The following is a 72,089-nucleotide window of genomic DNA, read 5'->3' on the forward strand; positions in this document are numbered from 1 at the left end:
GTACAATTTTGTTACTTATCTTGTGTTTACAATGCGATTACTATTTATATCAAAACTATCAATATTCTTGTGAATATACATACATAATATTATCATAATAATAATAATAATGTATTCTTTATTGTACACCAGAGAATATAATATATATATATATATATATTTTACATTAAGGAAACAAAACAGGAAAAAACATTAAAAAATATGTGTAAAGGCCGTCTTATCATTAATAATGATCTCTTACAGATAAGCCCTATCAATAGAGAAAATATTTTTGTCTTTTTTTAACCGACATCAAAAAAAGGAGGAGCTTCTCAATTCGACTGTATTTTTTTATGTATGTTACATTAGAACTTTTTACAGATTATTTTTTTAATCGAAAGGTTGTCATGTGGTCCCATTTAAATATAATCGGGATTTAATTAGTACTTTTTGAGTTATATCTAATATTGCGTATTTACTTGACGGTATTTTCGTCACCCTACGTTATATTATACCATATAATTTTTTACTCAGTGCACCGATTTTGATAATTTTTCCATAAATCAAAAGCTAAAACTTATCATGTGGTTTCATTTAAATATGATCGAACTATTAACGAGACTGTCAAACAGTAAAACTACTTTGGTTCGGACTATCGATCTACTACAACGTAGTAACCAATAATATCCCCTAGAGGGCAGTAGCAGTTTATTCTTTATAAATAATTTTGATAGTTCTTGTTTTAATCTAAATCTGATGCTTGTCTTGTGCTCCCATTTAAATTTGATCGAGATCTGTTGACTACTTTTTGAGCAATTTTGATAACGTGGATTAACTTGTCTATTTTTCGTCTACTTACGTTGTATTACTCGTCGATGTAATAGAAGTCGGTTTTTTTTCGTTTGCAAGCAAATTTTATTTATTTAACATTAAAAAATGCAATAAAAAACAGAGATGGACGATTATTTATGAATATTATAAAGTATTATATACGTTTAATTCAGACTACAGTAACAAAAATGATGTGACTCGTAATTAGCAAAAAAAGCCTAAGAAAATTCTGAAGGTAGCAAGACCATTTAATGTATTTATATATTTTTAAATGACTTCCTTAATAATACCTTTATAATCATGAGTTTCATTGGTGTAATTATTTTAAAATTTTATTATTATTTAAATAAAAGAGGAAGATAAATGTAAATTACTTAATTAATGAAAAATCCTGTTTCTTTTCTTTAAGTACGAGTTGAACTCGCACTCAAAAGCTCCGTACAATATTTAAAACGAACAGATTAGAGATCCGCGTGTTCCAAAAGTCAACAAAGTCCCTCTACAGTGTAACAATTATAATTATATTGGTAAACTTTAATATAAGTACATATAATAACTGAATACTTGTTACTTTTATTTTAATTATATTTCTAAAAATTATAAATAATTCGCATAAAAATATATCTCAAATTCCATAATTATATAAGGAACTTTTATGCTATCACTCAGCATCTGACAAACTATAACTTGGGTATCTTTAAATCAAGAGTGAATAGGCATCTTCTAGGCAAGCTAGGCCTTACCACTTACTAGCCTTACTAGGCTACCACCTTAGGCTGCATCTTCACTTGCCTTCAGGTGAGATCGCAGTCAAGCGCTATATTAAAAAAAATCTTACTTTGAGTCAAAGAAAGTCCGTTTTCAAGAACCTTTGAATGTAGATTCAAAAATATACAATAATGTACTTTTAATATTGTCCTTTTCAATATTCTTGTTTTTTTTTTTTATATTTAATTGTTAAAATTCAGTAACATAATATACAATTCTGAAGCAGCTCGACTAGGGAAGTACCTCGACCTTACAGAACATCACGGCTAAAATTAAATAAGTTTTCAAACAGTTTAGTTAGTTAAAATTAAATCACAAATATTCATATGGATACCAAAATTGTCAATTGAATAAGTTTATTAGTCAATATAGAATTTGTGTATGAAGCAAACAAATGGGATCTTATAAGGTAATCGTTTGTCACTCAGTTGTATGGAACCCTAAAAAGGTTAAAAAAAATTATAAAATTATAGAAGTTAATTATAAGTATATTATTTATTCTTTATTGTATTACTTGATCATTGTCGTGAAAATCGTTTAACATACTCAAACGTGTGCACTCTGTTATCTCATATAAAAATTAAAATTATTTACGAAATAACTCGTATACACGTTTAATGCGTGTTACAGTGAAGTATTGGGCAACTTTTATTTAATTATAATGTGGACACGCTAGCAAATCTTTTGTCGATTTCTGAACAAAACTATAAATCAAGATTTGTGGACAACCAACCGCAAAACAGCCTTATTTAGGCCTTGCAATCACGTCCAGCAGAACACGGTAAAGATTTACTTAAGGAGTAGAAGCAATGTAAGGCGAGCGGTATAAAACCATTTTATTGGAGTGAAATCGTGTGAAACAACGCTGAGAGTAACGCTGACGATTTCCAGCGTTTTTAGCTGTTCATGAAACTCACAGGTATAATTTACTCTACCGATACAAATACCAAGGACCTTTTAAGGATTTTAGAGTGTTATTATGTTAATCCCTACTAATATAATAAATGTGAATGTAAGTTTGTTTGTTACACTTTCACGCGAAAACTACTTAGCCGATCATCATGAAACTTTGTACACGTATTCTTGGAGATATTAAAAGTAACATAGGATTTTTTTGTATGAAAAAAAAATTCAATGCGAGCGAAGCCGCAGGTAAAAGCTAGTTAGTTATAATTTTATTAGTTTTTAAATATCAAAGTAATCATTTTTAAGAAGTAAGCTCCGGGTGCCTATCGGAGTTGGTAGACAAACATTTTTATGTCACGAATCTAAATTTAAATATATTTTATTAGAAGTTTCAAGTATCAAAAAAATAATAATTGTCTTGTAAAGTATCAAAAAAATAATTCGTAAAAACAATTATTTCTATACTATTTTTTAAAATTTTATCACCGAGATGTCGCAGAAAGTTGTCAAAGACACTTGTATTGTCACTGACTGACTACTTCCCTTCCGAGTGGCCCAGTCAAAATTTAAGCTTACATTTAATCTAAGTGCTAGCTTTGTGTCTGCCTGTATGTGCCCTTTAATTTTTATTTATCTGTAATGTCTTATTTTTGGCCAGTTTATAAAGTAATTTACAGTAAAATCCTATTGATATATTGTTATTTGAATGCTTCATAAAATGTAATACACAATGTTCAAAACCAATATATATCTTCATAAAATAATTAATACTATTTGTCAAATTCTCACAGCATGATAGTAGGTTATTATGACACCGTTTCACAACATAACAAAAATATAATACCCTTATTACGAATTTTAAGAGTAATACTAACTGAAATACAAACAAGGGTTTCTGAGTTGTAGTGTGACTTTTAGTAATTATTACATAAATTAAAGTACCAGAAATAACTAAGGTAATTGAGTCACAGTAATCCTGACATTCGGTTGCGTAACAACTTTTACGCAAAAATACTATATACGAGGAGTACGCACACCTCTCTTAATACTAAAATTACAAATAAAATATAATATATTATATTATAAGAAGGAGACAGTAGGTAATAAAAAGTTTACTTAAATACTATATTCACATACTTGTCTCTCTTGCCAATTATATAGCCTATATGTTTAAATAACACTTTATACAGACGCTTCGTAAGTAGGTAAGCAACAACCATGTGAAACTTGAAAGACGGATCTTGGGTCGTTGTCGGGGCCAGCTTAATACATAATTTGCTTCAGTTCAAACATGATCGTTCTCAAAAATCTTAGGTAGATCACTTTCAGTGCGAATAGCATGGGCTCTTGAACCCTGTTCACGCCGCAAGTACACCCGTCCTCCTCGTGTCCATATGTAACGCCAATTTTCTTTGCTACCCATTTGCCGTGAGAGATAGAAAAGTTTTCGGTTTTCCCGTGATAAACGCTCATTAACATAAAAACGAGACGGCTTAGTGGTCACGCCATCCGTGTCCGCGCCACGGCGTACGCGCGCCGCGCGTATTAATTCGTCCCGAAGATGCCTGCGAGTCAACCGTACCACCAATGGACGTGGATGGGAGTAACTAGTCCCACCCTCACTTTCGCGACTACCAGGATGTTGTTGCTGTACTCCAGTTCGCTGTGCACTAACAATATCACGCTCCTCGATGGTAATACCTATTTTCTTTATTAGCGCCATAGCTGTATGAGTAGCATTCTCTCCCTGTTCTTCATAAACACAGGTGATTTCGACATCGTTCAGAAGATTTTCCTGCTTAGACTCATTTAAGCGTATTTAGAGTCGTTCTATAGTTTTATTAATATCAACGCTTTGTGTCGGGTTTTCCAGGGGGTGCTGGTTCTCCAACTTGGACAATCTCTCTTCTATGACTTCCAGCCTGTTCTGAAGTTCAGTATTCGTAGATGAAATTACGGACATTATGTCTTTGCGCAAAGAGTTAATCTCTGACCGAAGAAGCTTAATTTCTTCCGAAAGGGATGATGGTTCTGCCAGCCGAGGGACATCTCCAGACGTTTCGCCGTTATCAGCATAAGTAGGCTTGCGTTTACAAGTCTTACAATACCATTTCGGGCCGACCTTTGAATTCGCACTTACATTCACGCATTGTTTATGATGTACTGTATTGCATTTACTACACTTAACGCCATCTGACGATGCAACGAATTTACCGCAGCTAGAACACTTATCGGTCATGATTATGTTGTTGTCAGAATCTACTTCTAGATGGCGCTAAGGAATCAAATTAGAAAACAATATTTTGAAACTTAACAATGATGAATGCTATTATTATTCTTATTCAATTTCTAGAAATACTTTACCACCCCAGAGTTCTTAACGTTACTCCACCCTACGAGTCCTCAAAACGTGAACGACTTAAATCCTTTGTTCACTTTACACTTAATATTGAGGGTATATCAGCAAAACAGGTAATCGTCAGCTGTTTCCTTAATTGAGCAATATCACACTATTCACTGCACATATCACTCCAATAACATTTATGCATATAGTTTTAGTGTTATTTTTGAATCAAATACTATTTTAATGATTAAAGAATCGATATATAATTTTTACAAAGTTAATTAACATAAGTACGACTGTTAGCTGTCACTCCAAAACGGTGTGTCTGTTTGCGAGAAAACAATTATTATAATAATGGACGTGTGCTATTTTGTGTCCCTCTTATCAAATGTTGTTCAAGTGAAAGTAACTGAAGGTATCATAGAAGGTGTGGTTGTAAACAATGAATACGGCTGTCCATACTTCAGCTTTAAGGGCATTCCCTATGCTGAACCACCGGTTGGGGATCTAAGATTCAAGGTATATTTATAAACTATTTCATATCTTTAATTCTTTTAATGTACATATAGTTATTATTTTATATTTTTTTTTTCAATTGATTATAAATTGTATAATTAACTTAAAGTTTACTTTAAATTACCGAGTTTTTGTTCGTATAACAAAAACTAAGCTCTCAATTAGCAGATACATGAGTCGAATTGAATTCTATTGAAAATTTAACAACGCTATCCGGTTTGGAGTAGGATTGCGTGTATGTGCCTAAACGATGGCGGGCAGAGGTTCGATTTCCGCTTGTGCTGGATTGTATTTGTACGAATGTGTGCCTCTGGCCTGGATGTCTGTACTTAAAGGCCACCGATCGTTCCTCAGAGAGCATGTTAAACTGTCGGTTTCAATTTTTATTATAGACACCTTATAACGAATCGTAAACTCTTAGCAGGATAAATGTCCATCAACTCGCAATTGTGCAACGTGTTGGATAAGCTTCAGCCGTTGTCCTACATGTAGAAAGAGGCCTAGCAGTTGGATATTACAGGCAATCAATCAATCAGTATTAGAAAAAAAAAAGTGTTTAAGACTAAGAAACTATTAACACTTTCACTTATACGAGATATACCGCTACCCTGGTATGGTGTCTGTATCAACATAATATTCACATTATAATGAAACAACTTTTTCGGATTTTACCGCGGTTCATTAAGTTGTTGTTAAGTAATAAGCACTTAAGCTGTCCCAGTTGTTATCATGTACACCTGATAGCGATCGTTACCCATAGTAGGGAATATTTTCGCCAACCCGCATTGGAGCAGCGTGGTGGATTAAGCTCTGATTCTTCTCCTACATGGGGAAAGAGGCCTATGCCCATCATCATCTTCCTGCTCTTATCCCACTTATGTAGGGTCGGCACAACATGTTTTCCTCTTCCATTCCTCTCTATTATTCGTCACTTCAGTGCTTACTCCTTTCTTTCTCATATCCTCACTCACATAATCCATCCATCGCTTTTTCGGTCTGCCGATCGCTCTTCGTCCTTCGACATTCATCCCTAACATTCTTTTACCGACATAGCGGTCATCCCTCCTCATTACATGCCCATACCACGCTAACCTATTGCTCCTCATTTTCTCTGTCACGGGTGCTACTTTCAAACTTCCCCTTATATACTCATTTCTAATCCGATCTTTCCTCGTTACTCCACACATCCATCTTAGCATTCTCATCTCGGCTGCGTGCACTCTTCTTTCATCCGTCACTTTTGTTGCCCAACATTCCGATCCATACATTACGACAGGTCTTATGATCGTTTTATAGATTTTCCCCTTAAGTTTAAGGGGCATTCGTGGATCACAAGCTGTTCCAGAGACCTGTCGCCATTTCATCCATCCCGCATTTATTCTATTTTTCACGTCACGGTCTATGTTGCCGTCATTTTGTATTAATGACCCAAGGTAGCGGAAGTCGGAGCAGACTGGTAGGGATACACCATCCAAGGCAATATGGGAAAAACCGGAGGAACCGCTGAAATCGCAGAACAAGTGCTCGGTTTTAGACCTACTTATCCTCAATCCCGCGCCCTCCAGTCTTTCCTGCCATTTTCCCAGTCTGCTCTGTACCTCAAGGACATTATCTCCGACAAGAACAACGTCGTCAGCAAACAGTATACACCAGGGTGCTTCCTCCTGTATGTCTGATGTTAGAACATCCATTACCAGGAGGAATAGATACGGGCTTAAAGCCGACCCCTGGTGCAAACCTACAGCCACACTGAACTTGTCAGTTACCCCGGCTTCGGACCGGACGTGGGTGCTAGCTCTATCATACATCGCCTGAACAGTCGTACATACTTCTCTGGCACTCCTTTCCCTTTCATAGCCCACCACAGAACCTTACGGGGGACTCTATCGTATGCCTTTTCCAGATCTACGAACACCATATGTAGGTCTTTTTGTGCGAGTCTATATTTTTCGCAGAGTTGGCGGAGTGCAAATATGGCGTCCGTAGTTCCCCGGCCCGGCATAAATCCAAATTGGTTCTGTGTGACCTCACATTCTTCTCTCATTCGTCGCGCTATCACTTTCTCCCATATCTTCATACTATGTGACATGAGCTTTATTCCCCGATAGCTGCTGCAGTCCTGTATGTCACCTTTATTTTTAAAAATGGGCACCAGTGAACTGTAGCACCATTCCTCGGGTATGACCTCTTCTTGCAGCAACTTATTGAAAAATAAAGTCAGCCACTTCCATCCATCCGCCTTCAAAAACTTCCATACTTCCGCTGGTATACCATCTGGCCCAACTGCTTTTCCATTCTTCATACTCTGCACTGCCATCTTCACTTCCTCTATACTTACCTCTTTCACCATTCCTTCATTACTTCGTACATTCTCTAACACTCCGCTCCATTCATTTTCTTCATTCATCAAGTTATTAAAGTATCTCTTCCAGCGTTCTTTTATGTCCTCATCGTCCGTCAAAATCTTCCCCGCTTCGTCTTTTATACATTTCATATGGTTTACATCTCTTGCATTCATCTCTCTCTCTCTTGATATTCTAAAAAGATTTTTTGACCTTGTGGGTTCTCCAAAAAATGATACAATTTATCTTGAGCCTTGGCCCTTGCGATAGCGACTGCTTTCTTAGCCTTCTTTTTAATGTTTTGGTAATCTGATCTTTTTATTTTCTTTTCTCTGTCATTTCCATCTTCCACTCTTTTCCATTCTTTGAAAGCATTTTTCATTTCTTTCAAAATCGTCTGTACTTCCTCATTCCACCACCATGTATCCTTCTCTATCTTCCTTTTCCCTTTCGTTTCCCCTAAGACATCCCTTGCCACACTTCGCACCCACATTGCCATCTCACTCCAGCACTCGTTTACTCCCATCCCCACCATATCTCCCATCTCTATCATTTTACCAACCACTCTTTCCCGGAATTCTGCAGCCACCTCCCTATCATCCAATCTGTACCATTTCGTTCTAACTGGGGGCTTCGGGCTCTTATTTAAACTCTGAACTTTCAGAGTTAAGTCTAGGAGCAGTAGCCTATGCTGGGAGACGAGACTCTCACTCGGTATTACCTTGCAGTCCTTGGCCGATTTTAGCCTGTTTCTTCTTAAAAGAATGTAGTCAATTTGGGTAGAGTGTAGACCACTACGGTATGTGATAAGGTGTTGTTCCCGTTTTTGATAGAATGTGTTGGCTATTGCTAAGTCAAAGGCCAAGGCTGCTTCAAGTAGAGCTTCACCGTCTCGGTTCCTAACTCCGTAACCTCTGCCCCCATGCACCCTCTCATACCCGTCATTCATCCTTCCCACATGTCCATTAAAGTCCCCCCCAATGTATATTTCCTCACACTCTGGTACTTTCATTATTACCGCATCAAAATCCTCCCAAAATCTTTCCCTAGAAAGAGGCCTATGCCCAGTAGTGGGATATTACAGGCTGAAGCGTATTAAGTTGTCCTCCCGTGACTGCTGTAAATTATCCGAAACTTCGGGGATCTAAAAAACTTAATAAACCGCGATAAAATCCGAAAAAATTGCCTCATTATAATTAGTGAAATTCGCGTAAACATTAGAAAACAGTATAATATACTAAGTCCCGTATAACTAAAAGTGTCAATAGTAGTTTCGACGTTATTTCGTGATATATGATATACTTTTCCATAGGCACCTCAACCCAAACAACAATGGGAGGGAATTCGAAAAACCACAGAATATGGATCGCACTGTTGTAATTTTAAGCTGATCACGACGGAAGATCCCACACCTAGTGGGAGCGAAGATTGCTTATATCTTAATGTGTACAGTCCTAATATTAATCCGAAACAACCACTTCCCGTTATGGTATATATTCATGGAGGAGGCTTTTTCAGCGGTAGTGGTTCAGAGTATGAACCTAAATATTTGATCAGGAAAGACGTTATCCTTGTCACTTTCAATTATAGATTAGAAGTACTAGGTTTCATTTCTTTGGATACAGAAGATATTCCCGGTAACGCTGGTATGAAAGATCAGGTGGCAGCGTTGAAATGGATCAAGAAGAACATTAAAAGCTTCGGTGGTGACCCTGAAAATATCACTATTTTTGGTGATAGCGTTGGAGGTGTCAGCGTTTCATTTCATTTGGTCTCACCCATGAGCAAAGGTCTGTTTAAAAGAGCTATCACTCAAAGTGGAAGTATAACTTCAAAATGGGCAGAGACATTTGGAGCGCGTGAGAGAGCTTTAATACTAGCCAGAGAACTGGGTTGTAATTCGACAGGAGATGTAGAAATTTACGAATGCTTAAAAGCGCAACCCGTTGAAAACCTTGTTATGAAAAAGGTACCTGTGTCATTTGCGCAATTCACAAAAGATGCGCCTTTTATTTACTTTGGTATCGTACAAGAGAAATACTTTAGTAATAATGAAAGGTTCTTTTATGGACATCCATTTGACGTCCTCCGAAATGGTATTCACGAAGGAATTGAAGTCTTGAACGGTTATAATCAGGATGAAGGTATACTGTATTTCCTTATGGGTACTGATCCAGACAAAGTATTCTATCAGGCTAACCATTTTTTAGAATTCTTTGTCCCCGAACCATATGGTGTCTACACCCCATTGGCACAGCAAATGGGAATAGGTAGAAAGTTCAAGAAATTTTATATGAAAAATCAAATTGCTTCAAAAGGTACTTTAGATGATTTATTGAAATACCTCAATATGGAGTTATTTGTATATGGAACGATAAGTCAACAGAAGATCATTGCCAAAAAAAGGACAAATAAAATTTATTTATACAAATTTACGTGTAAATCTGATCTTAATTTATTGATACACCTTACAGGCTTAGAAGAACTTTTTAACTATAGACCCGTAATAGCTCACACTGATGAGCTTGGTTATATGTTTCCTTTAAAAGATGTTAACATGAATTCGACTGAATTTAAAATGATCGATCAAGTAACAACGCTATGGACAAACTTCGCGAAATGGGGGTAAACAATTTGGTATTAATTTGGAATCTCAATAATGTTTCCTTGCAAACGAAAAAAAACCGACTTCAAATACATCGACCAGTAATAAATAGTAGTAATACAACGTGGGTAGACGAAAAAATAATCAAGTAAGAACGCATTATTATTTATCAATAGTTGAAAAAATTTAAATGCGAACACTTGATATGCACTACTTTTCAACTGAAAAAAAAAATCATCGAAATCGGTCCTCCCAATAAAAAAATTTGTGAAAATTCTGAGTTTTTTTAACATACATAAAAATAAAAAAGATACAGTCATTAAGGACCCCTCCCTTTTTTAAGTCGGGTAAAATATCGAAATAAATAAAACTACATTCTTTACGCAATAATTCTTTTCGACAAATGTCATCCAATACGATTATTAGTAATATTATTCTTATCTGTTGTATTGTATAATAGTTGATATTAGATAACAACATGTGCAACGAGATAAACATTGAGACTAATATGGTATCAATATCAATTTCACAAAAGGTTCGTTAATGACTTTAAATTTTCAGAGACCCAACACCTGATGACAGTTTGGGTGTCAAGTGGCTTCCGTACACTATAGAAAATCAAGATTACTTGGATATTGGGGAGATTCTAGTGCCTGCCACATATCCAGAAAAAGAAGAGGTGGAATTTTGGGAGAGTAGCTTCAGAGAAGATTTACCAAAATATGCACCTTGATATGAAGAAGTAATTACAAATCTTGTTTCTGTGTCTGTGTGTGTGTGTGTGTGTGTGTGTATTACATTAAGACTTATTATTAGGAAATACTTTTTTTTATATTTTAAAATAAATCTATTAGTTATATTTTGTGTTGTTAATAGATAATATCTAAGAAGAAAACTTTATAATAAATAATAACCAAAAATGCTAATTTAAAATATTATGTACTAACCCGGACAAACTTCATTCTGTCAATAGTTAATATTAAAAATTAAACGCACGCAATTTTTGTTTTTAATTTTTCATTTATTTATTTATTTTAGTATTAAAGCCTTCCGTGGGCCTTAAGGACCATACAAAAAAATCATCACATCACTGCAGCCTTTCGCAGTCCACTACTGGACATAGGCCTCCACAAGTCCACGCCGAAAATGGCGTGAGCTCATGTATTTTGCTCATAGTCACACGGGCTGGCTTTGTCGCACCGAAGACGCTGCTGCCCGTCTTCGGCCTGTGTATTTCAAAGCCAGCAGTTGGATGGTTATCCGGCCATCGCTTTTTAAATTCCAAGGTAGTAGTGGAACTGTGTTATCCCTTAGTCGCCTCTTACGACACCCACGGGAAGAGAGGGGGGAGATTTTTACAAATAATTGTGTTTGCTTGCAAACGAAAAAAAAACCGACTTCAATTACATCGACAAGTAATACAACGTAGATCGACGAAAAAATAGTCAAGCGACTACGCGTTATCAAAGATTACTCAAAAAGTAGTTATCAGATCTCGATCAAATTTATATGTGACCATATGATAAACATCAGCTTTCGATTAAATTAAAAATTATCAAAATCGGTATACCCAGTAAAAAGTTATTACGGACTTTCGAGAGTTTCCCTCGATTTCTCTGGGATCCCATCATCAGATCCTGGTTTCCTTATCACGGTACCAAACAAGAGATATCCCCTTTCCAACAAAAAAAGAATTATCAAAATCGGTACATCCAGTAGAAAGTTATGCGGTATAATACAACGTAGGTCGACGAAAAAAGCGTCAAGTAAAAACGCATTATTAGATATAACTCGAAAACTAGTTGTTAGATCTCAAATAAATTTAAATGGGACCAATTGGCACACACCACCTTTCGATTAAAACAAAATTTGTCGAAATCGGTCTACCCGGTCAAAAGTTCTGATGTAACATACATTAAAAAAAAAATACAGTCGAATTGAGAACCTCCTCCTTTTTTGGCAGTCGGTTAAAAAATAAATAATCCGAATCGATCGAGTCATTCTCGAGTTATGCGCTTAGCAACACGCTTTTTATTGATATAGATTTAGTTATGGTATACCCATTTATGATATAAGATCACAAAAGACATGGAAATTTTCTAGAAATAAATTTAAAGTTTGTATTAAAAATTTGTATAATTATGTAAATTGTATTACACGGCGCACGATTACATAGATGATAAAGATAAGTGGACATAGTGACGCTGTATTTCATAGAATTATTAATTGTAAAATCGGGGCAAAAACAAATAAATGTAAAACTCGATAAGTAGTGGAAAATTAAATTATTTTTATTTACTTCAACTCTTCATTCATTTTGCTGTCTGCACTACTACAATAATAGTAGAGTGTAGAGTATATAATTTAGTTGTCATAAAACATTGTGAAAACTCTGCACTCTAGCCTGTACCATCCCCCTGTGAGCATAGGCTTTTTTCTCTACATAAATATTTTTTTCTTTACGTAAGTAATCCTAATGTATTGATCTCCTAGGCACTGTAGCAAAATCCACAAAGATAAGACAACTTGACCGGACAAAAATATTCACAGAAACAGGTACAAATATCAGTGGTAATCAAACACACATACACATATGAGTATATATCGCACCACTAGATGAAAACTCCAGGAACTCAAAAAACCTATTTTTTCAGAAATGACGAAAAACTGATTTCGGAATATTTACTTGAGATATCGAGAAAATAGTAATACATACACAATAGTCATATGCTCTAAAGTCTGTTTAATGACGTATTTTTAATGCTATACCCACAAAAATTTTAAAAAGACAATTTTTTTAGTTATTTGAGTTTTCTTTAGGTAATAAGAAACTTTCTTGTATCATATTTAGAATTACCTCTCTTTATCTGAAATAGAAATGCGTTACATTACTTTGCATCTTAAAAATATACGACCTACTGGTAGTGTTAAAACCTCACTAAGTTGAAAATTGGCTTTATAAAATAGGTAAAACATGATTAAGAATTGAAATAAAACTATTTTGTAATCAAATTAAAATGGTTGCATATTCTACTTAACAACAAGAAAAAAATAAAAATAAAAAATTACTATTTTAGTGACTTATATCCATTTAGATAGTACTTGCTAGATAAGTATTATATTATTTATTACTCTTATAATCACAGTTGCTATTAGAAGTTTTTTCTACGGAATAAGAATATAATCGAACGGCAAAAAATCTAGGTCTTCATTTTAGCCGCGACTTGTCTTGGTCCAAACATATCAGTGAAATCTCTAAAAAAGTACATTATTCATTTCACTCACTAAAAAATCTCCAATACTTTCTTCCTATTAAAACTAAAACTATTCTTGTTCAATCACTGTTACTTCCTCTCCTTGACTATGCTGATGCTTGTTATCTAGATGCTACTGAAGAACAACTCAATAAACTAGAGAGACTACAGAACTCATGCATTCGTTTTATTTTTGGACTTCGTAAGTTTGACCACGTCTCTAAGTTTCGAAGTGAGCTCAAATGGCTTCCCATTAGGCTTCGCAGGAATACTCATATTCTTTGTCTCCTTTATAACATTTTATTTAATCTCTTGTCACCTAATTACCTTCGCGAGCGTTTTGAATTTTTACATCCTCCTGGTTCCTCGTGCCGATCCAACGTACAACTACTGTTGCGTATTCCTTCACACTCTTCTGGTTTCTATACTAATTCCTATACCGTCCACGCAGCTAGGCTGTGGAATTCATTGCCGTCATCAATTCGCACTTGCACGTCTATATATACGTTTAAGAAAAAATTAAAAGAGCATTATCTTTCCTTATCATAATTTTAACTATGTGGGTATAATATATTTATATTTGAATATTATTATTTTGTGTGTCAGCTATATATATATTTTTTTTGTATGAGTATATATGTATATGGACTGTGTGAGTATATGTTTGCGCGTGTGCATGTCCATATGTGTCTGTATGTGTGTGTATGTGTGTATATATATGTATGTGTGTGTGTGCGCGCGTATATGTGTATATATAAATCAATTATTTAATATTTTCTTTTGTACATCTGTCTACCTACTTTAATTTCTGTCTGTAATCGTTCCTTTTTGGGTGTGCTGGAAGAAATCTCTCACAGGGATAAGCACACCCATTATACGTGAGTCTCCATGACAAAATATTGTGTATAATCTTGTACGTATAAAAAATTGTTAAATAAATAAATAGATAAATAAATAATTTTTGTTATTTAATGAACAACGATATACTCCTTAGTATTAATATAACTTAAATAATCATATTAAATTAGTATTCTGTACAATAGCTTTAAAACTCAACCTTTATCTTTAATTTATATAATTCAGTCTTTGTCTTTTACTCTATATAATTCTAAGCCAGTCTCTTTTTTTAAGCTATCACTTAAATAATTAACAATAATACCCATAGTTTCAAATCACAGTTCAAATCATTTGTCAATAATAAGTACTTTCTTACTACTAATAGAAATACGTTTGTTAATGGCACTTACAATTAGTTTTGAAACTAGACAATCATTTAAAAATACCAGTTCAGTTAAGTACAAAATATAAAAAAATATTTTACATAACATTTTTGTAAAAAATATCGAATCTTATAAGGATAGTGCGATTAAATATGAAGAATCATCATTACAGCCTATACAGTCCACTGCGGGACATAGGCTTTCACAAGTTAACGCCAAAAATAACGTGAACTCATGTGCTTTGCCCATAGTCACCACGCTGGGCAGGCGGGTTGGTGACCGCAGGGCTGGCTTTGTCGCACCGAAGACGCTGCTGCCCGTCTTCGGCCTGTGTATTTCAAAGCCAGCAGTTGGATGGTTATCCCGCCACCGGTCGGCTTTTTAAGTTCCAAGGTGGTAGCTGTGGCACTGTGTTATCCCTTAGTCGCCTCTTACGACACCCACGGGAAGAGAGGGGGTGGCTATATTCTTGAGTACCGTAGCCACACAGTACGAATAGAATTGATATGAAGAATAGAATTGATGAATTGAACAACACTCTCTTTAACTGCAGGGCTAACGTAGGGTGGTTTTTATGATTCCCTCTTTTTTCTCCCTGTATGAAACCAGTTTCCGTCTTATTAACTATGCTGTTTTAATTGCTTGATATCCCAAGTCAAGAGTTACCTTAAAGAAGTTCTTAACGTAACGTGCGAACGCGCGAGTTATTTTCTTCAAAACAGTAGGCCGTATTTAGAGCCTGGTAGTTATTTGTGCTTGTGTATCGATATTTGGGCTTTTATGAGAATTTCACACAGTGTACTCTCCTGTGTCTAGGTACTTTCAACGTCAAAACGTTTAAGGTCACTAAATCCCTAGAATGTATCAATAAGCTTTTGACGAATAGTTGTGTTGAGTTTTGTACTGCATTTAAAACTGCATTTTTCTCCGCAAGGTGCTCGCATTTTGCGAGCCTGTCTGTGTCTGTGTGATGTCTTTATTTAGTTTACCAGAATTTAGCTTACCAAAATTCTTACTAGAATTTTTAAGAGCTTTGGCTACGTTAGCTTTCCATGTTTCTGGTTTCCGCAGTTTTATCTTACCCTTCACTATTTCTCGTGCGAAATGTTTTTCAGAATTATTATTAACAGTATTATTATTGCTGCTTGAGCTGATGATTGAACTGCTGCTGGAGCTGCTGTTTGAGCTGCTTGATGACCACGAACTGGTAGACGACGATGACAGAGAGTGAGGTCGAGGTAATGGGAAAGTAGTAGTAGACTTACGCAAAGGGGAGAAATTTATTTTTCGTTTCGGTAAAAATGATTTTTGTAGTTTGGGTCTGCGTCCGAGTCGTCAAAATCGCTTCCTTCGCCGCTGTGGACGGGTGATACTGTAGTATATTTTCGTTTAGAAACTCGTCGTCGTTCATCACTATTAGTTGACTGCTCATCGAGAAACTGCGGCGATGAAAATGACTTTAACTCTTCAGCAGGTATTTCAGGCTACCCTACACTTTCAAACATCTCCAACCAAAGGATTGAGTTGCTGGCTGATCAGGAAACTGTTTTTCTGCATTGACGAGATCCAACATAACTTGCTTTTCCCGGCTTTTCATTTTCCTATACTAAATAATGACCTTATCATTTAAAAAATCAAGTAAACTCAAGCAAGTCAAAAATCCTAATTATCAATCCTTAATGAGTTACGAAAATTAAAAGCGAATAAAAAATCTACTTTAAATTTGAGATTATAAAATACTATTTCATGAACAAGTTATTATTTTATTAAGCGGGCGGAAAAAACAAATTTAAAGATTCATTCAAGTAAACTATTGTAAGTCGGAATTCATATTTTCTGTCACGTAAACTAGATTAACTCGAAATATATTTAAACAAAACGTGACACAATATTAACAAAATCCCCGCAAATCAAAATATACAGTTTTTTTTATCAATCAAATTTCAGCAAAACTCAATCAACTCGAAATATAATATGAAACTTACCTTATTAACTTCACATAAACTCCAGCAACTCAAAATATGCCACTATACAAATGTTTTTCTCTCAAGATAGAGAGGAGACAACTAAAAATGGCGGAGTATGATTCGCGCCATCCAGGGTAAGGTCATTCAGCTAAAGTAATGTTTCGCGCCATATTTCGACAACGGTCGAAGCTATCGTTACGGGAGTTTTAAGTCCGCGTAGGTATTCATGCCGGAATTTCGAAAACGCCACTAACTCAATATTAGTATTTTTTGAGTTAGTGACGTTTTCATCTAGGGGTGCGATATATATATATATATATATATATATATATATATATATATATATATATATATATATATAATGTTTTATTTTATAATTATTCTTGTATATTTTGAACAGTAAAACAATAATTGTGTTGCTCTGAAAAGAGGAGTTTTTTATTTTAACATATAAACTAATTTTACAAAATATTATTTACTATTAAATTATTTACAAACTAACCTGAAAAGAGAAACAACATTTAAAGCTATTGCTTCACCAGTTCTTAATAATAACTATTATTTAAATATTTACAATTACAATATAATTCTTACAATCGTTTAGTATGAAAAAAACAGCTCCATAGCAACCAATTCGCAGATCAAATGTCCATCAAAGAACAATTACAAATTATATTAATAACTACTTAAATGAAGTGTCACGCACTTTGTTTACATCTCCCCCCCCCCCTTTTTTTTTCTAAATTACAAAGTTTTAGTGTCATACTTTACTACTGGAATTAGTTTTGTAATATGGAAGAGGTTTGATTCTGCCTTTTTGTGACCCGTGTCTACTTTATAAATTGAATTGGATATTTTGTCTACAATTTCATAAGGTCCTATTCTCAATTCATCAAGTTTTTTCCGGTTTAATTGGTTTCCGTTTTCAACGTATACATAATCTCCTACTTTTAGTTCGTGATGTTTTCTGTTTTTATCAAATCTTTTTTTATTATAATTGTGTGATTTTATACTATTTTCTAAGGCAATTTTTCGGTCTTGCAAAAGACAATTATGTGTTGTATTTTTATTCAGTTCATCTGGTAGAACGTCAAATTTTTTTCCCTCCAATAAATATTTTGGAGAGAACCTTGTTACACCATGTTCAGTTTCGTTATATTTTTCTGTGCATTCGTGAGCAATAGTTGTCCAAGCAATTTTGCCCTTCTTTTCATTAATCTTGCAACGAATTTTATTAACCAACGTTTGGTTTAACCTTTCATTTAATCCGTTTGAAAATGGTGCATTTACTGCAGTGAAAACTATAGGTATATTTTCTTTTTCTAAAAATCCGATAAAATCATGTCAATTTTATAATCTTTTGTTACTTTTTGGACCAGTTTTATAAAATCATTCGCACTTTGAGTTTTGGATGTCAAAATATAGGCGTAACGAGTGAAGTGATCTACTAGAAGATGTAAATATTTTTTGGTTGAACGAGTACCACCAAATCCCCCTATAGTATCTATAGACACTATTTCAAACGGATAAGTAGCGGGACCTAAGTGAGACATTAATCCAAACTTGTATTTTCCTCTAGATTTATTTTTTATACAGACATCACAATTTTCGCAAACTTTTTTTTATATTGTCCAATAAATTTTTGGCGTGATAAAATGGTTTAATCTTGTTTTCCATTTGTTGTCTGCCTATGTGACAGTAGTAGTGATGTACATGTTTTATAATATTTTTACTAAATTCCTCAGTTAATACAATCTTTTCATTTTTTCCTATCTTTTTATAATATATATTATTTTTTAAAATAAGTTTATTTATATTTTGTTTTATTTTATCATTTTTATCTTGATCATTTCGTATGTCTTCTAATTTTACAAAATTTACTATTTTTAAACTACTATCTTTATTTTCATACGATTCTAACACTGGGTTTCTGCTTAGAGTATCTGCCTCTATATTATATTTGCCTGGAGAATATATTATTTTAAAATCGAACTGCGACAAATAATATGTTAAATCTCCTAGTTCTTCGTCCGTTCTGGCTTTAATATTCATTTTTTCTAAAGGTTTGTGATCTGAATAAACCGTGAATGTTTTTCCCATAAGCCAGTGCTGCCAGTATTTTACTGCCTCTTTTATTGCCAAGCACTCAAGATATATTGCTTTTTTCTTTTTTTGGGAGTCATTTAATTTCTTTGAAAAGAATGCACAAGGTTTTTCATCACCGTTGGGTTGAATTTGTTTTAAAATCGCACCTACACCTTGTATGCTAGCATCTGTATATATATGTATTGGCAAATCTGGATCAAAGATGGCTAGAATAGGTTTTGAGCAAAGTAATCTTTTTATAGTATCAAAAGATTCTTGGCATTTATCTGACCAAACAAATTTTTCTCCTTTTCTTAATAAATTATGTAAAGGGTCCAGTATAATTGAAACATTTGGCACATATTTTCCATAGAAATTAATCTTTCCTAAAAATTGTCGTACGTTTTTTTGTGTTTTTGGAGTTGGAAATTCTTTTATGGCAATCAAATTATCTTTTAATGGAGTGACAGTATTGTTTTTTATTATGTGTCCTAGATATTTTACAGAGTCCTGTGCAAAATTACATTTCGTGAATTTTAATTTAAAACCTTCTTTTAAAATTGCTTCCAATAACAAAGATATGTGCTCAATGTGTTTTTCGAACGTTTCAGAAAATACTAAAATATCATCAATGTAATTAACAGTAAAATTTGACAGATTATATTTTCTTATAATGCTACTTAATATTCTTTGAAAAATAGCGGGAGCAGTTTTTAAACCAAAAGGTAAGCAAGTCCATTGGAAGTGTGCCTCTTGAGTAACAAATGCAGTTTTATGTCTATCTTCAATTTTAAGAGGTATTGACCAGAACGCTGAGTTTATATCGAATGTTGAAAAAAATTTACATTTCCTTGTTTTAACCATTAGATCCTCGATTAGCGGAAATGGTTGCGATTGGGGAACTATAATTTTATTTAATTCGCGAAAATCTATACAAAGCCTCGATCTCCTTCCTTCTTCTTTTTTAAATGCTAGTGTTACCGGAGCGGCAAAAGGGCTATATGACTCCTCAATTAAATTATGTTTTAGCAGTTTTGATATTTGATGTTCAATTTCTTTCATATCCTCAACAGAACATCTATACGGTCTTTTACTACAGTATTTATCTATTAACAAATCAATATGGGCTTCATAGCCTTTTACAGTACCTATATCATATTTGTCTTTAGCAAATACTGAATTATATTTGTGTATCAATTTATCAATTTCATATTTTTTTTTATTGTCTAAATTATTTAATGAAATATCAAAATTATCGACTATTATATTTTCATTAAAGTTTATTTTATACTCATTATTTATAGTTTCTTTTTCATATTTTTTTGTAATATTTACACCTTTTTTTCATAAGATTTACCTTCTTTATTCTCTATAGCACTACCTGAACTGCCAGGAATTTCTTTAGTGCTATTTGTTTGCTTTTCTTTATCTTTTATGTAGTCTTTATTATTATTGCTGATAGCATTTTGAGTTATACATAAATTCTCATTTTGAGTTAAATGATATTGTTGTATACAGTCTAACCCAACAAGAAAATCATAGTCGAAGTTGTTTTCATCTATAACAAAAACATTAACATGTTTTTCAATTTCAAAAATTTTAATTTTTAGATTTACCATTCCTATTGATTTTTTTACGCCATTAATAGTTTTTAAACCTGCATTTTTATCGTAAGTATTTATTTTTTTCAAAGATAATAATCTTGAATTAATTAAAGACACATTAGATCCTGAATCATATATTCCTAATGTTTCTACAGTGTCATTAATTAGTAATTTAATTTTTATTAATGGCGGCACTATTAGTTTTTTTGATCGATTTCATTTAATTCTACCTCTAATTCAGAATTGTTAACACTCCTTATTTGAGCTTGTTTTGGATTATCGTTATTTTTATTTTTGAACCAACATAGGGATTCAGGATGGTAACGTATACCTTTATTCTCTTTTTCACAAATTTTACATGGGCTAACCAAGGGCTTCACATTTTTCTCTATAGTTTTATTTTTCGAAGTTTCTATTTTTTTATGAAATACTTTTTTTTGTACCATATGCTCTAAACTTCTTAAGTTATTAAATAAGTCTTCAGTTTCCTTTAAACTATTCCTATCAATCATATCTGCAATAAAGTTCGGTAATCCGGTGGCAATCAGATCAATTATAGTGAGTTTATTTATGGACTTATTTATTTCTAATAGTAGTCTCTCTTTCTTTAATGCATACTCCAGTAATGAGCCTTCTCTGTATTTAAATACCATTGCATACCTGATCGGCGACCAACCTTTATCCGCATATGTTTCACAAAATTTCTTTTTCCACATTGCCCATTCTGAATTTATTGTATGCTTTATAAGCATGGAACTATACCAGTCTAAACAAGAATCTTCTAAAAATAACCTAATAATTTCAATTTTTTTGATATCTTCTTCTATTCCTATACGGGTACATTCCGATTCAAAGGTAGTCACCCACTGCGACACATTGGTAATCTTGCTACTAAATTTTTCTATTACAAATTTTTCTACCACTTTCCCCATATTAAAGGGTTTTACTGAATCTTTCTTCATTTCAGCGAAGTTTTCTATGATTTTTGCTAGAGATTCTTCTGAAAACCCTGTTGTAGTTTGTGGTATTGTTTGTTCCTCCAGTATGTATCCCATAAATTGTTTATTTCCATCTTCATCACAATAAGCCGCTTTCATCTCCGGATTCATGGATATCCATACCTGTCGTTTCTCATGCCGTTTTTGTAATGTGGACTTTACTTTCTGAAATATTTGGGTATGTACTATTCCATCATGTAATTTTACAGGTTGTAACTTATCTGGGATCGCAAAAGTCCGGCCATCTAAATCCGTGATTCTAGTTACACAAATAATATTTGTTTTCGTATCTTCACTGGCTTTGACTATGAATTCGAATTTTAATTTTTCCATCTTTTCTGGTAACAAGCTGTAGAAATGTTGTTTTATAATGTTTTATTTTATAATTATTCTTGTATATTTTGAACAGTAAAACAATAATTGTGTTGCTCTGAAAAGAGGAGTTTTTTATTTTAACATATAAACTAATTTTACAAAATATTATTTACTATTAAATTATTTACAAACTAACCTGAAAAGAGAAACAACATTTAAAGCTATTGCTTCACCAGTTCTTAATAATAACTATTATTTAAATATTTACAATTACAATATAATTCTTACAATCGTTTAGTATGAAAAAAACAGCTCCATAGCAACCAATTCGCAGATCAAATGTCCATCAAAGAACAATTACAAATTATATTAATAACTACTTAAATGAAGTGTCACGCACTTTGTTTACATATATATATATATATATATATATATATTTATATTTATTATCTGTACTTATTCCAGAAATTTTATTTATACAAAATATTATACATATTTACAATTCACAACTTAAGAACTAAATATTTACAGATAGTTTTGGTAAAAATCATGTCCGTGTGGAATTGTGCCATGAATGTTTAATCGCTATGCCGATTCTCTGGGCAAAAAATGCACCAGCCCTCTTGTCACCAGTGGAGGCAATAAGGCGAGGTGTTATTTCATTTAAAAATTTTTTAGCACTGCTACTCCAAGGTCCAAGTGTTTCGACTGCAAACGGCACAAAGATGTAATTTGGAATTAGTGACGAATATTTGTGCCGTTTAGTAGTTTCAGCTTTTTCCGCTGCGGCTCCCGCTTTTAAGGCTGTTTCCCTGACATGAGACGGAGCAAGTGTGTGTGACGCAGGCTGCGTCCCACAAAAGCGCCCGTCCCCTTTCCCAGGGAACCAACGTCAATCCATCAGGTCTCTTGCCATCATTGCGACTATATATATCTATATATTTATATATATATATATACACACACACATATTACATTTATCCTATACTTTTTTCAATATTTTGAATTTTTGCACTACTCAAGATAGAAGTTTATTGTTTGAACGTTAAAATATGTTTCTCCTTACTTTTTTATTACATTTTTCTTTTATTCAATAGTAAGTCAAGTATATTGTTATCTAAACTAATATTTATTTATTTATTTATTCAAGGCTCATCAACGCAAGGTACACAGCAAACTATCTAGCGTAAGTACATTTTGTTAAAATGTTCGTGTACCCGCAATTACAGATGGGCAAGGCATTTACAATACTGACGCTCGGCTAATTAATCAAATAGTAATACATATTTTTACAATTAGTTACATTTTAATATATTTGTACAGTAATATTAGCAAATTTTTCAAAACGTCGCGTTTGTTAATTTATATTAATAAAATAAAATTATTCTAGATTAAAAATAATTTACAGTTTGGCTAACTTAATAATTTAACAGGACGCAATAATATCTCGCAGATTCCATCAATTAATGTCTGATTAATACTGTAATCAACATTGATAAAAGTAATTATATCAAAAATACATCGGATATATATACTTCGAGTATGGAATAGTTTTGGGTAATTTGATTTTGTTGACTTATTATGTCAACACTACATAATTATTAGGAATAATTTACTAAGGTGAGATTTGCATTTTTTACCTATTTTTGGAGTTTACTCCTTAATAATCGAATTAAATATCGCGTAAAGTCTAAAGCCGTAACGGTGTTTTCTAATAACGCCATCGAATCAAATAGATGACGTTATTTGATTTTCAACCAACTCTTACAGAAAATGGACGTTTGTTATTACTTGACTCTTCTACTGTCAAGACTTGTTCAAGTAGAAGTCAGTGAAGGTATAATAGAAGGGCAAGTTGTAGACAATGAATATGGATGTCCCTACTACAGCTTTAAAGGCATCCCTTACGCAGAGCCACCGGTCGGCGATTTGAGATTCAAGGTATTTTTTTTTTTGTATCTTTGCTTTAAAATAATTAATTATAATAAAATTATAAAAATAATTTATAAATTAACAATTCAAAAATGGTTATAAAACTTCATTTCAATTTATATTTGTTAAAACTTGGTTATTCTAAAATAAGAATGAATCACCGAAATGTACGAGTATGTACGCGCACAACATACGAACGTTTCGTCAAATAGTAAAAAAAAACATAGCTGTACAAAGTTCGCCGGGTTAGGTACTTTATAATAATAATGTTTAAGCTTTAACAAAATGGCGCCATAACTTTTGTAAATATGATTCACGATTCAGCCTGTAACATCCCACTGCTGGACATAGGACTTTTTCTACGTGTAGGAGATAGATTTGAGCTTCCACCACGCTGCTCTACTGCGGGTGGGCAGATATATTTTCTAGTATGAATAACGATCGCTATCAGGTATTTATATGATGACAAATGGGACTACACCCGAGCGGTTGCGGTTGTGAATGATTGATTTAACTTTATTTTAAGTGGCTATAAAATTATATATTAACGCTATATTTCTCGAACGGTTTCACACGCATGTTATTGTCATTTTTCAATACAATTTTTAAATTATTCTATAAACATAATTTGAAGATTTCATACTTCTATAACGTCTATATACTAATATACGTCCGCGCAGTTGCCGTAAAAAGGGGTACAAAGTTTTTGCTTCACATATTAATAGATACATATAGATTATTACCATCGTCATTTTTTCTATGGGGTTTTAGATTTTTAGTTACGTAATATTTTCATAACTAAAAAATACTACTCTCGAGCAGTGTTGTGTTCCTACACCCACCCTCCTGTACCCACGCTACAGATACTGAGGATATTGGATAGTAGGGTCCTCAATTCACTTGCCATACTTCTGGTAATGCAGGCTTCATAGACTAAAGTATTCGCTTATCATCAGATGGACTGTACGCTTCTTTACCACCTTTGTAGAATATAATAATAATAATAATAATATTTATTGAAAATTTTAGGCCCCTCAACCCAAACAACCATGGGAAGGTGTACGCAGTGCTATTGAACATGGACCACAATGCTTTAGCGCTCAAGCCCCCCCATCTGCAAGGAGTGAAGATTGTTTATACCTAAATGTTTACAGTCCCAATATTGCACCACCGGAACCATTACCAGTAATGGTTTATGTGCACGGAGGCGGTTTCGTGAGTGGAAGTGGTAATGAAGGAAGATCTGGACCCAAATTTCTGGTCAGAAAAAACGTTATCCTCGTTACCTTGAATTACAGATTGGATGCACTAGGTTTTCTTTCCCTGGATACGGAAGATATCCCCGGTAACGCTGGAGTCAAAGACCAGGTCGCTGCGATGAGATGGGTAAAGAAGAACATAGCTAAGTTTGGTGGTGACCCCGATAACATAACCTTGTTTGGTGAGAGTGCTGCAGGTGCAATGGTTTCCTTCCACTTAGTGTCACCCATGACCAAAGGTTTATTCAACAGAGCCATAACCCAAAGTGGCACTATGACATCGTGGTTTCCGAAAACGTTTTTAGCGAAGGACAGAGCTTTATTACTTGCCAAAGAATTGGGATGTACTTCAGAAGACGAACAAGAAATTGCTAAATGCCTCAGAGAGCAGCCGGCTGAAAACCTTGTTAAAAGACAAATACCTATATCATATTGGCAGTCTGCAAAGGAAGCGCAAAATGTATTCTACGGTATCGTTTCAGAAACACAGTTTGCAGATAATGAAAGATTTTTTTACGGAGATCCGTTTGAGGTCCTCCGAGAGGGCATCCATGAAGGACTTACCGTAATAAGCGGTTACACACCCGATGATGGAATACTATGGCTTGCAGGAGATGTTAAATACGAAAAAGTATTTGAGCAAGCTAATCATTTCTTAGAATTTTTCGTACCTGAACCGTACACTGTCAATCTTCCATTGGTAACCCAAATGGATATAGGGGAAAAATTTAGAAATTTTTATTTGCAGAACAGACTAGCTTCAAGGGAGACTATGAATGACTTTATAAAGTTCCTTGGCATGGAGTTATTTATATATGGATCGATTAGTCAACAAAGAATCATTGCTAAGACAAGCAATAATACAGTTTACCAATATAAATTCACGTGTGAATCTGAATTAAATATGTTTGCCATAGCTATAGGGATAAGACATCTCTTTGATAGACCTGTAGTAGGTCACAGTGATGAGCTTAGTTACATTTTTTCGAACTTTAGGGTCAATATGAACTCTACTACGTTTAAAATGATTGACCAAATTACAACGTTGTGGACCAATTTCGCGAAATACGGGTAAATTATTTCATTTACTTATATTACACAAGTATACAAATACTTTACACAAAACGCGACCTTAAATAAATACAACCAATTGACCTTTAGATGTATAAGAAACAATGCTGATAAAACATTTAATAATAAAATAAATAAAACATGTGTAAAGATTAAAAAAGACAATAATAATAATAAATATTGAATAAAGTGAATAACGATAAATTTATAAAAATACCAACAAAATATGGCAATAAAAGCTTACGTTTACATAGGTAAATGCAAATGAGTTTTTAATTGGTTCTGTATTTACCACTGCCTTAAATGAAGTAAAATTATAATTAGGCATTTACTTTTTAATTGTTATTGCAAAAACAAAATTATATTATACCAATATGATTGCGACATCTAAATAACTGTTCTTTTAAGAAGAACATCCTCTAGAATCAAAATAGAAATATAGTTTCCAAAACCATGTCTTAACATTGCTATGGGACTTAGTTTTTTACTTTAATTTTCAGGGATCCGACACCCGATGACAGTTTGGGTGTTAAATGGCTTCCGTACACTTTGGAAAATGAAGATTATTTGAATATCGGTGAGAATTTAGTTTCTGAGAAACAGCCGGAGAAAGAAGAAATAGAATTTTGGGAAAGCAACTTCAGAGAATATTTACCACACTATGCACCATAGAATAAAAAGTTTTCAACAGGCAGGACAACAGTTTAAGATTGTAATAAATTGATTTGTTTTGAAATAAATTATTTATAATATACATTATTATAATATGTTTTAGCGTCGTCGGTTTTTGATGAAACCTTGAAAAATGAGTGAGTTCATATATATTTTGATTACTTTTCGGTTTAGTTTTAATTTTATATTTTTTTTAGTAGTCGTTTCAAAAATGTTATTGTAACTTATTTTCCCAGTATATATATATCCCAGTATTTTTTTTACTATCGCTTAATATAAAAGATATACCTAACGGTATTTTAAGAAACGTCTTTTCTTTTAAGTGTAGTCCAAAGTTTGAACTGATAGTTCTATAAGAGCCAATCCTATTCCTTCTCTGTTTGGCAGATACCCAGTTCCTTTATGACCTTGTACTCCACTCCACTACAAATTTACATTGTCCTTAGATATTTCAAAATAAATTTTAAACGAAAAGAACTAATCTTTTAATTTACGTTAGTTGTGGAAAAAAAATTGACGTTTATAAATAAAATGTAAATAAAATGTAAATCGTGGTTTTCGGAAATCATATTTAGATACGAATTACATATTGATAAAATATGAATAATATTTTCCGATTTTATTGACATAATAATATATATGAACTGGTTATTTAAAAAAAAATTATGAGTGCAATTAGAAAAAAAAGGAAAAAATAATCGATCTGGAGACATGTCGATCCCGACCGGCCCATTTCCTATCTGAGCTATTACAACTTCATTGACAATTGCGAAATTTACCTTCGTATTCTAACGTATTGTTGTCATTTTTTCATTGCCTAAAAACAGGGATAAAACGACATTTTCTAAAAATTAATCCTAGCTATATCGATTTATCGCCGTTTCCGAAATTCAGATTATATAGGATGATTATGTTGATTAATATTAATTAAATTCAATAACACAATCGTACTTAAATTTGTCGTGATGATTGTTGAACATATTAATATTACGCGCCGAATAATGAACCAAGGGATAAAAATTCGAATGTTGTACGATTGTTTTATATAAAATTTTAAGTCAACCTATTTATTTATTTATATGATCACTAACATACTTTACACTGTTGCTACATAAAATATAATAATCAACAGTAATATAGTTATATTATTATTTATACTAAGTGCCAGCACAATTACAGGTGACGACAACTTCATTAAGATTAAGTATATGTAGGAAGTAGGTCACACTGGTTTATTATTTATTTAGGATCACCAGAAATCGTTAACACTAATTACACAATAAAGTAAACTTAATCTTAATAAATGTTACTTTATAATAAACTTTCTATGCAAGAGACGTCGATGTTTTGTTACATTAAGTAGTTTGGACAACCTCTGTACCGATGAGTTGGCACCCAGAGTTGTTTTGCGAAAGGGCAGAAACAGCGGAGTAATAGGAGTTCGAGGATAAGTTCTCGGCATACAGAATTGAACCTCTCAAGCAATTGTGGACAATTTATGGTATTTTGTACAATTTCGAAAAGAAAAGAACAATCAAGCAAAATTCTGCGGTTTTCCAATGAGATCATTTAAAAAAAATGTATTTTATAGGACAGCGTTAATCACAATGTAAGGTGACACAAAATAGTTATTAGTTAACAACTATTGATCGTAATATAATATTAACAATTAATTCGTTTGCACAAATTAACTACCCAAAGCGTCAAAGTTAGGCCACTAGCATAATACAACAAGTGCACCGTGCCAAGCAAGAGCCTAGACCAGCCTGGCGCAAAATCGAGGTAAATAAATGATTCTATGAAGCGGAAGCGACTTTTTAACCCGTCTAAGTTTGAAAAAACATCGACATCTGCAAAGCAGTATATAATTGACGGCATTCGAATTTAGGCGGATCGTACTTCGCCCCCACCTTTGGCCACCATGCCGTGTCATGTTGACCAAAGTGGATATAGCCACTACGTTATGTTGACGTTAACTTGATGTTTCTCTTTTGCAATGTGTGTAGCTGAGAAGTCGGATCTGTGCTCTGTTCATAAAACAATCTAATTATTTGCTATATTTTTGGGTGTAGTGATCGTCTAGAAAGTACTCAAGACAATCACAAAGGTAAAAAGAAGTGAATTCAAAAAGAAAAAGTGCGAAATATGTGGAGTAAAAACTTGTCGATGGACGGCTAAAAAAAGATATTCATGGCAAAATTTCCTCTAGACGAATATCGGTAAGCACACAATATAATTTATTACCGCGTAAAATAACTGTGTAAATCATAACTTTATTTACTTAACTTATTGATATGTAAAGAATAGTGTTGTGTAAGTTTTATCGATAATTTTCATTTGAAGTGAAAGTTGATACCAAAATACCGTTTTTAACTTTATCAAAACAAAAGCCTGTTAGGTACCTGTGTGTGTGCACTTGAAGAATAAATGCTTTTAAATAAATTATTTATGAAGGGGTCTCATCTGATTAGAATACAGAAAGCTAGTTTTGAACTTTTTGTACCACACAAATAAAAAAAAAACGGTTTTCAACCCTGATTTTAGTAATGAATTATATACAGGTTTTCAACCCTGATTTTAGTAATGAATTATATACACCTTCATGCATTATTTGTGTTGCAGTACTTCTAACCTGGAGTATGGAGTGAAACCAGCCAGGATATGAACTACCGACGTGACTACCACGAACCAGTAGGAGTAAAGGAACTGACATTTTACAACATGTTAAAGTTTGAACGAAATAAAACTCTATGAATATAGTTACTTTGTTTTTTTTCCATTATTAACCTACTTAAACTATTAACAAAAATTGTTCAGTGCCGACATATACTTTATTTAAAATAACAAATTGCTAATGAAAATATCGAATGATAACGGATCCAAACTGGATCCTTGTTTAGTTCCTTTGTATTCACATACTACATATTATATTTGACTCAAACCCCTCCAAGCAACACTCCTGTCTCAAAATATAAGTAATTAGCCGACCCGTACTCACTTCGTTGGGCGTTAATTATTTTTGTGATGCAAATAAATAGTGAAGTTTTCTTCTCGCTCGTATTTCTCTGACTTGATTTACATATACCATTATTTTTCAATGGAGTTTTTGTCTAATAACAATAACATAATTATAGCCTTTATCACTCCTGAATAGTGTAGCTCTTTGTTAATGAAAGAATTTTCATGATCGGATCTGGATTTGCGAAAATTACCCCCTACAAACAAACAAAGTTAGACACTTTCCCTCTTTATAATATTAGTATAGATAAAATAAAATAAAAATACTGATAGTATTTACTAACCCGGCGTAATTGACGCTGGGTCATATTGACCCGAGACAATTTTAAACTGATATTTTATTTTCATTTCGGTCGAATGGGTCGAAAATTTGAGTAGCTGGAGATATGATCGCCTTCTAACTGTTCCATTGATATGCTTAGTGCGACGCCACGTGCACTGGGAGAAACAAGTGTGTTAAGTGAAAACGGATAATTATGACCTCACGTCACGTTTATTTACTTATTTAGTATTTTTCTCATGTTAAATATAAACATGATATGTATTCAAGATCGATTATATATATGTTATTGTAAAAGTTAATAACAGTTTAATTTCTAGAACTTATTGTTATTATTTTTATTCTACTACCTAAGCAAAACCTTTTTTTACTAAACAATCATTAAAATTAAGGTGACTTGCTATTTTTTTTTAAAACGTTTCAGCCTGTAATATCCCACTGCTGAGCATAGGCCTCTTTGTGGGAGAAGGATCGTGATAACGTGCTCTGCAAGGCACGTAGGGGAGACCCACAAGGACTGTACAAACACCATGACAAACATCTATATGGCCAATACAAATGTTTGTCATGTGCGGAGATCGAGCCCGCAACCGCCAACGCAACATCCACAAACCAGTGCTGTGACCATTGCGCCAACGCGTTAATTATTTGTTTTTTTTTTTATAATTATCGATAATTGGAATTCACTTCCGCTTTCAATAAGACGTGCTTCTACTCCAGCCTGTTTTAAGCAACGTCTAAAGAAGTACTATATGTCCCTTAACATATAATAATATTCAGATTTTAACATGCATATTTTATATTATCAATATATATTTTACATTTATACACGTATATTAATACTATTTTGATTATTTATGTATGGATATTTGTACTTATATGTGTATTTGTATGAATTAATGAATCTATCATACACTTTTTTATTCATCCTTAAGAATATTGTACACTTCCTATCCGTCACTACTATATCATGTCCTGTGCCCAAAGGTTATCTGGAAGAAATCGCTCTTCAGCGATAAGATCGCCTTTGTACATCTTTTATTTTGTAATTACTACTGTTTGTTTATATTTTGTTGTACAATAAAGAATATATTATTATTATTATTATTGTTTTTAATAATTATCGATAAAATTCGGGTCAATATGACCCGGCATCGTCGTTCTAGTAATTATTTTCACGTCATTGGCGCCGGGTTAAACATTGTGTTTAATAAATACTAGTGCTTTATCAGCATAAGCTTCTTCGTTGTTTGATTTTTTTTTTTTTGTTGTGACAATATCTTATATTCTAATCTCTAAAAATAAAAATAACGTCACTAATATATAAATCAATTTAGGTAACTAATTATTGATACGTGCTTAATCACAAACATTGTTTATTCTTAAAAAGATATTTATCACTATTAAAGTAGTCACTAATACTGGATGATAATTATTTATCTTTGTACAAAGTACATTATAATGAGCTAATAGCGTTATTCTAACCTCAAAACTTTAACCATGGATATCTCCATAACCATGGCGTTAGTGGGGGTAGTAGGTGGGAGTGGTACCGGGGGTAACCCCCCCCCCCCCTCTCTCTTGCCCCTCCTCCCCTCAAAATCACATAAATCGATGGTCCATCATCTCGATTTTAACCAATTCAACTGTATTTTTATTAGAGATGCCACGAATATTCGGCAATTATTCGGTATTCGGCTATTCGGCCTCTTTTTTTCGCTATTCGGTATTCGGCCGAATATGGTTAACCATTTGGCCGAATACCGAATAGCAATTTTTTATTACTTACTAACTGTTTTTCCGCGACTTCGCGTAAATTGTAGCCCATGTCCTTTCTAAGGCTCTAGGCTATCTGTGTACCAAATTTCATTTAAATCGGTTCAGCAGTTTGGGCGTGAAATCATGATAAACAGATTTACTTCCTTATTTATGATAAAATACAGTAAGGATTACCAAATAAATTATGAAAAAAACTCATAATATTACTCACAAAGATATTTATTAAACCAAAAAAGAACTAACAAATTAATATTTAAAATCTACCAGTAGTAAGAAACAAACACAACAAACAAACTGCCGGTTTATTGTCTTCACTATAAATTTTATAATAGTTCAAAATAGGCGATTTCTTATTAAATTGATTCATTTTGCTTTTTTCGAACAAACGATGATATTTCTTATGGTAATCAATCACGTTAAATGTTATATACTTATATTTTAGTATACAGTACGTACGATGCACTAACGATCAACAAATAAAACAGGTTGTGACACGACCGTGACCTAATCACAATCACAAATGAAAATATGAAACAAAACCACCCGCGCCTACCAAACGTATTAGGTACTTCAGCGATGCAAGTTTTCGCTCGCGAAAAGTACTAAGTGTGGCCGAATATTCGGCTGCCGAATGTTCGGCGCTTCGGCCAAGAGCCTCGCCGAACATTCGGTATTCGGTATTCGGCAAAATTACTATTCGTGGCATCTCTAATTTTTATGTTTTAGCTCAAAGGTTTTTACTGGGTGTACCGATTTTGCCATCATCATCATCATCACTTTAGCCTATCGCAGTCCACTGTTGGACATAGGCCTCCACAAGTTCGTGCCAAAAATGGCGTGAACTAGTGTGTTTTGCCCATAGTCACCACGCTGGGCAGGCGGGTCCGTGATCGCAGAGCTGACTTTGTCGCACCGAAGACGCTTCTGCCCGTCTTCGGCCAGTGTATTTCAAAGCCAGCAGTTAGATGGTTATTTCGCCATCGGTCGGCTTTTTAAGTTACAAGGTGTTAGTGGAACGGTGTTATCCCTTAGTCGCCTCTTACGACACCCACGGAAAGAGAGGGGGTGGCTATATTCTTTACTGCCGTAACCCCACAGCTTACTGCCGTAACCACATAGCGATTTTGAAGATATTTTTGTTAATCCAAAACTGATCGTGATATTATATATATATATATACATATATATATATATATATATATGTGTGTGTATATATATACATATATATTAAGTTATCTTTAATAATGCGTAATTAGTTGACTATTTTTTTTACTACCTACATTATACTACTTGTCGATGTGAATGTTATATGAATAAAAATACCTCATATTTGATTTTTTTTGCATCAAGCGTACGGTCTCACTTGGCGGTAAGATTACACTAGCTTATAGATATCTGCAACACCGAAAACATCGCAAGCGTCTTGCGTTGGCTAATCTCTGAAACAGCTAGACAGATTTTGACGGGACACTGGACACATTCACTGGCAGATAGCTGATGTAATAAGGAGTAATTAAGGCTACTTTTATTGTAGAAATTTATTTATTTTATAACTCTTCAAATTGAACAATAACTTTTTTATTAAAATCCACGGGGACGAAGCCGCGGTCAAAGCTAGTTTTTTTTATAATAGATATCATTTTATCAAACACCTATTTGATATATTATCCATCTTGATCTTGTAACAATTCGGTATAAAAAAGATAAATAAAAAAAAATAAAATAAAAATAACTTGTCACTTTACCATGTTGACTTACAGTGTCAACTCCTCTAACATAATTTTATAGGGAAATAATATTTTATAAACGTAAGTTATTATTATACATTTAAAATTTTTGACTTTATACTAACTATATCTTTGTTATTATGTTGGAGACAACATATATGCTATTTCTGAAATATTAAAAGCCATAAAAACGGAATATTTCATTTAAAAAGTACTTTCTTCTATTTACCAATTTTTTAAATTTATTGTAAAACTGTATAGTGTTATTTATTTTGGCAAGAAAAAAAAGTAAACATTGGAATTAATACACAGTTTTTAATTACCTTTTTTACAGTAAAATGGATATTTGCTACTACCTTACTCTCCTTCTATCAACACCTATTCAAGTGGAAGTCAGTGAAGGTATAGTAGAAGGAAAAGTTGTAGACAATGAATATGGCTGTCCATACTTCAGTTTCAAGGGCATCCCTTACGCTGAGCCACCAGTCGGTGACCTAAGGTTTAAGGTATAATTAGTTTTTAGTCTCTTAACAGCCTGTACATAATTGTAATTGTACTTCAGCACGAGAATGACATTAATTTTTAAGAGCTAACTTGAATATACATATTTCTTAATTTTTAAGGCTCCCCAACCAAAGAAACCATGGGAAGGTGTGTATGATGCAACGAGTCACGGAAAAAAGTGCTTTAGCTATCAAACGCCCAATGTAAGTGAAGATTGCTTGTATCTCAATATTTACAGTCCAAATATAGCTCCGATAGATCCATATCCTGTAATGGTTTGGATACATGGAGGTGGTTTTGTTGGCGGCAGTGGAAATGAAGAATCAGCCGGACCCGAATATTTATTAAAAAAAGACGTTATTTTGGTTACATTAAACTACAGACTCGATGCCTTAGGTTTTCTCTCTCTGGACACAGAAGATATACCTGGTAATGCTGGAATGAAAGACCAAGTGGCAGCGTTAAGATGGGTCAAAAAAAATATAAAAAATTTTGGTGGTGATCCTGATAACATAACTTTATTCGGTGGGAGCGCTGGAGCTGCATGCGTCTCTTATCACTTAGTATCTCCTATGAGCAAAGGTTTATTCAATAGGGCGATTACGCAAAGTGGCACTATGACATCGTGGTTTCCGAAAACGTTTAGAGCTAAGGACAGAGCTTTATTACTTGCCAAAGAATTGGGATGTACTTCAGAAGACGAACAAGAAATTGCTAAATGCCTCAGAGAGCAGCCGGCTGAAAACCTTCTTAAAAGACAAATACCTATATCATATTGGCAGGCTTCAAAGGAAGCGCAAAATGTATTCTACGGTATCGTTTCAGAAACACAGTTTGGAGATAATGAAAGATTTTTCTACGGAGATCCGTTTGAAGTCCTCCGGAACGGAATTCATGAGGGACTTTCGGTTATAAGCGGTTACGTACCCGATGACGGAATACTATGGCTTGCAGCAGATGTTGAATATGAAAAAGTATTTGAGCAAGCTAATCATTTCTTAGAATTTTTCGTGCCTGAACCGTACACTGTCAATCTTCCATTGGTAACCCAAATGGATATAGGGGAAAAGTTTAGAAATTTTTATTTACATAACAAAACAGCTTCAAAGGAGACTTTAGATGATCTGGTTAAGTTCTTTGGTATGGAATTATTTATATATGGAGCAATAAGTCAACAGAAAATCATTGCTAAGGGAAATGAAAATAAGGCGTATTTATATAAATTTACTTGTAAATCAGAATTAAATTTAGTTGTACACTTTTATGGATTAGGACATCTTTTCGAGCACAGAACAGTAGTAGGTCATGGTGACGATGGAGCTTATATTTTTTCAAACTTTAAAGTGGATAATATGCAGCCAAGTACAATTAAAATGATTGACCAAGTAACAACACTGTGGACAAACTTTGCCAAATACGGGTAAAGATTTTTGTGATTATTACTAAGTATCAATTTATTTCCTAAACTGTAATAACAAACAAATTGTTTGTTTTGTTCTCAACTATAAATTCTAATATATAAAAATTTACAAGTTTGCTTTTAAATTACATAAGTACTGTTTATTGATTCCTACTTAAGAAAAGTTAATAGTACTAATTCTAGTTGAAATAAATTATTTTACGTCATATTGTCAGAGTTCGTTTTCAGAACTATAATTTTCGTATATTTTGAAGGTATATAGTAATATAAACAATTTAAGGTTAAGTTTAAAAAGCAGTAAAAGCATGTTTATCTTTCAGTGATCCAACACCTGATGATAGTTTAGGTGTAAAATGGCTTCCGTACACGATAGAAAATGAAGACTATTTAGATATTGGCGAGGATCTAGTTCCTGCGACACACCCAGAAAAAGAAGAGCTGGAATTTTGGGAGAGTAACTTTAAGGAATTTTTACCAGAATTTGTTCCATAAGAAAAGATTATAATTTTAGTAAAAATGTAAGCAAATACATACATAATATTGTTTTTTTTTTTAAGATTTAATTATTGTATAAATTTTAATATTATATATTAGCATATTTAGTGAATAAATGATTAAATAAAGAGATACAAATTCATTACATTTAATTGTGTTCCTCGAAGTAAGCTTTACGAATCGTTTGTATTTTAATTTCATTTACTGACATAAGTAAATAATTTATTTCATTGGGGTTAGGCAAAGCAGGACATATTTTGCTCAAAACCTGGAGTCGCCCGACTTTACGGAAACCTAAATAATACTTCTTTCATGTAGTATTGTGTTCCTGTTGTGAATAAGGTATCCAGAGCTCCTGGGGAGAGTTAGGGGGTAGGGTTGGCAACATGCTTGCGATGCTTCTGATGTTGCAGGAATTCGTAAGCTATAGTAACTGCTACCACCAGGTGGGCTTTACGTTTGTTTGCCTTACCTTATAAAAACACTAAATAAAAATAACCCACGGTATGCATTTTTTGAAATTTTCTAGTACGCGGAGATTTTTGGGAATCAAGACGATATTTCAATGCAATGGCTATTGAAATAATCACTTCATGATATTTAAATACAGTGCATTTAATAAAACTTACAAAATAATTGTAATAACAAAAATTTATTTGAAGTATAACATCTACCGAACACATGGTTGAGTACGCAACTCACGAACATTTGCTGTTTATTTTGTTATAATGTGTCTACCTGGCCAGTATTCTGTGTTAATTGAAAAAAAAAACGGTGAGTGGTGTTTTTGATATCGTCAACTAAGGTTAAATATTCAAAAATTCTGAATTTAAGGATTGTAAAAGAAACTCAAAAAAATTACACATTAATAATATACTTGTTATCATTTTATCCATTATTTCAGCATTTTTCAAAATACCTTCGTTAAAGGACCAAAATGGGAAAGGAAAATACTATACTATAAATACTTTGATTTTTACAAGTGATTAAAAATGCATAAATCAAACAATCTAAAAAGAAAAATCCATTTGGACTATCAATTTCTTGGAAAGAAAAAAGGTGAGATTAGATTAAGATATCAACATCGATAAACGCGACGTTATGAAACATTAAAAAAATATCTCGTGGCTTAATCTTTCGTGAATCACCTTTACAAATAATATTTCACCAATGTCACCACAATCCAAATATTATAATATTTATTGCTGTTTCAATATTCGTCCCGTTTATTGTACTTTATTAAATTTCATCTAAAATAATTTATATTCAATTTGTAACACAATAAACTAATGTGACAGAAAAAAGGATTGATTAAATAACACATAAATTATTTTTAGACATTTCTGAGTAATGCAATGGATACCTGCTACTTGATATCTCTTTTGCTATCAAGACTAATTCAAGTTCAAGTTAATGAAGGTATCATACAAGGACAAGTTGTGAGTAATCCGTATGGATGTCCCTTCTTCAGCTTTAAAGGTATCCCTTACGCTGAGCCACCGGTTGGAAATCTGAGATTTCAGGTAATACATATAAATAAGTAATTATAACTAAATATCATTTACTCCATTTAACGATTTAATAGATAATAATAATTTTTTGGGAGTTACTGAATGACAATATTAAGCTTTAAAATGATCCATATATTTATATTTTTTTATATTCATTTTTAATTTTTAGGCCCCCCAACCTAAGACACCATGGGAAGGAATTCACAATGCGACAGAACATGGATCACATTGCTACAAATACGAAATGTTCACAAATGAAACTAACCTGCCCACCGGAAGTGAAGACTGTTTGTACCTCAATGTGTATAGTCCAAACATTGTGCCGTCAACACCCTACCCTGTTATGGTATTTAATTATGGTGGTGGCTTCGTGAGCGGCAGTGGCGATGATCATGCATACGGACCACAATTTTTGGTAAGAAAAAATGTAGTCGTTGTTACCCTTAACTACAGACTTGAAATCTTGGGTTTTCTCTCTCTGGAAACAGATGCTATCCCAGGTAATGCTGGAATGAAAGATCAAGTGGCAGCATTAAGATGGATAAAAGAAAACATTAGAAAGTTTGGTGGTGATCCTGATAATATTACGATATTTGGGGAGAGTGCTGGTGGAGTAAGTGTCTCATTCCACTTAGTATCACCCATGAGCAAAGGTCTCTTCAAACGAGCTATCACACAAAGTGGTACGCTAACCTCGTGGTGGCCAAACACGTTTGGAGCACGAGACCGAGCTTTGCTACTCGCTAAACAACTCAGATGTAACTCAACAGACGACAAGGAACTTTATGAGTTCTTTAAAGCGCAACCGAAGGAAAATCTTGTTAATAAAAGAATATCGGTTTCATATCAGCAATCCACAAAAGACACTCTGGATGTTTCCTTTGGTATTGTTTCAGAAAAAGAATTTGGCAATAAAGAAAGATTCTTTTATGGACATCCATTCGATGTACTTAGACAAGGTATACACGAAGGACTGGAAGTAATGAATGGTTACACAGAGGACGAAGGAATACTGTATTTTGCGACGGGTGTTGACGCAGACAGAGTATTTGAACAGGCTAATCACTTCTTAGAATTCTTCGTTCCCGATACATACACCTTAAATATTCCTCTAAATACACAAATGGAAATAGGTAGAAGATTCAAAGATTTTTATATGAAGGACAAGACTGCGTCCAAGGAAACTTTGGATGATTTATTAAAATATTTTAACATGGAACTGTTTGTATATGGAACAATTAGTCAAAGCAAAATAATTGCAAATAATAAGAATAAAAATTATTTGTACAAATTCACTTGTAAATCTGAGATCAATTTGTTTACGTTCTTCACAGGATTAGATCAACTTTTTAATTATAGATCCGTTGTGGCTCATAGTGATGATCTCGGTTACATATTCCCAATAGCAAATGTTGATATGAATTCAACTATATTTAAAATGATTAAACAGGTAGCAACCCTATGGACGAACTTTGCGAAATACGGGTAAATATATATATATTCATTTAAATTCTTTTGTCATATTAAACATGTAATTATAATGATGTATTTATATTTAATACTTCTTTCATACTCATTTTCCAAAGAGTAACTCCAGACCACCACTCCTAATATAAGATTCCGTGACTACGTGCTTTACGTAATCTCTCTATCTACTTTTCAAGGCCATTCGTTCTTAATTGTATAGGTGTATAATACACACCGTATTTAAAATTAATTGAGATCTAATAAGTACTTTTTGAGTTAAATCTTATAACGCGTACTTACTTGACTGTTTTTTCGTCGACCTACATTGTCTTCACCACATAATTTTTCACTTGCTAAGCTGATTTTGATGATTTTTATTTTAATCGAAAACTGATGCTTGTCTTGTAGCCCCATTAAAATTTGATTGAGATCTGATGACTACTTTTTGAGTAAGCAATTGTGACAATTTATTAAACCACTACCGCTTTGGATTATAACATATCTAATATATAAAATTCTCGTGTCGCGGTGTTTGTAGTTAAACTCCTCCGAAACGGCTTGACCGATTCTCATGAAATTTTAGGTGCATATCGGGTAGGTCTGAGAATCGAACAACATCTATTTTTCATACCCCTATGTTCTAGGGGGGGGGGGGGTTAAGAGCGTTAATAAAATATTACGAAATTTTGTGTGCATATCGGGTGGGTCTGAGTATCGGCCAACGTCTATTTTTCATTCTCCTAAGTTATAAGGGGAGGATTGAGAAGGTTAATAAAATATATGGCAAAACAACGTTTGCGGGGTCAGCTAGTATATATATATATATATCTATAATCTATAATCTATAATATATATAAAAGCGAAAGGTCACTCACTCATCACGAAATCTCCGAAACTATAACACGTACAAACTTGGAATTTGGCAAGTAGGCTCCTTATAAGACTTAGGCATCCGCTAAGAACGGATTTTACAAAACTCGACCCCTAAGGGGGTAAAACGGGGGTTGGAAGTTTGTATGAAAGTCCTATGTTTTTGAAGTAAGAGACTTGAAATTTAAAATGTAAGCTTTATAGATGGTGAAAAGGTGTCCAAATAATGTATCTTTAGAAATCAACTCCTTTTTGGGGTTAAAACGGGGGTTGATAGGTTGACTCACTGATCACGAAATCTCCGAAACTATAACACTTACAAACTTGAAATTTAGCAAGTAGGCTCCTTATAGGGCGTAAACTACAGCTAAGAATGAATTTTACGAAACTCGACCCTTAAGGGGGTAAAACGGGGGTTGAAAGTTTGTATGAAAGTCCTATGTTTTTGAAGAACGAGACTTGAAATTTAAAATGTAAGCTCTACAGATGGTAGAAAGGTGATCAAATAAAGTATCTTTATAAATCAACTCTCTTTTGGTGTTAAAAGGGGGGATGGTAGGTTGACTCCCTCATCACAAAATCTCCGAAACTATAACAGCTATAAACTTGAAATTTGGTAGGTAGATTTCTTATAGGGCGTAAACATCCGCTAAGAGCTGATTTTACGAAACTCGACCCTTAAGGGGATAAAACGGGGGTTGGAAGTTTGTATGAAAGTCCTATGTTTTTGAAGAACGAGACTTGAAATTTAAAATGTATGCTTTATAGATGGTAGAAAGGTGACCAAATAATGTATCTTTAGAAATCAACTCTCTTTTGGAGTTAAAACGGGGGCTGGTAGGTAGACTCACTCATCACGAAACCTCCGAAACTATAACACCTACAAACTTGAAACTTGGCAGATAGGCTCCTTATAGGACGTAAACATCCGCTAAGAACGGATTTTACGAAACGCGACCCCTAAGGGGTAAAACGGGGGTTGCAAGTTTGTATGAAAGTCCTATGTTTTTGAAGTAAGAAACTTGAAATTTAAAACGTATGCTCTATAGATGGTGAGGAGTTGTCTAAATTTATTTTATATAAATACATAGCAATGTATATATATAAAAAAATAGGTAAAAAAACTTTTTAAGTTAAACGGTTTTATGTTAAACATACATTGCAAAATTTTAATCAACGATTGTAGACAATTGACGTGCCCCACGGTTTTATTTTAGTCTAGTCTATGCATATGTTTATAATTCCCACGACTGTATCTATTTTATTATTTTTTGGTTTTTAGTACATTTATCTTAAACATTGCAATGTATGTTTAACATAAAACCGTTTAACTTAAAAAGTTTTTTTACCCATTTTTATTTTCTAGTTTTTAGTTTTTATTTCGCATTCTGTTTAATTCATTTAGTGCTTCATTATTGCAAGGCCCATCTTAAATATTGAGGTTGTATAGTGCACTGTATTCTTCTTGTCAAGCCCTTTTATTTGATACCCATATTGGTGGGATTGATAAAAAATTGTAATCAGACATTTGGTAGCGGCGGCCAGCTTAGATTTCAATTTTGCATAGTAAATTGTATTCTACTTGTTGAAACCTTTCATTTGATACCCATGTTGATGGGATTGATAAAACCTAAGTTATCCGCCATTTTGTAGAGGCCGCCATCTTGGATTTTAATTTTATATAGTACATTGATTATACTGGTTGAGCACTTTCATTTGATACCCATATTGATGGGATCGATAAAACCTACGTTATCCACCATTTTGTAGCGGCCGCCATCTTGTATTTCAATGTTTTATAGTATATTGTATTCTGCTTGTTGAGCCCTTTCATTTGATACCTACCCATATTGATGGAATTGATAAAACCTACGTTATCCGCCATTTTGTAGCGGCCGCCATCTTGGATTTCAATTTTTTATAGTAAATTGTATTCTGCTTGTTGAGCCCTTTCATTTGATACCCATATTGATGGGATTAATAAAACATAAATTATCCGCCATTTTGTAGCGGCGGCCATCTTGAATTTATAATGATAATGAATAAACATAATTGTATTGTCACCAAAATCCAAAGTGTATACAAAATTTCAGATTAATCGGTTGACAGGAAGAGGGTGAAATTTGAATTACTAAATTTGACCCAAGAATAATAAAAAATAAAACAAACGGGGTGAGCTAAATAAAACCGTTTAAAAAAAAGAAAGGTCACTGACTCACTCATCGCGAGAACTCAAAAATCGTTGGATGGTCCCATCCGTCCAGGATGGACAAAGATTAAATTTGGCAGGGAGGTAGATTATAGTTAATAGACGTCCGCTAAGAACGGATTTTGCGATATTCCACCGCTAAGGGGGTTTAATAGGGGTTGATAGTTTGTATGAAACATTTACAACAGCTATAAGTTCGCCTGATAGGTTTTTTATACTGCAGCCTGAAAATAAAACTAAAAATGTTGTGTCTAGAGAGGTTTTATAAATATAACTATTAAATTTTACTAAATTGTGGCTTTTAAAAAGTCACCCAGTGTGATAAGCATCTCAAGTGACTGAAATAAAAAAATAATTGCGTTAAGCATCTTAATAGTAATGCATATCTTCATAACCACGCAGACGTAGTCGCGGGCAACAGTTAGTGTATTATAAAACAAAGTCCCCAAAAGTGTATGTGATCGATTCCCTGGAAATCTATTGAACGGATTTTCATGCAGTTTCACCAATGGAGAGAGGGCTTCAAGAGGAAGGTTTACGGAACGGCTAAGCCTATTTTGATAATAGTTCCACTGGAAGTTTGCTGTGTTGTTGGAAAACTTTGTGACACACTGATATCAACGCGGGCGAAGCCGCGGGCACAGCTAGTATATATATATATATATATATATATATATATATATATATATATATATATATATATATATATATATATATTCTGAGTTGGTACGACCAAAAAAAAAGCGTAGCAACGTGCGCAGAGTACAGCTAGTGTTTAATAATTACGTTAGTACTGGACGTTAGTCTCTTTATGATTACCATCATCTTTTTAGTGACAGTAAATTAAAATTATTATTTCTTTAAAAATGCTTTTAATAAAAATTTCTCGAGCAAGAACGATTCGTACGAACGAGATATATTATCGTACGTACGTAATATATAAATACTTCTATTTATAAAGTAAATGAAAAGCGTGCAAATTGAAAAAATTTAATATCAAATCAATCGTAATCTCTAAAATTTTTGATGATTTTTTTTTTTGAAATTTAAGGAGTATTTTAATGACCATATTTTACTTTCAGTGATCCGACGCCTGATGACAGCTTGGACGTCAAGTGGATGCCGTTTACAGTTGAAAATCAAGACTACTTGGATATTGGCGAGAATTTAGTTCCTGGGACACATCCGGAGAAAGAAGAGGTGGAATTTTGGGAGAGAAATTTCAGGGAATTTTTGCCGGAATATGCTCCATAAATAATAATTTTTGTTGCTTTATGGTTTGACAAATTGTAAAAATACGCTTATTTCAAGACTTTTCTTGATCTAAATTAAATACCAAATAATATAAAATGTATGTCATACTGTTTGTAAATACACAAATAGATTAGCCTAACATATTTATATGGTTGTTATGAAACGCTCTACGCCAGGTTTTGCTGACCGGAGTTTGCTTCGAAACATTCCCACGTCTCGAATCAGTAGCCGGAGCTTGTTATGAAACTTTCCCACCTGGGCATCGCACCTGAGCATCGCACCTGGGCACCGTGTGAAAACGACCCAACACGAAGAACCCAAAACAACCCGATGCTCCGACTGAGCGATCTTTAAATTTTAAGTCACTCTTGTTTCTCACATCGAACAATTGTCACGTGTAATTAATTATAATTTAATAATAATAAATTTAATTTTAAATTAAACTTTGCTTTTTTTGCAACCTTCGGCTGTCGCTTTTATAATTTGGTCTTCTTATGCTAACATAAGCTTTTAACTAACCTACTGAGGAAAAAAAATCTAAATTTTCGTCCTTTTTCGTCTTTAGTATAAATAACATAGATGTGCGAGGCAATAATTTAAATATTTGTACGTACAAAACTAAGCCACTATATGAATAGAGCGTTTGTTACATTGTTAATAGGCTTTCTTCCACTTCTGGTTATCCCCTTTTTTCTTAGTTGTAAACTTACAATGAATCAAAAGTGGCCCATGTTATAGCATGTGAAACGAGTAAAAAAAGTTCATACTGTATTCCTTGAAAAAGTAAAGTGCATTATTCTCATCACCTAGGATATTAAGACTTTGTACGATTTTTTTCTGGAAATGAAATTAAACTATAATCAACACACGACAAACATGGGCAGACATCAAACCTATCCAACCCATCAGCTAGTTGCCGTGACTATCGAGACAACTTATCATCAAGATGCTCTATTATTTTTAAAAAGTAAACAATATATTACAGGAAAATAACTTGAAATTATGTTAAATTATCTAATGATCAATTAAAAAATAAACATTTATACTTACAACAAAAAACAATTGATAACGCATTATATTATATTGATAAATATACAAATATAATGTGTACAGTATGATGTACTGTTATGTAGTTACTTCTACAAATATTTTAATATTTAACATTATATTTAGCCTATAGTCTTTCTTCAAATGCTTTTCACTTTACAAAAGTAAATTTTAAAAACTAACCAATAAATTACAAACAATTGACATTTGACACTTTAAGGCAAACAAATTCTTATACTTCATTTATAACATTCACCAACCCGCATGCCCAGCCCATGATAATGATGATGATGATGATGATGATAATGATGATGATGATGATGATGATGATGATGATGATGATGATGATGATGATGATTTATAACATTACATAAAGATTTTGTATATCTTTTGATATCACTATCGTGGCAAACAAGCTTACAGTTCATCTTATGAACGCTTGTAACAGCACAAGCATTAAAAGCTCGTGCCACTGTTACTACCCAGCACAGAACATACTCAGGAGCTCTGGCAACCTTAACCACAGGTACATAACACTACATCTGAACAGTACTATTTGGCTATGACCGTAAAGCATCTGAAAGGTTTTCTTTTACCCAGTCAGTCTTTGAGCTGATGTCGAACAATCGTTACTTTGTAAGTATTTTCAACGTACCTAAGTAGTTATCTGACTATACTTATTCAATAGTTATAGACCGTCTCTTGATCAATATAATCCAAGAATTTATTCAGGGATGCTAATTATTATCGTAATCTACTAGTATGTTTAGGTGCCATGGTTTAGAGGACTAGGACTTAGCGACAACATAGGACCACGAATGAGTTCATCATCATCATCATTTCAGCCTATAGCAGTTCACTGCTGGACATAGGCCTCCACAAGTTCGCGCCAAAAATGGCGTGAACTCATCTGTGTTGCCCATAAGCACCACGCTGGGCAGGCGGGTTGGTGACCGCAGGGCTGGGTTTGTCGCACCGAAGACGCTGCTGCCCGTCTTTGGCCAGTTGTTTCAACAGTTGAATGGTTATCCCGCCATCGGTCAGCTTTATAATTTCCAAGGTGGTATGGGAACTGTGTAATCCCTTAGTCGCCTCTTACGACACACAGTAATGAGTTACAGTTGAGTTACAGTCAGTTTTGCATTATTATTAATTATGAAGCTAGAAGCAATACACTAGTGTTACGAAGATTTTGAGTTTAAACATTTTCTTGCATATTCTTGCACAAAATATTATTATCTATTAACGATCACAGCGTATATGGCACGCCTATGTACCCCTATTTATTTGACTATATTAGTAACTAGCCGAGCCTTGCCCACTTCATTGATCGTTAATTATTTTTGTGATACAAATATCTTGTAAAGTTTTCATCTCGCTCGTATTTCTCCGACTTGATTTACACATACTATTATTTTTCAATGATTTTTTTTGTTCAATAACAATAAAATATAGCCTATATAGTAATATATAAAATTAAATTTTAATTAATAACTTAATGTATACTGTATAATTGCTCTCAGACCTCATGATATCGAATACTATAATTTATTCATATTTATAATTTACAGGATTATAAGTCAAGCACGATAACCACCATCAACCACCATCAGCCCACAACCTGTAGTTTATAATATCCAAACAAAATTGAGATGTTCACTACTGACAAATAAAATGAGTACTTGAGACAGCCCTAACAATGCTATTACTACGTAATTGAGTAATGTGATAACGTAGGGTCACGGGTCAGTTATTAATTCGTAAATAACTACAGTTGTTAGAGTTCTCACTGCGTTGAATCGATCACCTATTTGGACTATCTGTGATGTTGAGGTTAATTTATTTTGCTAATTAGATATTTTTAACCAGTGCAATGGAATTGTGTTTGACACTATCTCTTTTGGTATCAAGATTAATTCAAGTACAAGTAAACGAAGGTATCTTACAAGGACAAGTTGTTAGTAATCCATATGGATGTCCCTTCTACAGCTTTAAAGGTATCCCTTATGCTGAACCACCAATCGGAGATCTAAGATTTAAGGTAATATTAAATTTATTAATCTAAAAATGTTATTATTATATTTATTTATTTTATTATTACTTTAATACAGTTAATGAATAGAGGTAAATTGTTATCAAGTACCACATATTTCTAGGCCCCTCAACCGAAGACACCATGGGAGGGAGTACGCAATGCCACGGAGCATTCATCGCACTGCTTTTATTACGAATCCTTTACTGATGTACCCGGCCCACCAACTGGAAGTGAAGATTGCTTGTATCTCAACGTGTATAGCCCAAACATTACCCCGTCGCAACCATTCCCGGTCATGATTTTCATTCATGGAGGTGGATTCGCCAATGGCAATGGTGATGAAGATGAATACGGACCCCAATTTTTGGTCAGAAAAGATGTAATCCTCGTGACTATAAACTACAGATTAGAAGTCTTGGGTTATCTCTCTTTAGACACAGAAGATATACCAGGCAATGCTGGAATGAAAGATCAAGTGGCAGCATTGAGATGGGTAAAAGAAAACATTAGAAAATTTGGTGGTGATCCTGATAATATTACGATATTTGGTGAGAGCGCTGGTGGAGCAAGTGTATCATTCCACTTAGTATCACCCATGAGCAAAGGTCTCTTCAAACGAGCTATCACACAAAGTGGTACGCTAACCTCGTGGTGGCCAAACACGTTTGGAGCACGAGACCGAGCTTTGCTACTCGCTAAACAACTCGGATGTAACTCAACAGACGACAAGGAAATTTATGAGTTCTTTAAAGCGCAACCCAAGGAAAATCTTGTTAATATAAAAATAGCATTATCTTATTGGCAGTATGGTAAAGAGGCACCATACGTTTACTTTGGCGTTGTTCCAGAAAAACAGTTTGGTAATAACGAAAGGTTCTTCTATGGACATCCATACGAGGTACTCAAGAAAGGCATACACGAGGGAGTTGAGGTCATGAATGGTTATACAGAGGATGAAGCAATACTATATTTCTCGATGGGTATTAATGCTACTAGAGTTTTTGATCAGGCCAATCACTTCTTACAATTTTTTGTTCCTGAACCATACATAACCGACGTTCCGCTGAAAACACAAATGGAGATAGGTAGAAAATTTAAAAAATTTTATTTGAAGAACAAAATTGCTTCCAAGAAGACTTTGGATGATTTACTAAAGTATTTAAATATGGAAACTTTTGTATATGGAACAATAAGTCAAGAGAAAATTATTGCTAAAAATAAGAAGAATAAAAGTTATTTGTACAAATTCACGTGCAAATCTGACGTGAACATGTTTATAGAATATACAGGGCTACGAGAGCTTTTCAGCTATAGACCTGTAGTGGCTCATAGTGACGATCTCGGTTATACGTTTCCCTTTAAGGATGTTGATATGAATTCGACTACATTTAAAATGATTGAACAGGTGACAACCCTGTGGACAAACTTTGCAAAATACGGGTAAATACATTTTGCTTTACATTGTACTTACTCAGCATACCATGAGTTCACTCGCACCTGTCCTTTTGCATGATTTTTAAATAACTCAACAAATAAACACCTCACACTCAACAGCTCCAGTTAATTTTGAGTCCCGTGCTTGAGTTTTATTGAAATAGATGTCATAGTCATATATATAGATGTCAAATAAAGTTAAAAAAGAAAGGAAATGTAATAATCAATGTATTGGAAGTACATATTTTTCTTCACATTAAAGTGTTCTATTTCAAACCTCGATTTCCCAAATTTTTATTTAAAAAAAAACCTTGCAAAAATTATTTTTTTTTTAAATAAAAACTTTACGATAATTTTTAACTAAACACACTTAAAAAGAATAAAATTATCATTTCAAAAATAATTATTTTTAATTTTCAGTGATCCAACGCCTGATGATAGCTTGGGTGTCAAGTGGCTACCGTACACAATGGAAAAACAAGACTACTTGGAAATTGGTGAGAATTTAGTTCCTGGAAGGTATCCAGATAAAGATGACATTGAGTTTTGGGAGAACAACTTCAAAGAGTTTTTGCCAGAATACGTTCCCTGAGAATCGAGTTCTATTAAACATTTATTACCTACAAGTATACTTTCGGTAAAAAATAATAAAACATGTTTTGAATAAAAACATGTTTTTTATTTGAAAATACATATAATGATAATGATGATGAACGTAGTAAATATATCGATAAATATTTTTTCATATATCGTAATGAGATTTAGTTTCGTAGATGTTTATCAGTACTTGGCTGTTAACCTGCAATTTGCGTCAATATACATAGAATATCCATAGAAGAAAAACATGTCAAACATGACCTAACCCTGAAATAAGCACATTCAGATAGAGTAACAAACATACACTTCTGATTGTTTTATCTTTACAGTCCATTTTATTGGTAGTAAATAAATAATATAATGCTACGATTACAGTATATAGGGCAGGGCATATGATAACGATTATAACTTTAGATAATTTTAGTAGGTCACACAATAGCGTGAAGTATCTTCTTTATTAAATATCCTCCAACCCATCCTTTTCCAGTTCAAACCCCCTTTATATTCTTTTTCCACCTGTATATAGCTACTGAATGATACTGCACGCATTTATAGCGTAAATCCTCTAGATATCTACTGATAAGGGCGACCTTGAATACTCTGCTCGTTTGCTGGGCGTTTCAAATTAGTACTTTAGACTATCCGCGAGAGAACGAAAGTAACCAACATAGCTAACCGAATTAGCAAGTTGAAGTGGCAGTGGGCTGATCACCTGTGTCGCAGGGCCGATGAGCGTTGAAGCAGACGTGTCCTTGAGTGGACATCGCGCCTTGGCAAACGCAGTGTGGGACGTCCTCCGGTCCGCTGGACCGACGATCTACGTAAGATTGCCGATGTAGGCTGGATGAGGATTGCGGAAAACCGGAATGTCAGACGCGACCTTGGGGAGTCCTATGTCCAGCAGTGGACTGCAATAGGCTGAACTGACTGACTGACTGACTGACTTAAGACACACTATCAACCAAGGAGAACTTTTGATAACACTCGTGAGGCTGTTCTATGATTTATTTATATGCTGATTAATAACATTAATTAATGTTTGTCTATTTGGTATTGGTTAGTTGATTACCTTAGCAACAGAAAACCGTGTGTGTAAAAAAACCTGTGCATCTCGGGACGCCCGGCAGAAGTTATAACTTAAATTAATCTAAGAGAGAAAGAAGCGTCTGTCCGAAATACAGCTAGCGCTGTGGGTTAGAGTGAGAGGGGAGGAGCCTGCATACCGGTGCCGTATGTGTGAGAGAAATAGAAGCCAGACAGACTGGTGCCGTAACGCGATACGTAACGAAGCGGTTTACCCTCCCATAAGAAATTATCACTTCAAAATCAGCATTTCAAAACACTAATCTCTCTCGCTCTCTAGCGGTTTTTTTCTGGTGCAGACATGGTGTCTTAATCCTATTAAAGTGATTTTGTCTACTCGACCAATTGAAATGGTGGAGGAAGTTTTCATTTCAATTGTTTTTTTATGTGCGTTCATGGATTTTGGTGATTCTTTATTTTATTTGAAAGCTGGTTTTTCTTGTGTAGTCAAATTTCGAGCAAATTTGAGTAAGATGTGATGAATCGTTTTTGAGTGATACTAATATTAACTATAGCTGTCAATGCAAAATCGTTTTTTTTTTTTCTTTTTTGTATTGTTTAAGAACAAAAAATTATAATTATATAACCTAAAATTGTCTCTTGTATTCTACATATTATCTGATATAATGTGTAAATTCTCATATCTGATCATATCTGATCTATAGCTTTTAACACTGACTTTTGACTGGTATCGATTCAATCAAATCACAGCGGTAATAGCCGCATCGTTTTTCTTAATTAATTGACAGCGTTAGGGAGCGGCCCTCGCTAACTACTGTAAATCTTAATCACCTGTTACGTGCTTCCAACATTCACTAAATATTTCGAACCTTTTAATAATGACAGTCATCAATATTCAAACAAATATCTAACGCATATCATAAGCATATGCGAACTTAAAGAGGTAATTATCTGTTCAAATCTGAAATAACTTCACTAACTTTAATGCAATGTTTTAAATAAGTATTGTCTTTTCTTCAACCATATAAATTTTTCCATTTATTGTTATTTTTATTGATCTCTATGACTACAACAATTACTTACGATGTGGAAGAAAACATGCGTGGTGGCTATGAGCAACACACATGAGCTCACGCCAGTTTTGACGGGAACTTGTGGAGGCCCATGTCCAGCAGTGGACTGCGATAGGCTGAAGTGATGATGTGGAAGAAAAGAGGATTGTGAATTAACTTCGAGCATATCTTAAGCAGAAGAACTCTTGGCAAAGACTAAATAATTTAAAAGTATATCAAAATAAATAACCGTTTTTTACTCGTACTTAAATTGACATCAGGAGTACTTTCGAATAGTCAAACTCAACAACTCGACTTACAAAGTATGTGTTATTGTTTAATAAATAACTAAACATAGTTAATGTGTGTAGATTCTGCTGAGAAGATCCAACAAGAAACACAAAAGTTATTCCTTTCAAAGTCATCAACATATTACACAACCATTATAAAATCAATCCTATTTACTGCACAAAAACCAGCGATTCTAAACCCACATCTTTGTCATTTGTGTGTACCTAGTAACATAATGTGATTGTATAGGTAATAAATAAACAATAACACATTTATTCGGTGCGACAAAACCAGCCCTGCGGTCACCAACCCGCCTGCCCAGCGTGGTGACTATAGGCAAAACACATGAGTTCACGTTATTTTTGGCGTAAACTTGTGGAGGCCTATGTCCAGCAGTGGACTGTACAGGCTGTAATGATTGAACACATTTATATTAATTAACATAGAGAAACTATACAAACTATCGCTTTCATAACATTGCTCTGTGCGTGGCCTATCTTCATAAAAATTCCGCGTAACAAAGGAGCGTCCGAACGAGGGAACACGCGAGGGGCGTTGATCTATGGGCAGGGGGTCAGTGTTACCCAAACATTCGATACTGACCTATTAATATGATTAAAATGCTCATTACATTAAAAGACAATATACACTGGACAGCAAAGTAAAAGGCTCGGTTAGAAAATCTTTAATATCTTTAAAATTTTCTGACCCAGCTTTATTACATAAAGACTAAATTAAAACATATTAAATATTGTATAAAAAAACGGAAAAAGTAAAATAGTGGTCGTTTTTAATTAGGTACCAAAACATCAAAACAATCGTTTCGCGTTCGTTTTAGATTTACAATTAAATATACACAAAATTTCTCTGCCTTATAAATTTCATTATCATGAAATCGTCATGTCATGTCGTCATCCGTAAATAAACGTACCAAGATCCTGACAATGCTTGAAGATGGGCACAGTCAGCGAATATAGCGAGAACTATTGGCTCTTTTGGTTTCCATGAAACTGGATCCAATCTTCAAAGACCAGGAACAGGCCAAACAAGGTGCACGACGGCGCAATATGGTGTCAACAATATTGAGAAATCACTTTCTTACAGCTGTTGAAGTAAAGAATCATCATTAACGAGCTAGAAAAAACAAATTTGAGTAAGGATACAGTAAGGTAGTATCTGGCTGAAGCAAATATAAATTCATTAAAACCTGCAAATGTCCCAAAACTAGAAAGACACCACAGAAACTCAAGGTTGAGTTATGGCAGAGATCACAATAATTGGACTTTGAATGACTGACTAAAGAACTTCAATTTTTTATTCTTTTTATATTCATTTAAGCACATTAAAATATTCTTTAATTTAGTCTTCTTTATCATTCTTCTCACGGGGAAAGAGGCCTATGCCCAACTGTGGGATACAGGCTGAAACTATTAGTCTTTATTTTATAAAACTAGGTCAGGTACACTTTTTCTTTGCGGTCCAATTTAGATAAATAAGTCGTAGATAAGTAAGTTTTCATTAAGTAGTAAGTATAACGTTATATTTTTTTTTAAATAATTTTTTAAAAAATAATTTCAAAAAAATAACATGAGTAATTGGTTTAATTTCAATGTGTTTATATTTGTATATATGTTTATATGGTAACATAAAATCTTTCAGTCAGTTTTAATTCTTGTTAACATAAAAACCCTTTTATGATTTATTAAATCGATAAATCGATATACTAAATTGTTAATAAAAACAAACAAAATAATAATATTATATTTTAACAAATTTGTTTGCATATTATTGTTACAACGTTATAAATAGCAATAATAATGTGTTTTAAAATATTAATTATTAGTGATAACTCAAAACATTTTAATTGTTGTAATTAATAAAATATATTCTAATATTTCTAAAGTTCTCATCGACTCGAAGTTGTAATTAAATTTTAATCCAACCAACGAGGCACTTCGGAACAAGTAATCTAAAGAACAAACTTGGCTAGTTTGTCAAGCTTGTAGATAGTTAAAAACTAGTCTATTTCAAAAGTGTTTTGAAACAAGATAAAAGAATGGGACATCTTGAAACTATAGTCGTTAGCGCTGCGGTACGGTTTCTGCAGATTTCTATGGCAATATATTTGTTTTAAATATTGCAGAAAGTTTGTGCGTTCTAGATTAGTTTTGAGATTTGAAAAACTATTAGAGAATAGGCTTTATCAAGGTTTATCTTTTCAATAAAGTTTTAAAAAATTATTATAGTATTCTATATGTACTTGATTTAGGCTTCGCAAAACCTCGAACTGTTCTTAGATTGTTGTGTGTGTAGTTGTTATTAGATTTATATCGCCTAATTGAAATTTGGTGAATATGTGTGCCTCAGATTGTTTATAACATGTATTATTTAAAAAAAAGTAAAAATAATTGGGATATAATTAACTAATATTATAAATTGAGAAGCAGGCAGTTATAGAGACTACAGACAGAAGTGAAAACGTAAAACGTTTTGACGTTTAGTATTAAAATTTGCATGTCAGTGACGCGAACTCATAACATTTTCCCTACTAAAAAGCGCCCAACGTGGCCAAAGAAATTTTCACTTCAAAAATACCATCAGCGACTTCCAATCCAAAACATAAATTGCCAAAGTCTTCAAACAACCTTAGAATGTGCTGCGTCCGTTGTCAGTTTATCAAACTTATATGTAGATTTTTTGCTAAAAATTTAATTCCAAATTATAAAAAAAAATAGAGAGTACTTTTATGTAATGTTGAGGAGCTCTGACTTTTTCCATCAAAACCTTCCACGAGCCATTTTGCAATACATTGTTTGTTCAATTTGTACCCTCCAGCCTCGAGAGACAACAAACCGTTTTATTATAAAACCAAAAAATAGCATCGTAACCTTTAACACCAAGAAATAAATACCAATTTACAATGTTTCAGCGGTAAACGTTATTTTGTCACTTCGAACATCTTAAAGGTAAGTTATGCTTAGCTCTTCCTATACGATCTTGTTCGTTATATTTAGTATCCGAAAATGATATACATTTTGGGAAAATATTTGTAAGCTTCTTCAAGTCATTTTTTTTTTATATTTTATAGATACTACTGTTATAAATGTAAAAGTAACTCTGTCCGTCTTTTAAGTTTTTATGCCTAAACTAAGACTAAGAGTAGATCTTGGGAAGGAACATATAGTACTATTTTTTGGGATAAAAATGCTTGAAATGCAGATAACGCTGCTAACTGCTAACTGCTAATGAAATGCAGATAAGATCGCGGGTACCAGCTAGTCTTATCTTACATGTATTTAGTTAAATATTCGTTATTTATATGTATATTTATCAAAAAATATGTAAATGTCTGTGTGGCTACGGCAGTTTAGAATATAGCCACCCCCCTCTTCCTGTAGGTGTCGTATGAGACGACTAAGGGACGATAAAGTTTCATCGCCATGAAATAATGATGATAAAATAATGATTCCAAAGTGCTTTCGAAGCCTTTTAAAAGTGCTTTTCTTTCTTTTAAATATAAAACGACATCAAAAATTCAGTAGTTTCATATGAGTAACAAACATTGATCTAGTTAGTTTATTCTAGATAAAAAAAAATGTTAAAAAAATTTAAATATTGCTAACGTTATTTTATCTAAAAATAGGAAATATTTAACCATAATAAAAAAACAAAATGAAGGTAATTGAAAACATTCATAATCAAGTTGTTGACATCATATAAAAGTTTTAATAAAAAAATTAATATTTAAAAGCGGTGCCACATTTCCCTTTCACGTCAAAGCTTGAATTAGAACAACTCTTTATTCGTAAGAATAAAATTTAATTAAGAATTAGTTTAGGGAAAATTTAATTCGTCTCTCAAACATAATTGCTCGGCTTTAGAAGCGCTGTCAACTCGAGAAGCACTTAAAAATAAATTAAATTTCGTAAATAGAATAGACTATGAGAACGTCACAAATTTACGTTACACGAAATTTAAAAAAAGCGGTTATGATTTTGATATTCACTGTAGGGCGAAAACGAGGAAAGTCAAGGCCAAGTTTAAATACGATTTGCATATGGGAAATTCCATAATATTGCATAAGTATTCCACCGCAACGCATGGATTAACCTTTGATCCTTTCCTACATGGGAAAAGAGGCCTATGCCCAGAATTTGGATGTTACAAGCTAAAGCGCGAAGCGCATTAGTGTTATAACTTTTTGTCTACCAAAAATACCATTAATATCCGTTTCTCACAAAGTTCCGTTTTAATTTTAATTTTAATTTTCCCTTTATTCCATTTTTATTAATTGTTTTAAGATCAGCCATGGTCATAACATGAAGTAACATGAAGTTAGAAAAAAATAACAAACAAAATAAAAAAACAAAATTGGTTGAATATATGTACCCCATAGGTAAAATAAGTTAATAGTTAAAAGTTTACATAGCTTAAATAAAACTAGGATGCATTTTCAATATGAAGCAAAAATGTACCCTCATGCATTATAAGCTGACGCTGCGCGTATCAACGCCACTCCAGGGACTGACTTTTAACTCATTTATAACTGCTAGTGTTTATCCTGGAGGGGCCAGTAATGCTCTTCGAATGCAAATATATGCAACAGTCTCTGAAGAGTTTTTAACGAAATATACGTTCACATATTCCTTTCGAAAATGTCGCGCTTTAACGAAATTTTTGTAGACGTTTTTAAGCTTCGACGTTATGGCTTTTAATGTTTTATGTTATTTCCTAGAAATATTTCTTAATTTCTTATAATAACCTTACTTCTTAAATGTGCTTGAATTATTAGAAGGAAAATTATATTCAAATTATTTAATTATTTTACACGCTTTTTATTAGCTTCGCCTCTATGTTTTTATGTTTGCAGCCGACCCCTTTGGACTTCATTTTGACCAACTTCAAACGTTCAGAAATCATTTAAACTTAGTAGACTAATCGAGAACCGATGACAATACATTAGTTTGATAAGATTATGCATTTTTAGTTTGGTTTATTTATAAAAGCGTGTTCTTTTTGGATTTTTTTTTAATATTATTTATTATTACATGTTGTTGTGATACTGATATTTCTTACCAATAATTTATATTTATTACTTTAAAACTCAAGTTATACATTTAAATCTCTTTCACTGATACTTTTTATTTACAATACGTTATAGACCTACATAGGTTCATAAAAGGATATAAAATATATGTCTATAATGTGTCGTATTATGGAGTTTACGAAAACAACATTACAAAGGCAGCCATTGTCTATAAAAATCACTATCAATAAAAAACGGCCGTTGCACTTTGTTCAGTATAAGAAAATTACAATATTTATATCCTATTAATTTTGATGATTTTATTTTATTGATCTAAAGCTGATCCCATTTACATTTGATTCCCATACTATTAACGAGACGTGGTTAAAAGTTTATAATTTAATCCTAAAGTATATATCTAAAGTATATAACAAACTTATCTAGCCATTAATCAAGAAGAAGAAGAACTTATCTAGACCATTACAAATAAAATAAATTCTCAGCTCTGTAATATTAACACAATCTAAATGTGGCTTAATACGTAAAAATAGATCGCCTGATATTTTATGTATGAGGAATGAATAAAAGCAAAACTTTCATGAATAAGACTGGAATTAAGTCATTGGTGGTTTGATAATATTTATAGCATGTTCGACTGCTAACTGCGCTCCATCAAATGGAGGGCTCTGTTGATGTTATAAATTACGTTCCAAGTGAAAAAAAGCATGGTAGCCCATTTTAAATTTTACTTTGTCTTAATATACGAGCTACTCTGGCAACGTACATTTACCGTCTAATATATTCTTGGCCCTAAAAACGCCCTATACACTTCGACCAAGTGTAATATTAATAATAAATGCCGCAGTCAACTAATAAACCCCATATGTAAACGGATTCTTTTTCTCGTAGTATGTATATGTTACGCTCAAAGATCGAAAACGCTCATTGAGCGGAAAAATAGCTCACAACGCGATGTGGTCACAGTAAAACATCCACATAGCGAAATTCGTGTTATGGCTCTAATGAAAACGCGCACGACGCATTGTGGCAATCAAAGAAAGACCAAATAGCGAAATTCGTGTCGTGGCTTACATGCTATTTGATCTCAACGCGTTGTGGCAATGAAGAAAAGCCATGACGCGTTCTGAGCATTCATTGTGTTAACCATATCACGACGGACAGGTTGTTACTTGTCGGTGACGGCTCGGATGCAAAGACGCATTGAAACCTCAGTTTTATTCATTTCTTTTCTGTTTATGAGAGTGAATTTTAATGTCAGCGCTAATTATGACGAATAAAAAAGAATTGTTTTACGATAAATTACGTGAGTTTGTGGAAACAAGCACTGATCGCAGTTTTATTATGACTACAGAAAAAGTAAAGAGAGCAAATGTAACTTGTAAGCTCTGTTTCAGAAAGAATAGCATACACGTTGAAAGAGAATGTGCTAAATTAGGTGTACAGGAACAGGCAAACAAAATGGTTTCATTGTCTAATTTGAAATTTCCCTGTGTTGAAATTGGTACTAACGTTTTAGTTAGAGTTCCTGAAGTTGATAGAGGACGTGCATCACCCAGGAATGTTATGTGTGTTGTTATGAGCATTAATCCATCAGGTCTCTACCAGTTAGGAAACAAGGAAGGTACACTCGATAGACTTTATGCACGTAATGAATTTGCACTTTCTGAAACCAACTTTATTAACATTTGTGATGTGCCCTCAACTTCATCGTTAACACTTCGCTCAGCATCTATGTTATCGTCTGGAACTAAGCAAGGGTTTATAATGTGCCACTGCAAAAGATACTGTATTGATAAAAAGTGCAAGTGTCGCTCCAAGAATATAAAATGCAACTCAAAATGCCACAGTAATAGTTCATGTAAAAATAAATAGCAATCAAATACTTATTTTTCACAATTATAGTTATTTCTAATATAGGTACATTGTTGTTGTTTATTGGTGATCAATAAGCATTTGTGTTAAATATTTTTATTTCTTGAAAGAAATTTAATTGTCATAAAAAAATTAAAACCCTTATCATTTTATGTGAATTATGAGTAAATTTACAAATGATATGAATATTTTGTGTTCAGTGATTTATTACTTAATACATTGATTTTTTTAAATATAAAGTAATCTCAATAAATAATAAATGTCGTTTCATTTTATATAATTATATGCATAATATATTTGATAATGAGAAACACGTTATGCCGTGATTTTATAAAATGAAAAATATTTCTTAAGGACATCTACCAAAACGTTTCCAGCCTAGGCCTAGTAGAATCTATATCGGAAAGTAGTATGCGTTGTAATCAAATAGTATTCCATACGCGTCATGGCTTTTCTTCATTGCCACAACGCGTTGAGATCAAATAGCATGTAAGCCACGACACGAATTTCGCTATTTGGTCTTTCTTTGATTGCCACAATGCGTCGTGCGCGTTTTCATTAGAGCCATAACACGAATTTCGCTATGTGGATGTTTTACTGTGACCACATCGCGTTGTGAGCTATTTTTCCGCTCAATGAGCGTTTTCGATCTTTGAGCGTAACATATATAATTATAATATCTAATAATCTTGTAGTAATGAAAATAGCAAAGGCGAACTTATCTCTAAGACGATCTCATCTAGTCAACCCATGAAGGTGTGACACGATTATCTAAAAGCAGCATGGAATCATCATTATACAAATTAAAATCATGTAACTTAAAAAAAAAACATGTTTAATGTGAAGCTACAACCGATTCAGAACATAGATTTTGCAGAGAAGAACCGGCAAGAAACCGAGCAGTTGTTCTTTTATAAAAAACTGCCAATCATTATATAATTTAATTATATCTTGCATGAACTACAGCGCTACTAGAATAGATTAGTAACTAAGTCTAATAACTAAGAACCTAAGCACTCGACATATTACGGAATTACTTACTGTATAGTGATTACCGCAGATTACCGCTGCAAGTAACGTCACGCCAAGAAGTCTTAAGTACATTAAGGACATAAACGGTTAAAGAAATAAGCTTACCTTACATTTGAACTATTGTGCATCATTTATAATTACTTGTGGTCGCCTAGTGGTCAAAATTCAGCCATAATTAATTTAAATTATAAGTTTTAATGAATTTATCATAGTTATGTTTGACATTCAGTATAGACATTGTATTAATCTATAATCTATTCTCAATTTGACGTCAGCCTTTAACAATATACAGAAGAGTGTATGTGTGTGTGTGTATCAAATACATGGTAGTGTGTTTTTTTTATTACTTTAATGTATATTTTATGTATAATTAAAAAAAAGTATTATACTCCTTCTCTATATACACTAAAAGTGCAAAATTTCATAATCCTCCGTACATACAATTTCTGTAAAAAGGGGTACGAAGTTTTTTCTTCACGTATTAATATTTAGATTATATTGTAACAAACTAGCTGACGGTTTCATCCTGTCATATATTTTTGTGAATAAATTGACCTTTTTATAAATTTGTTTACCCTCGTCGCGACAATAACCAATACAAATAATTGTGTTTGCTCGCAAACGAAAAACAAAACAAACTTCAATTTCATATAATAAGATAAGTAATACAATGTAGGTAGACGAAAGAATAGTCAAGTAAAAACGCGTTAGCAAAGATTACTCAAAAAGTAGTCATCAGATCTCGATCAAATTTAAATAGGACCACATGACAAGCATCAGCTTTTAATTAAAATAAGAGTTCTCAAAATCAGGTTATCCAATAAAAATTTATGCGGTATAATACAACGCAAAAAGACGACAAAATAGTCAAGTAAATACCCATTATTAGAATTAATAACTCGAAAAGCACATGACAAGCATCACCTTTCGATTAAAAAAAGAATCATCGAAATCGGTACACCCAGTAAAAATTTCTAAGGCAACATACATAAAAAATACTGTCGAATTGAGAACCTCCTTCTTTTTTTAAATAATTGGTCAAAAAAAGAAACTATCTAATTTGGTCCAAAGTTTGGAAGTTATGCTTGTACATATATTCTGGTAATTCATTTTTATTTATATATATATATATATATATATATATATATATATATATATATAAATATTCGAACTAACCTGAGCAGTATATGATGAAGCAGGAAATTAGATACCTGAAAAGAAACAATAACTTAATTAGTATTTTCATATTAATTAACGCCAATCATTAATTTATTTTATAAATTATCATGCAAACGCGTAATATTTAATAATATAGTCATACTTTAATACAATTCTAAAAAAAATGTTTCAAAGCCATGTAATTATAAATTTAGCCGAATAATATCCGCTTACGCTCCAATGCGGGTTGTTGGATATATCACCTACTATGAGTAACGATCAGGTGTACATGATAACAATAGGAACCGACGGCTTAACGTGCTCTCCGAGGCACGGTGGGGATACCTACAAGGTCTAAACCACCAGACCGGAAATAAATATTTGTATAAACACAAATATCCACTCCGAGCGGGAATCGAACCCGCGACCGTCGGTATTTAGGCACGGCCGACACGGTATACGCCCCATTACACCATTAATATTTTTTTAAGTAGAACTTTTATTCTATCAAAAATTTTCGTTCATCTATCGCATGTCATATTACGGCTTGCCGCGGAGTAGGGATAAAGTGAAAGGCGCATGGCAGTGCAGCCAAGGCTTAGCATATATCAATATAATATTCTAAATATTGTTTTAATATGTATATACATAGAAATAATACATATATAAATAAGTAAAAATATTACACCCAAACTCCGCAACCCGCGGAGCAAAAAGCCACTACAAAATGCGCTAACGGGCTAGTCAAAAATATTTAAATATTACATCAAATTTCCTAAAACGAAAAAAGTTTGAGCTAACTTTTTCTTACTCTTATTAAAACTGCATAAAGGATACAAATTTTTTTTGCGGCTTTAGTCACATTTTCACTTTTCTGTAATAAAACTTTAGAATGTATCGAAATACTTCGTTAATTTTACTCATTTCGACGAACAATCGAATAATGGCGCGATTTGTTAATTTTTAATTTTATATATTTTTTTATTTTATTTTTTAAACCAGCCAGATACAACCACAGGAATTTTTCTTCAATTGTATACAAACAAAATACGAAAAGACTTTGTCCCTGACCTGGTAATAGAAAAATAACATCTACATCAATATACGAAATTAATTGTAAATTTCATTCCAAAGCCTACTTGAATACAGTAAATTTTGATTTGATTTCGTCAATATCCTTTGATAATGTAAAGGCAATCGAGAACATTCTTGTCAAACTTCAGTTACGCTCGTAAACAATCAATTGTAATTGTCAATCGAGGAAAACTCAAGGGAGCTTCAGTATGATTTTAACGTCGCAATATCTATTAATTTATAATATATATGTATGTATATCTATATTTATATGTCTAAATGAAAATTTCCATTGGTCATGCAGTAAGATAAGAACAACTTAACTTTTTTTTTATTTTTGACTCTGTATAATTTTCTTACGAATTAAAAAGAAAATTTGATTTTTTAAAAACACTCAAAAATAAATAACGACGCATTGACGCAGCGGTCACAGTGCTGACTGTTGCGCTGGCGGTTGCAGGTTCGATCCCCGCTCACGACAGATATTTGTATTGGCCATATAGATGTTTTTCGTGGTCTGGGCGTTTGTGCTTGTGTATTGTGTGTGTTTCCGGACCCCCGACACAGGACAAAATCCTACTGGGGGCCGTTGAGTGTGAAACGTTTATTATTTATTTAAATAAACTTCACGTATTTGACAGATAGCAACACATAATATTGTTCGTCATGTCAACAAACAAAGTAAAAATACGTGTTTTACGAACTTAATACGTGCTGTGTGGCTACGGCACTAAAGAATTTAGCCACCCCCTCTCTTCCCGTGGGTGTCGTAAGAGGCGACTAAGGGATAACAAGGTTCCACAACCATCTTGGAACTTAAGAAGCCGACCGATGGCGGGATAACCATCCAACTGCTGGCTTTGAAATACACAGGCCGAAGACGGGCAGCAGCGTCTTTGGTGCGACAAAGCCAGTACTGCTTTCACCAACCCGCCTGCCCAGCGTGGTGACTATGGGCAAAACACATGAGTTCACGTTATTTTTGACGTAAACTTGTGGAGGCCTATGTCCAGCAGTGGACTGTATAGGCTGTAATGATGAACTTAATACGATCTATTATAACGTTATAATCCATATTAGTATACTACACATAAAGCGCTGAAAGTGCTCTCACTTTTATGATTTTCTATAACTACGCTTTTGCAATAATGCATTGTTAATTTTCTTTTACAGTCAATGGTTAATTAGTTACTAGCTTCTTCGATCAAAGAGTTCAAAAACTTAATGGAAATTACGGTGACAAACTTACGTTACTATAGCCTATTTGCATTTTATTTTATCATACAAGATCCACGAGTTCTTATTTAACCGTGCCTTTTATTTAAAATCATCTAGCATTTTAGCCTGTTAGCGTTAGGAAAATGAGTCATCGCTGTCACTTAAAATTTATTTGTTTGACCAAATTATAGTAAGCTATAGCATTGTGTTCAAAATGAACAGTCAAATCCATTTAAACCAAACAGACTGAATAAAAAGAGATAAAAAGGAAAAACTCAACAGATCGATTTTAAAGAAAGAAACATTAATCTACTGGTCCTGATTTCTATTTAAACCAGTTTAAAATTGACCACATTCACCTCTCATTATACCTATTACATTTTATCCCCATAATTCATTCCCTACTTTGATTCGTGAATACTAAATCCTAACATGAAAGACCCCTATTCAATTAAAAGCTTAAATCATCCAGTACAATGGGTAGCTCTACATATTTTTATTACTTATATTAAACATCGCCGTTGTCTCTTGTATACTATATACAGCAAAGATATTGTTTATATGATCAATCATTGTGGTTCAGTGTATATACGTTGGTAATATTTCAACTTATATATATGTGCCACAGCTTAATGTTTATAGACTAAACCATGACCAGAGTATGTAAAAACTAATTGTACTAAATAATTTTAAAATCAATATAAAAACACAAAGAAGATTTATGATATTATAGTTTAGAAGAATATAAAAATATAATGTAATAAGTTAATACTAAAAAATATTGAAAAAATAACTTAAAAATAAAAGATTGCTTACTTCAAACTAGGCAATCACAATTATTTATTTTAATAGTTATGATTTTTTTAATTTTTATCGAAAATGTCGATAATAATAAATATTTGCATGCGCTGATTTCCGAAGTTAACAGATTGAACTTATGTGGGACTAAAGTATAATAGCAATTTGCAAATATTCTCTCTACCTAACCTAAGAGGTTGACACTTGAACTGACAACCTTACCTGCTCTACAATGGTCGGTAGATCGGGAAACTAGAAACATAAACAGAGCTAAAGTTAATGTGTACAAATAGATAGACGCAACATGATTTGATTGATTGATTCAGACTGTAGCATCCCACAGCTGGGCAAAGGCCTCGTCGCCCACATAGGGAAGTTCGACGTTGTAGTCGACGTTAATAGAACTTTCATCACAACTACGCCATATTGTTAAAGGTCAATAAAAATATATTTGTATTCACATCAAATTTTAGCAAAACATTTAACATCTAAGTACCGAAATCCGTAATAAACGGTAAATATACACGAAACATATCGCTACCCTTGTTTTTTATATAAATACATATATGTATAATAATATAATTACAGGAAAATAGCTCTGAAGTCGAAAGTAACGAGGATGGAATTTAAATGAAAATCATTCACTACACTCATCGTACAGTCGCAGACGAAATTTTTATTTCTCTTAATTAGGAACAACCCGTACTTTTCTATTCACCCCGTCACAACAAAGTTCGTTAAGTTGCCAAAACTCCTCGCCCTTAAAAGTAAACAATGGAATATTTAGAGACAATTTAAGCTTGAGAGTTACATTACATTATTACATTTTTTCAGAAAATGTAGTAGGAGGTAAACTGAGAGAGAATATAAATTTCTTTTCTTAATTTTCATAATCTTTGAGAAAGTTACTTCTACTTTAGATAAGCCACTGATGTGTTTAATTTCTTAGTTGGTTACGTAAGTACAACATACTTTTTTGTACAGTTTATCGTATCTTCTCCCAACTCTTAAACCAACAATGTTAACTTAACCAAAATTACGAAGGCACACCATAGATAATGGACATAATTTAACGCAAACGCATTACGTAGATTATCCCACATAGCATGTTTAGTTTGGAATGTACCAAAAGTACTCATTTACTGACCAAATTCGCTTTTCCACACGAATACTCTAGTCCAGCTCTACACCAATAATTTAAACCCATTCGACCCCTATCTCCCCCAGAAGTGTACTCCTGTTATCTTTAAAGTACATTTTCGAATACGTTAATTTAACCATACAAAAGCATATCCCACTTTATCCTCCTCTATTTTCCTTTATATTCCTCGCTACGGCTTCGTACTTTCTATCAAACCCTAATTTTAAAACGTTATAATTCAAAGGTATTAACTGAAAGATATTTTAATTTGAATTTGGATTATCAAAATAATACAACATGAATTTTAAACTAATTTTTTTAATATTATATAATCTATAGTCTACCTGAAAATAAGAAAAAAAAAATGGTTTAATTTGGAACAAATAACATGGTACACATTTGTATTTGCACGTTATTATATACAGTTAGTTATAAAAAACTATGTTGTAGCACTAACGCCCATCTTCGGTGTAAAACGGAACAGTGTTCCACACTTTACCAAATAAACACTAATTAAACAGTAAAAAGTAAACAAAAACAAATGCACAATGGCTAAATGTGTTGCTGTAAAATGTACCCAACGCATGTAATGTATTGTTGTTAAAAATAGAATGTTTAATGCATAAATAGTTTTTTACATAAACAGGATATGTAAAAACAAAGATAAAGAAAATCTTATGTATTGTTTTTGAAGGTAGCATCTCAAAATAAAGATCGTAAAATTAATACACGACAAATAACAAAACAAAAACTTATAACAACCACTGCAACAAATAACGTATATGGTGAAAGGACCACAGAATATTTGACTCCTCGCTTGTTGAATGGATTAGATTTGGTATTTAAGAACAGAATCACTATAAAAAATATAAGAAATGAATTGAAGTCGTATTATCTGAACATCCGGTCGATCACCTACCCTGTGTACGCATTAACACAGAATTAAAAGATTTTATACTTACTTTAACTTGTAGAACTACCTTATTGATAATTGGCTAAATGGATACATCCCTGCAATTTTGGAGTGCATTACTGTAATTTATTATGTAAAATGAGCTTAAAAAATGAATTATCAAAAGAGAAATACTTGCTTGTTTTACTATTAACATATAATGTTCTAAAATGGCTGTGACGCCGCGTTGGCGCAACGGTCACAGCCATGGATTGTGGCGGTTGCGCTGGCGGTTGCGGGTTCGACATGACAAACATTTGTATTGGCCATACAGGTGTTTGCCGTGGTCTGGATGTTTGTGCAGTCCTTGTGGGTCTCCCCACCGTGCCTCGGAGAGCACGTTAAGCCGTCGGTCCGGTTGTTATATGTACACCTGATAGCGATCGTTACTCATAGTAGGGAATATATCCGCCAACCCGCATTGGAGCAGCGTGGTGGATTAAGCTCTGATCCTTCTCCTACATGGGGAAAGAGGCCTATGCCCAGTAGTAGAATATTACAGGCTGAAGCGTTCTAAAACGTATCCACTATTTTTTTTAATAATATAAATAGTATATATATATATAGTCATAGTAGTTGATACGTATGTGTTTATTTTAACACTTTCGATTCTTTTGTTCACATTTTATCTTACTTTCGATTTTGACGCAACGCTCAGGCTTTTCGAAGTCGTTCGAAGTTGACGTCCCTTTGGGTGTATATGTCAACGGTAAGTCCCCTCGAGGTCTCCCTGCCTGGACTTAACGCTTACACCTCTAAACCATGGAACCCCTCGGTAATTTTGAAGTCACCGAAGTCAACAGTAATATTTATTTAAGAAAATACTAAATTTTTAAAAATATGTTTTTATCTCAGCAAATGAGCAGTCAAAAGAAAAAATTTACGTTAGGGAAAATAGTTCTATGACCATAGATTAAATAATTGTTTTACATAATGGTTTTTTTTAATACTTCTCCTTCATACCCTTCGGCATAAGTTAATTAGATCCCTCGTATTTTCACCGATATTGAATTTCGATACTTTTAGAGACCAGAAGCTTTCCTAATAAACATGCCTCTTGTATAGTATGACCATGACCTTGTGTAAAAACAAAAAACGGACAAATAGAATTTTAACAAATTCTTATTTATTTCCTTTTATTTAATGCCTTATTATACATTTTAAAATGATTTAAAATTCAAAGTCAGACTTAACAATGTGCAAAGGCGATCAAATCACTAATAGTGATTTCTTACAGAAACATTATTATATCTTTTTAATAGCTGATTTAAAGAACTTATATTAAAAGAAATATCTGAGTACAACCACAATGTGATAAGGTTACTAACACCTAAATCCGGCCGTAATAACATAGCGGTACGAACAATTTTTAACTGACTGCCAAAAAAGTAGAAGGCTCTCAAATCGATTGTATTTTTTATATATGTAAACCTCAAAACTTTTTAGTGGGTGGATCGATTTTAATATTTTTCTTTATTTTTATTTTATTGAGAGGTAGTGTATGTGATGTGGTCCCATTTAAATTTAATTGAGATTTAACAAGTACTTTTCGAATTATATCTAATAAGGCGTATTTACTTGATTATTTTTTTGTTCACCTACGTTACATTATACTGCGTAACTTTTCACTGGTTATACCGATTTTGTTGATTCTTATTTCATTCGAAAGCTAATACTTGTTTTGAACTCCTTTTAAAATAGAGATCTGTTGACTACTTTTTGAGTAATCTTTGATTACTTGACAAATTTTCGTATACCTTACCTTGTGTTACTTTTTTTCGTTTACGAGCAAACACAATTATATGTATATTAGACTAGCTGACTCCGCAAACGTTGTCTTGCCGCTAAACGCTAATTAAAAATAGGGGTTGGTTGTAGATGGGTGAAAATTTAGGGTAGTGTGTATTTTTCAACTCCAAATCATAATAAAATATAAAATAAATAATTTATCTAAAAATAAAAAATAAATTTAGGGGTGGACTATCCTTAACATTTAGGGGTATGAAAAATAGATGTTGTTCGATTCTCAGACCTACCCAATATGCACACAAAATTTCATGAGAATCGGTCAAGCCGTTTCGGAGGAGTTTAACTACTAATACCGCGAGAGAATTTTTTATATTAGATATATTATTTAAACCATACAACGATTTCTCATAAAAATCAGTCCAGGCGTTTTGGAGAATTGCGACTACAAATGCCGATGACACGAGGTTTTTACGTTTTATATTATAATGTAAATAGCTCTTTCTAGTTTAATCTGTATGAGTATGATATGTTTTAAAGTTTAACGAGTATTAAACTTTCGAGTATTCGTAATCTAGATTAAGGTTAGAATCCTGGAGTTGGCGCTCCGTATAATGCTGTACAAACTAAGCTTGTCAGACTACGTTAATTCTAATGAAAACTAAACTACTTACGCCTGAAATAATTTAGCTATTTGAATATTTCATAATATTTTTATAAGTTCTTCTGTCAGTCAGTCAGTTCAGTCTATTGCTGTCCACTGCTGGTCACCCCGAATTCGCGCCAGACATCTTGGAGAGAGGAGTTCCAAGTTCGCATGTAACATACATAAATATATTACATAAGTGGGTGTCGTAAGAGGCGACTAAGGGATAACACAAATGTCGGTGGTCGGTGCGACAAAGCCAGCCCTGCGGTCACCAACCCGCCTGCCCAACGTGGTGACTATGGGCAAAACACATGAGTTCACATTATTTTTGGCGTTAAATTGTGGAGGCTTATGTCCAGCAGTGGACTGTATAGGCTGTAATGATGATACATAAATAAATTAGATATAAGCGCAAAAAAAAATTATTATTAAAAAAATTTAATTTATTTTGAATTTATACTTTATCGGCTAGCTAACTTCACGTTGCTAACTAGCTAACTTCAGGGTGTCAGTTTTATTATTGACGTGATCGCGCATCTGAAAAATTGACTCTCAAATTTTTTCCCTAACACACCAAAAGAAGTACCTATAACTTCAAAAATAACAGGTACGTTAAATTTATAGCATTTGTGTCCGTGTATGAAAATAATGTGTACGAGCATTGTATGACGGTGGTTAGTGAAATTATAGAAATATACAGCTACCTTTTAGTGCCTAATACTGACAGTACCACTACAGTAATCAGGTACTGTTGATAGTAGGATCTGCGACTTACCGCGTTTGAGTAAAAATCGTCTCTCTCCTTTCGTTCTACCACTATTAAAATTTAAGCAAGATCTGACGAGTGCCTTTTGAATTATCTTCATTTAATTAACTATTAAGTCGGTCCCGGTTATTATAATGCACAACGGATAGCGATCGTTACGCAGTAGAGAATATATCTGCCAACCCGCATTAAAGCAGCGAGGTGCATTAAACTTTGATCCTTCTCCTACATGGGAAAAGAGGGCTATTACCAGCAGTGGGCTATTACCAGCAGTGGGCTATTACCAGCAGTGGGATATTACAGTTTGAAGCGTAATTAACTATTATTTGAACTACCTTTGTTGATAATGTTCTCATTAATTACTTGACATAATTTAAAGTCGTTTTTTGTTCATAGCAAACATAAATATATATCACAACCGTAAATGTAAGAAGATTTTATTGCTAGCAAATACAAAGCACAAACAAAAGAATGACTCTTCTCCTATATAAACTCCTTTATCCTAATGCGTTAGTATTAGTAAATGAAGCATATCTACTAAAAACCAATACACCCACCGAACACGAAGTGGCCTACTTCCTTGTCCATTTCCAATTAATGGAGGAAACCGTAGAACTGGGAACGAATGCAAATAAAAATGGTTTCTCCGGCGGTGTTTGAATGTTCACATACACAGCTCGTTGATTACTTGGATGTAAATAGATTTTTTTTAAATGTTAATTAAAAGTGAAGTTTTAACCTCAATCCGACATGTAATACCTCAGAATTCCACTGTAGATGCCCTACAAGACAATTTAGAGTTTTTCGCTTTGTCGACGACTAGTGTGACATGCGATTTGTTATTTTTGGACAATTTTCTCAACTGGTCAGTATTTTTTATGTATTACTGTGCTGACCCCGTAGTCATTATTTTGCCATATATGTTATTAACTCCCTTAACCCCCCCCTCCCCCGTTATAACTTAGGTGTATAAAAAATTGATGTTGGCCGATTCTCAGACCTACCCCACATGCACGCAAAATTTCTTAAAATCAGTCCAGCCGTTTTGGAGTATTGTAACTAATATTGTGACACGAGAATTTTATATATAAGATTAGCTCATAACTTTTTGCTGGGTGTACCGATTTTAACGATTATTTCTAATCGAAAATTTATGCTTTTCATGTTTTCACATTTACACTTAATTGAGATCTAACGAATACTTTTTGTGTTCTTTTTAGTTTAAATAAATTAGTAAATTATCCCTAATAATGGGTATTTAATTGACAGTTTTTTCGATTGCCTACGTCGTTTTACTTATCGATGTAATCGAAGACGGTTTTTTTCGTTTGAGATCAAACACAATTTTGTTACAATACTGTTCTGGTTAATGATTTCCTTCTAATATGTTACATGAAATTTATGTTTTTGAAGTGAGAGACTTGAAATTTAAAATGTACGCTCTATAGATAATGAGAAGGTGTTCAAATAATGTATCTTTAGAAATTAACTCCCTTTTGGGGTTAAAACGGGGGATGGTAGGTTGACTCACTCATCATGAAATCTCCGAAACTATAACAGCTACAAACTTATATTTTGGTAAGTAGGCTCCTTATAAGACGTAAACATCCGTTAAGAACGGATTTTACGGAAATCGACCCCTAAAGGGGTAAATCGGGGGTCGGAAGTTTATATGAAAGTCCTATGTTTTTGAAGAAAGAGACTTGAAATTTAAAATGTGTGCTCTATAGATAGTGAGGAAGTGTCCAAATAATGTATCTTTAGAAATCAACTCCCTTTTGGGGTTAATACGGGGGATTGTAGGTTGACTCACTCATCACGAAATCTCCGAAACTATAATAGCCACAAACTTGAAGTTTGGCAGGTAGGTTCCTTATAGGGTGTAAACATCTGTTAAGACCGGCTTTTACGCAACTTGACCCTTAAGGGGATAAAACGGGGGTTGGAAATTTATATGAAAGTCCTATGTTTTTGAGTAAGAGACTTGAAATTTAAAATGTATGCTCTATAGATGGTAAGGAGATGTAGAAATAATGTATTGTAATCTATATATATAAAAGAGAAAGGTCACTGACTCATTCATCACGAGAACTCAAAAACCGCTGGGATCCTCCAGTGGTTTTTAATCCATCCAGGATGGACAAAGATGAAATTTGGTAGGTAGGTAGATTATAATAAGTAGACGTCCGCTAAGAACGGATTTTGTGATATTCCACCGCTAAGAGGGTTTAATTGGGGATTATAGTTTGTACAAAACATAAACAGCAGCTATAAGTTCGCCTGATAGGTTATTTATACTGTAGCCTGAAAATAGAGCTAAAAATGTGGTGTATAAAGAGGTTTTATAAAAATAACTATTAAATTATACTAAATTGTGCCTTTTAAAAAGTTACTCAGTGTGATAAGCATTTCAAGTGACTGAAATAAAAAAAAGTTTGCGTTAAACATCTTAATAGTAATGCGTATCTTCATAGCCACGCGAACGTAGTCGCGGGCAACAGTTAGTGTATTATAAAACAAAGTCCCCAAAAGCGTATGTGGTGGATTCCCTCAAAATCTATTGAACGGATTTCATGTGGTTTCACCAATGGAGAGAGTGCTTCAAGAGGAAGGTTTACGGAATGACTAAGCCGATTTTGATGAAAGTTTCACTGGAAGTTTGCTGGTAAAACTTTGTGAAACACTGATTTCAACGCGGGCGAAGCCGCGTGCACAGTTAGTTATAATATATATGTACAAAAAACGACATTGTTTCTGAAGTAAATAATTATCTGTTCTAAGACTTCATCTACCTGGAGTTCGCTTCTTCTGTTTTATTCCCATTTAAGTTAATGTTATGGAAATTTAATTAAAATATTCGGTCAAAATTATCCAACATCGAAATGAATTTCAATAGAGAAATTGTATATTTGTTTCTAAATATTTATTAATTATTCACACAATCAAAAACTTACTTAATGCAAGTTGAATTCACAAGCATATTTGATTAGTCATTTTGCAAAGTTAAGTTACATTTGTTATTAATGAATTAATTACTGTTGAAATGAAGCTACCACTGATTCGAATTATAGATTCTGCAGAAAACAATCGTGAAAAATATCCGCAGATGTTCTTAAATAATTTTGTATTAATTAGAAAAAATGGCTGTTATTCTAAACCATCATCAAAATACTATATTATCGAGCAGTAATATAGATAACAAAGACTTATGATTCATAACAGCAGGACGGAATTCATTAATATCAAACATTAGCTCAAGTGAAACCGTAGGAACATCTAGTCTGGTATACGAAAAATATTTAAACAAGAAAACACCAGAAGTAAAAATTGTTGGTATGTTATAATGATAAAATTCTTCTGATTAATCTATTTTTCCACTACCAGCAATACATTATCCTGTGGTATCTATAATATGAGTCGCTGAATGTGTTGCTAAGCGCAAAACTCGAGAACGGTTGGACCGATTTCGCTAATTCTTTTTTTAAAATATTCCTTGAAGTACGAGGATGGTTCTTACGGAGAGAAAAATTAAAAAAAAAATTTAAATTTCCTGAAAAAGTCTAAAAACAACATTTTTCTATACTCCCATACAAAAGATTTGTGATAATACTTAAAAGTCAATTTGAATTTGTGTTAGGCGATACGAAGTTCGCCGGGTCAGCTAGTTGATGATAAATAATAAATAGTTATGTAAAATCTCGATTTCAGACTCTTTTCAAAACCCATTGCAGGCAATCTATTGAAATGTGTAAAAGTCTAAGCCTTCATTGTGAAATTTCGACATGTCACACGGGATTTAAAAGGAGATTTTTCACGGAAAAAAATTATCTAAAAACATAAATGTAAATACGAAGGGAAAGTGGCCCGAAGATGATGAATAGCGGGCTTGGACCTGGAGAATGATTAATGGCCCACGTCATTGCCGCCCTAAATT

General features: G+C 33.3%; 5 protein-coding genes and 1 long non-coding RNA gene across 6 annotated transcripts; 5 read left to right on the forward strand and 1 right to left on the reverse strand.

Annotated features, from left to right (window-relative positions):
* Positions 1–4,303: 4,303 nt before the first annotated feature.
* Positions 4,304–8,698, reverse strand: LOC123658626. Its single transcript, XM_045593992.1, has 2 exons — positions 8,090–8,698; positions 4,304–4,759 (listed from the first exon to the last, which is right to left on the reverse strand). Exons 1-2 carry the CDS (start codon positions 8,696–8,698, stop codon positions 4,304–4,306), a joined length of 1,065 nt encoding a protein of 354 aa, XP_045449948.1.
* Positions 8,699–9,157: 459 nt separating this feature from the next.
* On the forward strand, positions 9,158–27,145 carry LOC123658628 (esterase E4-like). Its single transcript, XM_045593993.1, has 6 exons — positions 9,158–10,004; positions 10,161–10,311; positions 10,853–11,015; positions 23,505–23,675; positions 24,696–25,996; positions 26,497–27,145. The coding sequence occupies exons 1-6, from the start codon at positions 9,173–9,175 to the stop codon at positions 26,666–26,668; spliced, it is 2,790 nt and encodes a 929-aa protein (XP_045449949.1). The 5' UTR covers positions 9,158–9,172; the 3' UTR covers positions 26,669–27,145.
* Positions 27,146–28,585: 1,440 nt separating this feature from the next.
* On the forward strand, positions 28,586–29,427 carry LOC123658344. Its single transcript, XR_006743857.1, has 2 exons — positions 28,586–28,887; positions 29,291–29,427. It is a non-coding gene; the product is annotated as an uncharacterized LOC123658344 (long non-coding RNA).
* A 4,759-nt stretch (positions 29,428–34,186) lies between these two features.
* Positions 34,187–35,942, forward strand: LOC123658629 (cholinesterase 1-like). The gene is made up of 2 exons (XM_045593994.1): positions 34,187–35,396; positions 35,717–35,942. Exons 1-2 carry the CDS (start codon positions 34,249–34,251, stop codon positions 35,886–35,888), a joined length of 1,320 nt encoding a protein of 439 aa, XP_045449950.1. The 5' UTR covers positions 34,187–34,248; the 3' UTR covers positions 35,889–35,942.
* A 1,349-nt stretch (positions 35,943–37,291) lies between these two features.
* On the forward strand, positions 37,292–43,202 carry LOC123658630 (bile salt-activated lipase-like). Its single transcript, XM_045593995.1, has 3 exons — positions 37,292–37,414; positions 37,572–38,887; positions 43,031–43,202. Exons 2-3 carry the CDS (start codon positions 37,647–37,649, stop codon positions 43,200–43,202), a joined length of 1,413 nt encoding a protein of 470 aa, XP_045449951.1. The 5' UTR covers positions 37,292–37,414; positions 37,572–37,646.
* Positions 43,203–46,122: 2,920 nt separating this feature from the next.
* Positions 46,123–48,388, forward strand: LOC123658407 (juvenile hormone esterase-like). The gene is made up of 3 exons (XM_045593834.1): positions 46,123–46,290; positions 46,406–47,724; positions 48,139–48,388. The coding sequence occupies exons 1-3, from the start codon at positions 46,123–46,125 to the stop codon at positions 48,308–48,310; spliced, it is 1,659 nt and encodes a 552-aa protein (XP_045449790.1). The 3' UTR covers positions 48,311–48,388.
* Positions 48,389–72,089: the final 23,701 nt, after the last annotated feature.

This window comes from Melitaea cinxia, chromosome 12, assembly GCF_905220565.1.
Source record: "Melitaea cinxia chromosome 12, ilMelCinx1.1, whole genome shotgun sequence".
NCBI classification, from domain to species: Eukaryota; Metazoa; Arthropoda; class Insecta; order Lepidoptera; family Nymphalidae; genus Melitaea; species Melitaea cinxia.

Coding starts and splice junctions, on each gene's coding strand:
- LOC123658629 (XM_045593994.1), top strand. CDS start 34,249: ATGGTTTGGATACATGGAGGTGGTTTTGTTGGCGGCAGTGGAAATGAA. Junction 35,397..35,716: donor ACAAACTTTGCCAAATACGG/GTAAAGATTTTT, acceptor TTTATCTTTCAG/TGATCCAACACCTGATGATA.
- LOC123658626 (XM_045593992.1), bottom strand. CDS start 8,698: ATGAAAGTACCAGAGTGTGAGGAAATATACATTGGGGGGGACTTTAAT. Junction 4,760..8,089: donor CATGGTGGTGGAATGAGGAA/GTACAGACGATT, acceptor TTGATTCCTTAG/CGCCATCTAGAAGTAGATTC.
- LOC123658628 (XM_045593993.1), top strand. CDS start 9,173: ATGGTATATATTCATGGAGGAGGCTTTTTCAGCGGTAGTGGTTCAGAG. Junction 11,016..23,504: donor GAGAAGATTTACCAAAATAT/GCACCTTGATAT, acceptor CAACTCTTACAG/AAAATGGACGTTTGTTATTA. Junction 25,997..26,496: donor ACCAATTTCGCGAAATACGG/GTAAATTATTTC, acceptor TTTAATTTTCAG/GGATCCGACACCCGATGACA.
- LOC123658630 (XM_045593995.1), top strand. CDS start 37,647: ATGTTCACAAATGAAACTAACCTGCCCACCGGAAGTGAAGACTGTTTG. Junction 38,888..43,030: donor ACGAACTTTGCGAAATACGG/GTAAATATATAT, acceptor TTTTACTTTCAG/TGATCCGACGCCTGATGACA.
- LOC123658407 (XM_045593834.1), top strand. CDS start 46,123: ATGGAATTGTGTTTGACACTATCTCTTTTGGTATCAAGATTAATTCAA. Junction 46,291..46,405: donor TCGGAGATCTAAGATTTAAG/GTAATATTAAAT, acceptor ACATATTTCTAG/GCCCCTCAACCGAAGACACC. Junction 47,725..48,138: donor ACAAACTTTGCAAAATACGG/GTAAATACATTT, acceptor TTTAATTTTCAG/TGATCCAACGCCTGATGATA.